We start from the raw sequence: 72,089 nt of genomic DNA, 5'->3' as shown, positions 1-72,089 counted from the left end.
AAAAATGAACAATTCCTCTAAATATAGTGCCTGGGGGATCCCCCTAGTCTGCCTGTAAAGTGGGGCATGTATACCATGTATAGAACCTGCTGCTGCAAAAATGAAATTTCTAAAGAAAAAAAAGAGTCAAATCACATTTAAATTGACTCACGGTTGCAATTGCTGGCACCCGGCAATTGGAAAAAAAAGAAAAAGCAAAAAAAAAAAAACTAGTGCCCCCCCCCCCCTCAGTCCATACCAGCACCCACGGGCTCTAACCCCAAAGCATCACGTCCCCATCTTACCCTGGCTGGTGGTTGTTGTGGCATGCAGGTAGGGGGGTTATAAGAATCTGGAAGCCCCCAAAGGGTCTGGAATCGACTAGGGGAGGGGGACCCCACGCCGTGTTTTTCTTTTTACTGGCAGCGGTAAAGCCCATTGACAGCTGAAGACTCATCAGTTGTTAGGGACGCCGGCTTCCCAGCCCCGCTCTCTCATCGGGTGGCTGTGTCAGTTTCATTCCGGGACACTGCATTGTCCTGGAATGAAGGTGCCCGGGACCCGGGACAGAACTGCAAAATGCAGGACTGTCCCGGGCAATCCGGGACACGTGGTCACCCTAATACAGGATCTTTGACTTTTTAGGACTGGAAGTTCTGACTTCACTGGCTGCAAGATTTCTGAGCTGCTGTCTAAAGAGTGAAGAGTGAGGCTGCCAGGGCACAAGCATTTTCAGAAGAGGGACGGATATATGTCCATAGCTCCCAACTGTCCCTGATTTCGAGGGACTGTCCCCAATTTGGAACAGAGTCCCTCTGTCCCTCTTTCCTCCTCATTTATCCTTCATTTTGGTCTGATCTATAAAGTCGTATATAAATTGCACTATTTATCTTTCAAAAAGTGTTTTCTAGTGTTAAACCTTTCATCCAAATTCTAATTTGCTGCATTTGTAAATTTTAGAAACCAGTATAAAGTAAAAGTAGTGGTACAAAAATAATAATTATAACTTTTGCTTATAGGTGTCCCTCGTTCCCATCTCAAAAAGTTGGGAGGTATGTATGTCAGCTTACATATTTCAATAGCACACCAGGTGTAATTAACTGAAATATATCAAAAAATGCAAGAAGATGCCAGTGATTCAATAGGCCAGTGCTACTGTGCAATATCCATAGATACAGAATAAGAACAGATACTAAGAATCGTACCCTACATACAGAAGGATAGAAGCAATACTGTACAATGTCTATAGATATAGAATAATCACAGATGCTGAGAATTTCACCCAACATACAGAAGGATAGAGGTGAGTACTGTGCAATGACCATAGAAATAGAAGGTGCTTTCTAAATGTGTGGGAGGCAAATACACTGGAGGAAAAGAGATCTGCGTTTCAGCTTAGCTGAAACACAGATCTCTCTTTTGCTCCCTGACAGATCAGTGGTTTGCCTTGTTTACATAGACCGCAGACCACTGCTCCTTCTCTCCACTGAACGATCGGTGGGTCGTGGCAGCCATTGCGGACGCCGGACCCGCTGATTGGCTCCCGATGTGTCTAATCACAGCGGGAGCGGCGCTCTGGCGGCACGCGCGTCCCCTACACCGCATGCACGAAATCACGTACAGGTACATGATTTTACACAGCCGGGCTGCCCTGCCTCAGTATATATGTGGCGGGTGGTCCGGAAGCGGTTAATCAGTCGGTCTAAACAGTGTTGAAACCTACAGGCTTCTCCAAACGAATGCATTTCAACCATATCTCCATTAATCCACCAGAGTGAAACGCGTTAGTGGGCAGTCTGTAGGTGGGGACACTATGCGCATTTGTTCTGGACGATTAAACTTCATAGCGTGTGGAATCTTCAGTGTGTGACTCAGTATGTGATTGGTGACGCTGGGCCGGGGTGAAGATGGGCTCTTTAAGAATCAGCACCTGGTTTGCTCGAGTCAGAAGAAGATCGAAGGGGTATGGAGCCGTTCCTCTTTTTTGGACTCTAAACTTTGAGCGCTAAAATCATTGTTTAGCCACACAGCTCTGGGTCCCCTGCACTTCCAACTCGCATAGTCTGCTACTGCTATAGCTACACCCTTGCCTAGACCTACAGTGTCATCTGAACCATTATTGATTTTCTGCAAACAAGCAATCATTTCTCTACAGTGTTGTTAAAGCTGAACTCCTTTAATGCACCGTATTTATCGGCGTATACCGCGCACTTTTTTGCCCTGAAAATCAGGGCAAAATCGTGGGTGCGCGATATACGCCGATACCCGCGCCGAGTTTGAACCACTGTGCCGGCATAAACAGTGCGCAGTACACTCGGGTATAGTCGGGCAGGCTCGGCTCCTCTCGCGGTCACGTCCTGGACGTACAGGACACACAGGACGTGACCGCGAGAGGAGCCGAGCCTGCCTGACTATACCCGAGTGTACTGTGCTCGGTATATGCCGGCGCAATGGTTCAAACTCAGCACGGGGATCGAGCGTGGAGGACACCGCAGAAGGACGCCGGACCCGACGAGGAGGACACCACCGAAGCCGCAGACGGACGCCGGACCCGACGAGGCCGCCGATGGACGCCGCGCAAGACACCAAAACTGTAAGTAATAAAATGTTTTTTTTACAGGAATGCGGGTCCACTTTAGAGGTGTGCGCTATACGCCGGAGCGCGCAATACCCCGATAAATACGGTAATTAAATGCATTATGTATACAGCCGACTTAGTGGAAGAAAAGCCTATCTATAATTATTCTTAAATATTCAGGATAGGTAGGAGGAGTGGACATTTTTAGGAAAAGTTACAGTAATGCTGCGTACACAAGAAAAGTTTGATGTGAAATTCCGACCGTGTGTAGGCCCCATTGGACTTTTTCTGTCGGAACTTCCGCCAGCAAAAATTCGAGAGCTGGTTCTCAAATTTTCTGTATGTAATTTCGACGCGCAAAAAAACACGCATGCTCGGAATCAATTCGACGCATGCTCGGAATTATTGAACTTCATTTTTCTCGGCTCGTCGTAGTGTTGTACGTCACTATATTCTTGACGGTCGGAATTTTGTGTGACCGTGTGTATGCAACACAAGTCTGAGCCAAAATTCCATCGCAAAAAATCCACGGTTTTCTTGTCGGAACTTCCGATCGTGTGTACACGGCATTAGACTTTTCTTCCACTTTAAGTTAGCTGGATGGGAGGGTGGGAAGCACTAGGAGCTAATTTGGCTATGCTGCATGCACATGTGGAGACAGGAATCATCTGAATGGAGGAAAGATCCACTCCTTCACTGTCCAATCAAAGGCTGGGGGTGAGGAGGTGACATCACTGTATTCCTTCATTGTAGTAGAGAAGGGGTGTAACAATCCTGGCTGTACTGTCTGGCAGAGGTCTATGAAGTACAAATGAGCGAGGACAAAAATGACAAATCCTTTTGCAAACAAACAGCTTACATATCTGTATATCGCCTGTGTATTTAGCTGTGTGTCCGTAGCTCAGCTTTCCAAACACAATCTCTATATAAATAACTGATACAATTATGTCTGAGAAGAAATAAAGCACAAAGGATTCTTTGTAAAGGAAAACACAATTACAGGGCACTGATAAGAAGTGCACTCATCATAGCGCACGAGACAACTTTAAGGGTTGGTTTATACAAGATGCAGTCTGTTTTTTATTCTGCATCAATATTTAACAAGGATTCCAATGGCCCTAGTTAACACCAGTGCAATGTCATCAATCACAGACAGTGAGCCAATCAGGAGAGGGAGGGGGCGGGGCTGAGCCACCACTCTGTGTGTGAATGGCCACTCAGAGCCACAGCTCTGGAGTGAGCCTGCCTGGGTGTCCCCAGAGCAAGCTGCTTGCTCTGGGGGCATTTGGCAGGAGAGAGGGGGCAAGAGTGCCATCGGGGGATACGGGCTGCTCTGTGCAAAACCACTGAACAGAGCAGGTAAGTATGACGTCTATAAAAACAATAATATCACTTTAAAAAGGAAATTAAAGCAGCCACCACGTCTACTGGTAAGCTGCAATATACAGTGTATATATATATATATATATATATATATATATATATATATATATATTATACAGTATCTCACAAAAGTGAGCACACCCATCACATTTTTGTAAATATTTTATTATAACTTTTCATGTGACAACACTGAAGAAATGACACTTTGCTACAATGTAAAGTAGTGAGTGTACAGCTTGTATAACAGTGTAAATTTGCTGTTCCCTCAAAATACCTCAACACACAGCCATTAATGTCTAAACCGCTGGCAACAAAAGTGAATACACCCCTAATTGAAAATGTCCAAATTGGGCCCAATTAGCCATTTCCCTCCCTGGTGTCATGTGATTTGTTAGTGTTATAAGGTCTTATGCCGCGTACACACCATCGTTTTCTGCGATGGAAAAAAACGTCATTTTCAAAATGTCAATTTAATTGACCGTGTGTGGGCAAAAACGTCGTTTTATGTCTTCTAAAAAACGACAGAAAAAAATTGAAGCATGCTTCAATTTTATGTGTCGTTTTTGGCCGACGTCGTTTTCTGTGTTCTAAACATTGACCGTGTGTACGTAAAAACGTCGATTTAAGCCCGCGCATGCTCAGAAGCAAGTTAGGAGACGGCAGCGCTCATTCATGTAAAACGACTGTTCAGAATGGAATCAGCACATTCGTTAAGGTGTTTTTCAGCTTATAGACAAGAAAACGAAATTTAAAGCACAGTCACTGAAAATCACGAATCGTATCTCACCAAACTTTTACTAACACGCAGCAACACGATATCAGCAAAAGAGGCCGTCTTCCGCATGGAAACGACCCTTTATAGTGACGTCGTGCGTGATTGACGGAACTGCGCTGTGCTAGAGCGTTGTGAAAAAGCGATGGTGTGTATGCTACGTCGTTGTTCAAATTGAAGTTTGAAAAATGACGTTTTTTTAAAGCACATAAAGCGTCGCATTTTTCCATCGCAGAAAACGATGGTGTGTACGCGGCATTAGGTGTGAATGGGGAGCAGGTGTGTTAAATTTGGCATTATCGTTCTCACTCTCTCATACTGGTCACAGTTCAACATGGAACCTCATGGCAAAGAACTCTGAGGATCTGAAAAAATAAATGATTGCTCTACATAAAGATGGCCTAGGTTATAAGAAGATTGCCAAGATCCTGAAACTGAGCTACAGCATGGTGGCCAAGAAAAGGCCTCGCCATGGTAGACCAAAGAATTTGAGTGCATCATATTCAGAGGTTGTCTTTGGAAAATAGACGTATGAGCGCCGCCAGCATTGCTGCAGAGGTTGAAGGGGTGGGGGGTCAGCCTGTCAGAGCTCAGACCACATGCTGCACACTGCATCAAATTGGTCTGCATGGCTGTCGTCCTAGAAGGAAGCCTCTTCTAAAGATGATGCACAAGAAAGCCAGCAAACATTTTGCTAAAGACAAGCAGACTACTTGAACCATGTCCTGTGGTCTGATGAGACCAAGATAAAAGTATTTGGTTCAGATGGTGTCAAGCGTGTGTGGTGGCAATCAGGTGAGGAGTACAAAGACAAGTGTGTCTTGTAGGGATGAGCTTCGTATTCGAGTCAAACTCATGTTCGACTCGAACATTGTATGTTCGATCGTTCGTCGAATTACGAAAGTTTTGGGCCGTTCGCGCCAAATTTCAGTGGCGTGTCACGGCCCATAATTCACTGCGGCATCGCAGTGCATTGCTGGCTGATGATTGGCCAAGCATGCACTATGACCCGCATGCTTGGCCAATCACAGCTTGCAAAAAACGGAGAGCCATAATTCGCCAAAGCCAGGGTGGCTTTGGCCAATTATGGCTCAGGGGGTTTAGTACACTATAAAAGGCCACCTGCAGGTCGGCCTTGTGTAGTGTGTTGCGGTGGTTAAGAGAGAGAAGACAGAGAGAGAGAGAGAGTGTAATTTTTTGTAGGTAGATAGAGCAGGCAGGCAGGCTAGTCAGTTAAAGTTACAGGGCCGGATTCAGATACATTGCTGTATATGTCGGCGCAGCGTAACGTATGTCAGATACGGTACGCCGCCGTAACTTAGGGCGCAAGTTCCGTATGCAGGAAAAACTTGCGCCCTTAGTTACGTCGGCATAACGTATGTGTGGCAGCGTAAGCCCGCCTAATTCAAATGGGGATGATGTGGGCGTGTTTTATGTTAATTCACTGTGACCCCACGTATTTGACGTATTTCACGAACGGCGCATGCACCATCCGTGGAATATCCCAGTGTGCATTGCTCCAAACTACACCGCAAGGACGTATTGGTTTCGACGTGAACGTAAATGACGTCCAGCCCTATTCGCGAACGACTTACGCAAACGACGTAAAATTTTAAAAACTCGGCGCGGGAACGACATCCATACTTAACATTAGCTACGCCTCATATAGCAGGGGTAACTATACGCCGAAAAAAGCCTAACGTAAACAATGTAAAAAAATGCGCCGGCCGGACCTACGTTTCTGAATCGGCGTATATACCTAATTAGCATATTCCTCGCGTAAATATACGGAAGCGCCATGCAGCCTAAGATACGACGGTGTAAGACACTTACACCGGTCGGATCTTAGGGAAATCTGTGCGTAACTGATTCTCTGAATCAGTCGCATAGATACAACGGCCCGCACTCAGAGATACGACGGCGTATCCGGAGATACGCCGTCGTATCTCGTATCTGAATCCGGCCCACTGTGTGTAGAGGATATATATGCATCCCCAGGTGTTGTATATATATTTATACACTGTATAGTTTAGCTAGATCCGCTCTTCCTAACTTACTGGCAGGCAGGTGATTGTGCTAGCTGCAGTATTCTCACGTGGTGTACTGCCTGTCTCCTCTGCAGTGTGCACCAAAAGCTATGTGGTGTGTGTACTGCCTGTGTCCTCTGCAGTGTGCATCTAAAGCTACGTGGTGTGTGTACTGCCCGTGTCCTCTGCAGTGTGCACCTAAAGCCACTTAGTGTGTACTGCATTGTCCTCTGCAGTGTGCACCTAAAGCTACGTGGTGTGTACTGCCCATGTCCTCTGCAGTGTGCACCTAAAGCTACGTGGTGTGTACTGCCCGTGTCCTCTGCAGTGTGCACCTAAAGCTACGTGGTGTGTCTACTGTCTGTGTCTGTGCTATTTTTCTCAATGATTTGTATCCATATTGCAGGGACCAGACATTACATTAAAGCCGCAAGCAGTTTTAAATTACTTTTTTCTCATAGTAATCTCATTTTGTGCAGGGACAGTTCTAAACACGTGCCACTTCACAGGCATACTATAGACACCCAGCAGGTACGGTATTTAAAGGAATTTTTCAGGTTTTTTTTTTCACCTTAAGCATCATTAAAATCATCATTAAGCATCATTAAAATCACTGCTCCAGAAAATACATTGATACATGTTCCCTGGGGCAAGACCCGGGTTCTCAAAAAAAGTTTTACGACAATAACTTGCATATTAGGCTTTAAAATGAACACTTTTGAAATTGAACGTTCAAGTCCCATAGATGTCAATGGGGTTCTAAATGTTCGCACGAATGGTCGGTCCGTTCGAAGGTTCTGGTGCGAACTGAACAGGGGGGGGGGTGTTCGGTTCATCCCTAGTGTCTTGCCTACAGTCAAGCATGTTGGTGGGAGTGTCATGGTCTGAGGCTGCATGAGTGCTTCCAGAACTGGGGAGCTACAGTTCATTGGGGGAACCATGAATGCCAACGTGTACTGTGACATAATGAAGCAGAGCATGATCCCCTCCATTTGGAGACTGGGCTGCAGGGCAGGATTCCAACATGATAACAACCCCAAGCACACCTCCAAACCACCACTGCCTTGCAAAAGAAGCTGAGGGTAAAGGTGATTTTTATATACAGTGCCAACAGTTTGCACAGCACTTAACAAAATAAAGGCAGACATTACAGTTACATTACAATTTGGTACAAGAGGAATCAGAGGGCCCTGCTCAATAGAGCCAACAATCTAAAAAGGGAGGGTCAATTGATACAAAAGGTAAGAGCTGATGGAGGAAGTAAAACAGTGTTAGTTAGAAGCAGGATCAACTAAAGGTGGATAGATTAGGGGACAGTTGGACAGATTGGGGTAGGGAGTTCCGAAAGATGGGTGAAGCTCTGGAGAAATCCTGGAGTAGATCATGGGAGGAGGTGACAAGGGAGCTAGCGAGCAGGAGGTCTTGAGAGGACCGAAGAGAGTGGCTTGGTTGGTATTTTGGGACTAGGTTAGTGATGTAGCTGGGGGCTGTGGATGGCTTTGTAAATTATTGTTAGTACTTTGAATTTTATTTGTTGGGTGAGTGGAAGCCAGTGGAGGGATTGGCAGAGAGGAGTGGAGGACACTGAATGGTAGTGGATGAGTCTTGCAGTGGCATTCATGATAGACTGAAGGGGGGAAAGTCTATGTATAGGTAATCCAATGAGGAGGGAGTTGCAGTAGTCGAGGCGAGAGATGATCAGGAAGTGAATTAGAAGCTTGGTGGTGTCATTAGTTAAAAAGGGGCGTATTCTGCAAATGTTGCGGAGGCAAGGCAGCACGATTTGGACAGGGATTGGATGTGGGCCTGAAAGGACAGTTCAGAGTCTAAGGTTACCCCTAGCACCCTGGCATGTGGGGACGGACTGATAGACATGCCATTGATCTTGATAGAGAAGTCAGGGGAAGGGGCAAGTGGAGGAGGAAATATTAAGAGCTCAGTTTTAGATAGATTCAGTTTGAGGGAGTGGTTTGACATCCAGGCTGATATGTCTGCTAGTAAATCAGTGATGCGTGAGGAGATTGATGGGGTGAGCTGTGGGGCAGAGAGATAGATTTGGGTGTCGTCAGCATATAAATGGTAGTTTAAGCCATGGGAGGCTCTCAGCTGACCCAGGGAGGACGTGTAGATCGAGAATAACAGAGGTCCAAGGACAGAACCTTGGGGGACCCAATAGTAAGAGGAGGTGGAGTTGTGACACTGAAGGTGCGATGAGATAGGTAAAATTTGAACCAACGGAGAGTCCAGCCATGGAAACCAAGCAAATTGAGTTTTTGAGGAGGAGGGGGTAGTCAACTGTATCAAAGGCAGCGGAAAGGTCCAAGAGTAAGAGAACGGAATAATGACCGTTGGTTTTGGCTGTTAGTAAGTCGTTTGTGAGTTTTAGGAGGGCAGTTTCTGTGGAGGATTGTGGGAGAAATCCAGACTGAAGGGGATCAAGAAGGTTATTCTCAATAAGGTTGGCTCAGTTGGTTGTAGATTAAACGTTCAAGGAGTTTGAAGGCAAAAGGGAGTAAAGAGATGGGTCTTAGGTTGTTAAGATTGGTGGGGTCTAGGGATGCTTTTTTTGGTATGGGAGTGACTAGTGCATGTTTAAGAGGGTTGAGGAAGATGCCAGTAGAGATTGAGAGGTTGAAGATATGAGTTAACGAGTGTAGGATAGAGTCAGATGGTGATTGTAGTATTTGAGAAGGAACAGGGTCCAGGGGGCAGGAGGTTAGGTGACATCATCTATAGTAGCTGGGTTAAAAGAGGCAAGTATTGATGGACTGACCAAGTGATGGACTGACCAAGCATGTCTGCAGACATATTGAGCATCTGTGGGGCATCCTCAAACGGAAGTTGGAGGAGCGCAAGATCTCTAACATCCACCAGCCCTGTGATGTCATCATGAAGGAGTGGAAAAGGACTCCAGTGGCAACCTGTGAAGCTCTGGTGAACTCCATGTCCAAGAGGGTTAAGGCAGTGCTGGAAAATAATGGTGGCCACACAAAATATTGGCACTTTTACTTAGGAGTGTACTCACTTTTGTTGCCAGAGGTTTGGACATTAATGGTGTGTTGTGTTATTTTGAGGGGACAGCAAAGTTACACTGTTATACAAGTTGTACACTTATTACTTTACATTGTAGCAAAGTGTCATTTCTTCAGTGTTGTCACATAAAAATGTATAATAAAATATTTTCAAAAATGTAAGATTTTAGATTTTATATATATATATATATATATATATATATATATATATATATATATATATATATATATAAAATCATATGAAAATATGACTGATCCTAATTTTCCACTTTTTAATAAGTGACTAAACAGTACTGACTAGCATATTCAAGGCTTTGGATATCTTTTTATATCCCTTTCCATCTTTGTAAAGTTTCATTAGCGTGTTACGCAGGTCTTTTGACTGTTCTTTTCTACCACCTCATGGCTCGGTGTCCAGTCTGCTTAGTGCATCCATGTGAGAGCTAACAAACTCATTGGACTATTTATATACAGACAATAATTGTGATTTAAAAAGCCACAAATGTGGTAAATTAATCTTTAATTGCCAATTTTAAACTGGGTGTGCCACCTTTTGTGTCTGTACCAAGACCACACATTCCAGAGTATTTAAACTTTTGATCAGGGCAATTTCGGTGATTTCTGTTATCATTATGATTTAAAAAGGATCCAAAAAATGATGTGATAATAAATGGCTTCATGTGATTGCTATTCTTAAATAAAAGACAGTTTGTTTGGCATTATCAGTCATATTTTCAATATTACCCTCTTCCTGTCCGTGCTATAGCTGAATGATGGCTGCAGCGCGGACCTACATTGCCAGGAAGCCGTCAATAGACGTCCTCCCCTTTTCATGCTCCTGGCGCACTCTGTGATCACTGAGTCAATGAGATTATGGCCCCTTACCATGTGATCAGGTGTCAGCCAATGACAGCTGATCACGTGATGTAAACAGAAGCTCAGTAATCGTGACAGCGTAAAGAGAAAAAAAAAGCAGATCACTGGCTTCTGTTGAAGGGACATCGGTCCCGAAGAGGAAGAGGCACAGCTGCCTCATCTGTGCCAACCAGTACTGCTTGCCAGTGTCACAGTGCCATTGATCAGTGCCCACCAGTGGATATCAGTGTCACCAATCAGTGCCACCTCTCAATGGCCAAGAGTGCCACCTATCAATGCCCACCAGTGATGCCAATCATTGTCTCATCCATGCCATCTAGCGTGCTGCCTATCGGTGTCACTTACCAGTGCCCATTGTTGCCACCCATCAGTGCCAGCTATCAGTGCCCTTCAGTGACACCTATCAATGCCCTTCAGTGCCACCCATCAGTACCACGCATCCATGCCACCCAACTGTGCCACCTCTCAATGCCCACCAGTGCCACCTCTCAAAAACCCACCAGTGCCGCCTTATCAGTGCCCATCAGTGCCGCCTTATTAGTATTAGTAAGGCAGCACCCATAAGGGGCATATTAGTGCCCTGCCCATCAGTGCAGTTTCATCAGCGTACATCAATAAAGGAGAAAAATTACCTGTTTATAACAAAATATAAAACCGTTTTTTTTTTTTTTTTTTTTAAACTTTTCTAACAAAAAATTAAAATCGCAGAGGTGATCAAATACCACCAAAAGAAAGCTCCATTTGTGGGGATTTTAAAAAAAAATGTCATTTGGGTACAGCGTTATATGACCGCGTAATTGTCGTTCAAAGAGTGAGAGCGCTGAAAGCTGAAAATTTGTCTGGGCAGGAGGGGGGTTTATGTGCCCAGTAAGAAAGTGGTTAACATTAGAGTTGAGCGGACACCTGGATGTTCGGGTTCGGACCCCAAACCCGGACTTTGAAAAAAAAGTTCGGGTTCGGGACCGAACCCGGACTTTGACCCGAACCCGAACCCCATTGAAGTCAATGGGGACCCAGACTTTTGACTACAAAAATGTCTCTAAAAAACCAAGGGAAAGGGCTGGAGGGCTGCAAATGGCAGCAAAATGTCGGGAAGAGCATGGCAAGTACTCTGGAGTACTCTCCCTGACTATGTACTTGACAGAAACACAGTATATCAGAGGAGCACAGGTGGTGTGGCAGGTGTAGTGCTGTTGAAATACTCAGTCACCTATAGATTGCTGACTGCTCCTATAGGAAAAATATTTCAGGAAACTCTCCCTGACTATGTACTTGACAGAAACACAGTATATCACAGGTGCACAGGTGGTGTGGCAGGTGTACTGCTGTTGAAATATTCAGAGTCACCTATAGATTGCAAACTGCCCCTATAGCTGAACAAAATTCCTAAACTATATGAAGCACAGCAGATGACACAGGAATAGAGTGCTTTTTGATATTTCTGGAGCAACATAGACCTAAAACTGTCCCTAATGATTCAGCAACCTTTCCCTCACATAAGTGGAGCAGTGACAATGAGCCAGATGCCATAAGATGATGCAGATATCAAAGAAATAAAGTGTGCTTCTTGATATTTCTGGAGCAGCATACCAGCATAGACCTAACAATGTCCCTTAGCAGATTCAGCAGCCTTTCCCTCACATAAGTGAAGCACAGTGACAACAAGCCAGATACACCTAAGACTTTCCCTAAGCAGCAGATTCCAGCAGCCTTTCCCTATTTAGAGTGAAGCAGTGTGACGATCTGTGCTGTGTGCCTCTATCTAATATAGAGACTGGTCACATGATGGGTCACATGCGCCAAAACATACCCAAACTCCGAACCCGAACCCGGACTTTTTCCAATTATTCGGGTCCGGGTTCGGGAAAAACCCAAAGTCCGTACTGAACCCGAACTTTACAGTTCGGGTTCGCACAACCCTAGTTAAGATTAAAATGTCACCATTTCTGCCAGGGTATGCAAACTTTTGAGCACAATTGTATGTATGTATACACCGTGAAACCTTGGTTTGGCATAATTCGTTCCAGAAACATGCTTGTAATCCAAAGCACTTGTATATCAAAGCATTTTTTTACAGGGTATAAAAGAGAAGAGAGGCGCCTCTAAGTGTAGCAATAAGTTGCTAAATTTTGTACCTTCATTAAATGTAACCATATTGCTACACAGGGATGGACTGGCCATTGGGACTACAGGGAGTTTCCCGGTGGGCCGATGGCTCAGTGAGCCGGCTTCAGTGACAGCACAACGCCGCTCCCCTCTGTTCCTCTGTCTCTCCCTTCCCGCAGCGCTCACCTCCTCTCCCTCCCCGCAGCGCTCACCTGGGGGAACAAAGAAGCAGGGGGAGGACAGAGGAGCAGGGGGGATGACAGAGGAGCATGGGGGAGGGGACAGACAGCTGACTCAACAGCTATGGCCTGGGAGTTTCTCACTTCTGCCTAATCTTGTCCCATAAGGGGGGGACCAAACCTCTTTTTTTTCCCCAGGTGAAAAAATGTCTAGCTTCCCCACTGGTACTGCCTTTAAAAGTACCATTACCGTCCGTTCTACTCTAATAAAGCAGAATGGCTAGTGAAGGGGGAGAGGGGGCTTGGGTGGCGGGGGGGGGGGGGTGTGGGAGTTGTCCGGCCGCCATGGGAGAGACCTGTCAAAGTGGGCCAGTCTGGATGAAGTCTAGGGCCAAATTTCTGTCCCAGTCCAGCCCTGTTGCTACACTTAGAGGCGCCTCTCTTCTCTTTTATACTCAGTTGTGACATGGCGCTACTCTTATATCAAGACATTGCTTGTATATCAAGGCAAAATGTATTAAAACATTTTGCTTGCCTTGCGAAACGCTCTCAAACCAAGTTACTCTCAAACCAAGGTTTTACTATATATATATATATATATATATATATATATATATATATATATATATATATATATATATATATATATATTAATATACACACGCTTTTTTTATATATAAATTTGGGGATTGATTGATTATTTTCTCTTTAAATCTGAACTGAAAATATTAAATAATATAAAACGCAAACACTAGACCTATAACAATAGATCTGAGGATTCCATTATCCACAGAAAGCATCCTGAGTTATTCTTACACCTTCAGATCATCAGATTCCATACAAGTCAAAAGAGGAAAGGAAAAAAAAAAGTTCAGCGAAAGAACTTCCCTAAATTCTGACTCACAGGAATGCACCTGTAGCGCCACGAGCGGCCTGCAGGGGGCGGCGCCGAGATCTCCAAATTACCGGGCCATTCTCCCACTGATGCTGAGCGGCATGCAGAGCGGAGGGAGGCGTGGCCCGTGGCTCGGGGGAGGCGTGGCTGCGACATGCCCGTATAAGTAGTAGAGCAGCTGCTCGTTCTTGTCAATGGACAGCTGAGAGTCTCAGGTGGCGGAGAAGGCAGCGGTGGAGCTGATTTGTTCTCTAGTGTGACTGTGGATCTCCGGTCCTGTGCGCCCCACCACCGCTCCACTGCTTGCCCCATCATCCTCCTCCTAATCAGAGCTACTAACTGACTGTGGACCTCTGTTCACTGACATGTACCCAGGACTCCTTCTCCTCTTCACCCTCCTGGCTGCTGGCTGCCATGGGAAGCTGGTAAGTGAACTGCCCAGGAGATTCTTAGGAAAGTGACTTTATCAGGGGGCTCCATTCTGCAGATCAGGATTGCAGCTCTTGTTGGACATTCAGATTTAACCCAAGAACTTACAATCTATTTCCTAGCAGTGGCTGGTTTGATGCCCAGTGTCTCCTTGCCAAGCTACCCATCAGAAATAGTGGTGGGGGTTGATGAGGCTGTGCTTGTCTGCGGAGCTTGCAATCAGTAACTGGCTTAGGCAGACCAGGGACCTACCAGTCCCTGCATCCTGCACTCTCTGGTTGAATAGTGTATGGTAGAAAAAAAAGTTTGGCAGATAAATTCTGGCTAAAGCCAAAGTGTAATTTAGTTTGATACTTGGCATCCCTCTGGGCATTGCCATTGAGAAGGAAAGGAAACCCTTAATGGTTTTTCAATGGAGCGCCATCACATAATTTCAGCCTTCCTTGCAGTCTAGGTCTTGGAGGTTTATTGGTGAAAGCTGACCATACACTATACAATCAGATCTTCTGTAATGTAAGGACCTGCCTGATTGGATACGATTTTACAATTTTTTTTTCTTGTTTACATAATTTCGTTAAATCGAAAGATTTCGATAAATTTTACAATCTCTGTGTGTCTTTAGATTTAACAAAATGGTATAGTAGGAAGACCAACCTTAAGGCTCTATTCACACCAAACGTAGCACAGCGACAACTGCTGCACTGCGATTTTTCTCTTTTTAGCTTTTTTTTTTGTGGCACATTTTTGGAGTGGTACCATTCATTTGAATGGGCCTCCCTCTGTTCCAAAAAAAAAACGTTCATGTACCAAATCTTGGCACAGAGCCAGGAGCGTTTTAGCGTGTTTTTTTTTGTTTGACAATCGCGGCAAAGACGCACCGCCATTAGGAAATGATGGCATTGCAAATGCATTTTTTACCACGATCCTGGCTTACCTTAGATTGTAAGCTTCTTGAGGGCAGGGACTGATGTATACGTAAAGCGCTGTGTAAATGGCGCTATAAAAGTACCTGAAATAAATAACATAAATCATCCAATCAGGCAGGCCCTTGCATTACAGGAGATACAATTAGATTGTATAATCTAAGATTCTATTGCACAGTTTTCTGAAAGATATGAGGTTCCCATGTGCAAAAAAGTGTGCGTTTAGCCTTTCACTTTGTTCTGCTTGCCCAGATTGCCCATTAAGTTTGGGGTTTGATGTGGGTTGTGGCACATTTTGTCTTTTGCTTCAAAATTGAATAATAGAATCAGTTCCCCTTTTCTGTAGCTTGAAGTTCCAAAAACGCTCAACATAAAAATTCTAGATGCCCGCCATGCAAAAAAGTACAGGAGCTTCTTCTCGGGTAGACGTGGGCATTTTTAGCCCTACTGCCTTCAATAGGCGCACCTGAAAATACACGTTAGAAGGCGCTCCAATAAATCTGTGGGGCTGAAAACTCGCCATCCTGACCCAAAGAAGCTCCTTATGGCACATCACGTAAATGGTGTAAAAATCTCAAATTGTTAAAAACGACAAAACCCATAGCAACCAGTTCATCGGTTGCTATGGAAAATTGTGCATTGCATGCTGCCATTGACCTTCGTTCTGCCTTGCTTTACAAGTCTTAAGACCATGTTCTACTGCACCCTTTGCAGCCAATCAAAAGCCAACCTTTGTTGGGTTAGGCTGGTTCAAGCAAGGGCAGATGACCTACTATTGGTCAGATTAGATTTTTTTTTTTTGCTGTGCTGAAAGCTACCCCTTGAAATAAGTTGCGTGGTGATGAGTAGTTGATTCCCCCCTCCTTACACACTCCATTGCCACCCACGTGTCTGGCAGCAGATAAAACGTTTCCTTCTATAGCGCCATTAGAAAGTTTGCCACTGTTCCATTTTAAATCACTCAATGGCTGTGCTGAGATCAAAGTCTGGTTGTTGGTGGCTGGGATTGGCCCGGAGACGGCTGGGGACTTGTGTAGAAGGGGGGTGTCCTAAGTTGGTGTTGGGTGAACTGGCATCCTGTTATGTCTGGCTGCTTTACCCTTGTGACTTATAGGGGAAGAGACCCATGGGGGCTTGCAGGCAATTGTCGTCCTGTGGTGGCCCCACAACCGGGTCTTGGAAGACCTGTGCTGACAGAATAATATCTCATGCTTCTCGGAGATGTGAAAATCTAGGGTCCCTCTGGTATTTTGTCATGTGACTGGCGGGGAGGATCGCAATTCAGGAAGGGCTGCCGATTAGCCGCCGGAATGTCAGTCTGACTCTACGTCTGTGGACCATGTGGGTTTATTTACTAAAGCTAGGGGATGTCTAGCAACCTATAGCAGCCAATCGGAATTCATCTCTAGGGAACAAAGTCCTGAATAGCTCATAGTTTTTGGTTATGCTGCTGTGCACGCAGTCCTTCTTCTCTTTATAAACGTTCCTGCTTTCTGTGCCGCATTTAAAATTTGATGTACAATTTGGCATAAGACAATTAGAGGCTGGCAGAGAACTAGAGAAGTCTAGTCCCGCTACGGCAAAGCTGTCGGTTAATTGAGCCTGTAGCTGGCAATGCTCTTCAAGGACACTCTTAAAGGGAACTCAACGGAGGAAAAAAACAGGGGCAGCCATTGCTGAGGTACTGATAATTGCAGTTGTCCGACCTTTATACTAATTCAAGTAAATCGGGCAAATCAGAAGTCCTTCTCTTCTTTGTTCTGGTCAGTAACCCAAGTTTTCAAACCAGAGCATCGGCATGCTAGTCGGCAAGTAGCGTGTTGGAAAAAAGTAATTCTTTAATGGCAGGCTCCACTTTTCGCATGAGAACATTCCTTTAAGCAGGGTTATGTCCATATTCATTGGACTGTGTTGGAAGATTTGAGGTGTAGTTACTTTTTTTTAAAGGTCTGTAGGTTTTTTGCGTGTTCATTTATTCTACATCAGAGTTTCTCAACCAGGGTGCCCTTTTGGATTTCCTTGGGGTGCCGCGAGCATGAAACCAAGTGTGCCCTGAATCGGGAAAGATAGGGCTCTCTGATTCGGGAGGGATTCCGATGGGACTTGTGTCATGGTAGGTCTCGGTTTGTGTGGGCTTTCATATCATGTATATGGAGGACTTGATTGCAATCGGGGGACCTCTGATGTGAAGTTAAGTGCCATGATTTTAAGTTCTTCCACCATTCTTGTATATCTCCATAGCTCTCATCTTGCTGCCCAAAGTGTGGTCATCCAGATGCAGATTTGCTCCATGCTTTCTGGTTAGGGTTGCCAACTCATCCCTTTAAAACAGAACGCATATTAATTACACAGGTTCTGTGGCTGTGGAGGTAATTAAAGCGGTTGTAAACCTAAAATTGCAACTTTCTATTTCTACAGGCATTCTAATAGCCCCAATTCGTCTCTGTCTTTTTTTTTTTTCCCTACCTGCTTCCTTCTCCGATATCCCGAATGGTGACGTCACTCCGCGCATGCGCCGTTCGTTCGTTAATCCGGCCAGCCGAGACCCTGCCGGTCACTAGCTCTGTTTATGTCGGGCTGCGTCATTTCCTGCTGTTGACGTCAGCCCCGACATCGCGCGATGTTTTTCATTGTTAGTTCCTCCCTCCCCAAGAGGCTCATGGTTGTTTACCTTCATACCTTGTGACTCCTACGTCACAGGGTTTGAAGGAGGAAGAAGGCGCGCAAGACACAGCTTCTCTTCGTTTCCATAGTAACCGGAAACGAAGAAGAGGCTTGAATGCCGTAGTGCGCACGCGCGGGATTACAGCAAGCGTCATCAAGTGTGGGCGGAAGTTTTTACAGCAGCAGATGCGGAAGACCTAAAGAAGAATGGCGCTGGCATAGGACCAGGAAGCCCAGGGACAAAGGTACCGATTACACCGCAAATATAATAATTGAATTGATTGTATAACGATCGTTAGATGCAGCGGGAAACTGTCTTTAGGAAAATGCTAATAATGAAATAAGTAGATGGGGGTTTACAACCGCTTTAAACTCACTTGGTGCCTTATTTGCATTAAATTAGCCTCAGAACCTGTGTAATTCATATGTGTTCTGTTTTAAAGGGATGAGGTTGCAACTCTATTTCTGGTCGTGCCTCAGGGTTAAACCTTTTTGCCACTCAGTGGTGCATTATACACTTGGTAAACGACCTACCTCTGACTCCTGAATGGGCACTCTTTGGCTTAGACAGCCCAGGTACTAGTATCTCAAGACAACAAGTCCTCACTATTCTATCCCTTGCAGCACAGAAAACTATCTTCCATAAGTGGATCTATCTGGAACCCCCCACTATTATTAAAGGGGTTGTAAAGGTTCGTTTTTTGTTTTGTAAATAGGTTCTTTTAAGCTAGTGCATTGTTGGTTCACTTACCTTTTTCTTTCGATTTACCTTTCTCTGAATTTCTCACTTCCTGTTTCTCCTCAGTAAGCTTGTCTCCATCATCCGGGCCGTTCTGGCTGGAGCTTAGTCAGTGTGCTCGCCCCCTCCCTTGGGACAAAATGCCTACGGGGAGACTCTGTATTCACAGTGTCTCCCCGCAGGAAAGTAGTCCCAAGAGAGAGGGGAGTACGCTGACTAACCCCCAGCCAGAACGGCTCGAATGATGGGGGCAAGCTTACTGAGGTGGAACTGGAAGTGAGAAAGTCTGCCAAAGGGGGGGAAAAACATTTAGAAGGGAAATCGAAGGAAAAGGTTAGTGAACCAACAATGCACTAGCTTAAAGGAACTTATTTAGAAAATAAAAAACAAACCTTGACAACCCCTTTAAGATAAACTATCTTATGTTTTTTGCATGGGCTAGGTAGAGGCCTCCTTAAAGCGGAGTTCCACCCAAAAGTGGAACTTCCGCTTAATCCACTCCTCGCCCCCTTACATGCCACATTTGGCATGTCATTTTTTTGGGGGGGAGTGGGGGCTTCAGGAGGAGTAGGAATTCCTGTCCCACTTCCTCCTTCCGCCGAGGGGCTGCTAAGACGAATAGTCCATGTAGGCGATCGCCTGGGACACGTGGCAGGTCCCAGGCGATCGCCTGTCCAATCGGATGGCGCATGCACAGTAGGTGCCCGGCCGTGAAGCCGAAAGCTGTCACGGCCGGGTGCCCACACTTAGAATGAAGACGCCGGCCGGGAGGGGGGGGGGGTGGAGGAGTGGAGCCCCGGCCGGCGCGTCGCTGGAACGTGGAGCAAGTGAGTGTATGTTTATTAAAAGCCAGCAGCTACACTTTTCGTAGCTGCCGACTTGTAATAAACATTAAAAATGACTGGAACACCCCTTTAAGCAAAATAATCACGTGTCAAAACTTTGATGTTTGAGATTCCTTTGTCCAAACGGCCTATAACAGTGATGACAAACCTTGGCACCTCAGAGGTTTTGGAACTACATTTCCCATGATGCTCTTGCACTCTACAGTGTAGTTGAGCATCATGGGAAATGTAGTTCCATAACATCTGGTTTTCCATCACTGGTCTATAATGAAGTGTTTCCAATATACCCAGTGGTGTTAAACGTGGTTGCCTATTGATTCTGTATCCTCCATTTGATTAGAAATACCGGTTAAAACCTTGTAGTTAAGGCCTCCCTCCTCCATCTTTACCTATTAATATTTAATCAACAGCTGTCCATCCTGGTGGTCGTGACTCCTTTCTAGGACCTGTTCTACTAGTTTACTTTCAAACTTTTTTTTTTTTTTTAATGCCTCGTTTTTCCCGACGAGAAAACTGCCAATTTTTAGATTGGTCGGGAAAACCGGTCGTGTGTATGCTTAATAGCAGTTTTCCTGGCAAGAAAACTGCCCGCAATTTTTTTTCCGAAACTGCTCTATTTCTTCCAGTCGGTATTCCCGTCGGTCTAATTCTCGTTGCGAAAACCACTCGTGTGTATGCTTTTCCGAAGGGGGGGGGGGGGGGGGAGTGCATGCTCAGAATCAGGTATGAGACGGAATCGCTTTTTCTGGTAAAACTAGCCTTCGTAATGGAGATAGCACATTCGTCACGCTGTAACGGACTGAAAAGCACAAACTGAAAAGCGCAAATCATCTCTCGCCAAACTTTTACTAACACAAGGATCAGCAAAAGGAGCTCAAAGGGTGGCGCCATTCGAATGGAACATCCCCTTTATAGTGCCGTCGGACGTCACCGCGCTTATGTTTAGTAAAAAAAAAAAAGCTCAACCAGTCCGGGGGGGGGGGGGGGGTTCATCGGGTTTTGGCATGTCAGGAAAACCGGTCGTGTGTACAGGGCATCAGAACTGTACATCGTCCTCTTCAATTCTTTCTTCGGTCAAATGTTTCAGCCCGACATTGTTAAATGCGTTCTCACCTAAAATAGACATTTAAAAGAAAGTTGCCATGACTAAAAAGTTGAGAAATGCTATTACACATTATACAAGCAACCAAACCCTTGTGTGGTGTCTATATGAAACCGACTGTTATGACTGTTATTTGTTTGCCTGACTATTGGAAAGGTTTAATCAGCTCCCACTCTGAACATTTTCAACCATGAAGACCTGTTCCAGCAGCGAAAAAAACTGAAAGAGCGGTCAGGGGTAGAAGTCACAAGATTCTCTGCAGCTCAAACATGCAACAAATGTGTTTTTTATCTACTGTTTTGTAGACACTAATTTATGTTGCACCTCAGCAATTTGTATGCTGCCTTTTTGTTTTAGTGTAGTGTTAGATAAGGTAGAGTGGGAGATGTTTTTAATGCAGTCTCATTAAAATCTCCATTACCACCAGCAGAAGAATTGGGCCACATAGCAGAAGGCGCGACAGATACGCAACCTCTTGTTCCAGCTAAATGCTAAACGTTTTGGCTGGAGATATGTGGGGTGTCTTTGTTCCCCGTCTTTAGTTTAGCATGAAGGCTAAATAGAGCCAGGCCATCCAATGAAAGCTATCAGTGCAGATAATTTTGGGGCGCTCCAATTTTGGGGCCACGTACCTTGTGGCAGACATTCGGGATGTTGCTTTAAGTGTTGGCAGTTGTAAACACAGTGTGCCGCTCTCGCACTTCTAGGCTCTGGCTGTTTATGTTCGGCGTCCTCTTGCATGCTGGGATCGCATTTCAAGGCTCTGGATTTGCTTCCTTCTAGATTTTTAGGTCTCTCGGTTCAGAGGGAGCCACATCCGATATGCAGACTCTGCATTCTAAAAAACGAGAGGCTGGTGGTTCTGCCTAGCTAGAGCTCTAAAACGTTTTTGCTTGGTGCTTATCTTTCACTGTTGTGTGCTTATGTTGATGCAAACTGGCACATGTCCCTTTTCAGCGCCATCGCTGGGTGTCTATTTTTGCTGTGATAATGTGATATGGCAGAACTTCTAATTGCTAGTGTCGCCAACCAAGATGCCATCTGAAGCATATGTGTAGGAAAGGTTATATTCGCAAAGACTTTTCAATTTCTTATAAGCCCACGCTCCTGTTGTGCTCATGACTGCATGGGCATAATGAGGGTGACACCATCTTTCAAAACCTGATGTTGTGGTGACTGCTTTACCTCCTGCTTAAAGGGGTTGTAAAGGAAAAAAAATTTTTCATAATAAGTATCCTTTACCTGCAGACATTCCTCTTTTCACTTCCTCATTGTTTGTTTTTGCTCAGAAGTTGCTCTATTTCTTCTCTGTTCTGTTCACTTCCTGCTTGTCCGATTGTTACTCACCACCGTGATGGGAGGCTTTACTGCGGTGGTCAGTAACGTGCCCGCCCCCTCCTGGGAACTACATCTGTGCGGCAGGACGCTCTCTACGTGTTAGAGACCTCAAGGAGGTGTGAATTACTGGGCGTGCCGCAATGCATACTGGGAAATGTAGTTCTTACATGAACGAGCGCCGCAAACCAGGAAGTGAATGAGGGAACAGAAACTAGAACGCCGGAGGTGATATAGATGAAGGAATTTAATAGGTATTTACTTGTTTTTTAACAGAATCATTACACTATTCTGTCTACCTTGCAGACAGTGGGGTAGATTCACAAAGGAGATACGACGGCGTATCTCCAGATACGCCGTCATATCTCTGAGTCTGGGCGGTCGTATCTATGCGCCTGATTCATAGAATAAGTTACGCATAGATTTCTATTAGATCCGACCGGTGTAAGTCTCTTACGCCGTCGGATCTTAACTGCATATTTACGCTGGCCGCTAGGGGCGTGTACGCTGATTTACGCCTAGAATATGTAAATCAGCTAGATACGCGAATTCACGAACGTACGCCCGGCCGACGCAGTACAGTTACACCGTTTACGTTAGACTTTTCCCGGCGTAAAGTTACCCCTGCTATATGAGGCGTATATGCGGCGTACCAATGTTGAGTATGGCCGTCGTTCCCGCGACAAAATTTACGTTTGCGTAAGTCGTCCGTGAATGGGGCTGGACGTCATTTACGTTCACGTCGAAACCAATACATCCTTGCGGCGTACTTTGGAGCAATGCACACTGGGAAATTCCACGGACGGCGCATGCGCCGTTCGTGAAAAACATCAATCACGTCGGGTCACGGTTAATTTACATAACACACGCCCACCTCTTCACAATTTAAATGAGGCGGGCTTACGCCGGCCTATTTACGCTACACCGCCGCAACTTTCTTTTGAGAATACGGCACTTGCCTGTAAAAGTTGCGGAGACGTAACGTAAATAGGATACGTTACGCCCGCACAAAGATACGCCATTCTACGTGAATCTACCCCATTAATTTTAGGCAAATTTTTTTTTTGCCTTAGTGACCCTTTAAAGTGGATGTAAACCCGAATTATTATTATTATTATTAATAATATTTTTTATTTTTTTTTATTTTTTTATGTCACATGTACAGTATAAGATTTCCTATCATCTGTGCCAAGTCTTGCCACACAGAGTTAATCCAGCTCTGAGAAATCCTTTTATTGTTCAGTGAAATAAAATGGACTTACAGAGAAACCTTAGTCTGTTCCGCCCCCTTGCTGTGAGTGACAGGTTATTTACATATCTTATGCACTAGCCTGGAGACAGGCATTTTTTTTTTAATTCCCACCCCCCTTTTTCTGAGTCATGTGGTTACTTTTCTGGATTTTGACTGGATGTTAGTGATCATAGCAGAATTTAGTGTAAGGATTACACAGGAAAAAATGCATGTTGACAAGGGGAGTGTAGAGGTAGGCGGGGGGAGTCTACGAACATAACGACTCCACCCACAGAGCTCCAGACAACAGATCCACCCACAGAATCTGCAGTTTTTCAGTTCTTATAACAGACAGAGGGGAGACCTTTGACAGGTAAGGATACATGCAGGAGGCATGTATATCCTTATAGATCAGCACTATGGCAGTAGTTTAGAAAGGATGAGAGCGGGTTTACATCCACTTTAATGGTTGGGTTTATTGGCAAACATCACTGCATTTAGGACCTCCAACCCGAGTGCCTTGGCTGCTGTAAGCCCACTTAAAACCTTCCTTCCCACCAAGGCACTGGCACTGCAAACCCCCATCTCGGCTTAAGATGAAAGATCTTTTTAGGTAAGTATGCTTGTGAGACTGGAAAGTTGGCATAACTGACAAAGGAATATTTTGGTAGATTAAAATGAGTTAACACATTTGCATGGAGCTTTTCTTTAATTCTAATACTTCAAAACTTTTTCAGGGGTGCTCTGGGAGCGACACGGTGACCTTATGTACTCCATTCCGGCATTGCTTGGCTCCAGTCCAGGAGTCTTCTAGTCAGAGTATTGGGTGTCTCTTGGTGTTCCCTGTGGGAGTTAGGAGCTGCAACTGCTTCTGACGATAACGTTTTTTTATCAGATGTACTAATCCTCACAAACTTCTTATTTTGCAAAAAATAAAACCTGCCTTCTTCCAGGCATGTCTTTCCACTCAAACAGGAGACCTAAGTGACTTCACATTTCTGTATACCACTTGCAATCTCAGTGCTTTAGCTCATAATTTGCCTTGTCCCATACTATAGAATGGGAGATATTTCGTTTTTAAAAGCTTTGATTAGCAAGTGTTGGCTTCTGATCTATCACGATCCAGATTATGGAGAGATTGTTTTGAAATGTACATAAAGGGACACTAAACTTTGGTTTATAGAAAAACAATTTAACCACTTCAACCCCAGAATTTACCCCCTTCCACTTTTTGCGATTCGGCACTGCGTCGCTTTAACTGACAATTGCGTGGTCGTGTGACGTGGCTCCCAAACAAAATTGACAAAAGTTAGAGCGTCCACAAAATAGGGGATAGATTTATTTATTTTATTTTTTTGACCGTGACATTGCGACGGACTTATCGGCCACTTTTGACACATTTTTGGGACCATTCACATTTGTACAGCAATTAGTGCTATAAAACTGCATTGATTACTGTGTAAATGTGACTGGCAGGGAAGGGGTGAGTGATTCTAACTGTAGGGGGAGGGGACTCACAATGGGAGGAGACTGAGGTGTGTGTTCCTCTGTACTGGGAACACACATTGGTCTCCTCACCTCTGACACACACAGATCCACGGTCCTGCCGTGATTGCAGGCAATCGCTGGTGCCCGGCGGACATCGCGGCCACCGGGCACGTGCATTGGGTCCCGAGCAATGCCGCGTGCTTGCCCCCTAGGTGGCCGGGAAGCCCAGGACGTCCACCCAGGATGGGAGATCCCATCTGTGGAAGTCGTATGACTATGGGCGGGTAGGAAATGGTTAAGTATGTGTTTTGAACTCAAAGTACATTCTATTGCTCATTGGAGGATGTTACAGAGGCAGAAAATCACAAGAAACCATTTCATGAAAAATGGATTACAGGGCCATTGAGTAGTGGATGTGTATGGATTATTTCTTCGAGAATAAGGATATCTTGTCCCTTTAGACCATAGGCCCACAAACTTTCTAAACAAAGGGACAGTTTATGCTTCTTCAGACTTTATAGGGGTTGTAAATGTACATTATTCCCCCCCCTAAATGGCTTCCTTTACCTTGGTGCAGTCCTCCTTCACTTACCTCATCCTTCCATTTTTGATTTTAAATGTCCTTATTTCTTCTGAGAAATCCTCACTTCCTGTTCTTCTGTCTGTAACTCCACACAGTAATGCGAGGCTTTCTCCCTGGTGCGGAGTGTCGTGCTTGCCCCCTCCCTTGAACTACAGGAGAGTCAGGATGCCCACTAACACACAGCTCCTTTCTCTATCTGCAATGTAGAGCGTTCTGACTCTCCTGTAGTCCAAGGGAGGGTGTGAGCACGACACTCTGCACCAGGGAGAAAGCCTTGCATTACTGTGTGGAGTTACAGACAGAAGAACAGGAAGTGAGGATTTCTCAGAAGAAATAAGGACATTTAAAAGCAAAATGGAAGGATGCGGTAAGTGAAGGAGGACTGCATTTGTACCTTTACAACCCCTTTAAGGTGACCGGACTGTGGCCATCGGGAGGAACAAATGTCCCTGCATCAGTGGGAGTAAACAATGCCCCATCTTTGGGGTCATTGGGAGGAATTGTGCCCCATAATTGGTTTCACTGGGAGGAATGATGCCCCATTATTGATGTCATTGGGGGGAGGGGGCTGTGCCTCATCATTGGTAGAAATTTTGCCCCATCGTTTGTATCATTGTGAGGAATTGTACCCCTTTTATCCGTTCCAGTGAATGAAATGGTGCCCCAGGGGGCTGGATAAAGGCAAGAAAGGGGCAGAAGTTTGGAGACCACTGCATTAAACACTATGAGTCATTTATATTCTGCAACAGTGTACCCTACTTGGGTATTCCCTGTAGTAGCAGGTATGGTTATTGGAATGGCTGTGGAAATGCAGACCAGTGCGTTCCTGGTTTTGGCATTGCCCACTGTACCCCTCTGAGTGGGGGAGATCCACTGCTGAGAAATTGGTGTCAAGAAGCTGCATTCCACTCTATCATAGAGGAATCCTAATCTCTGACTCAAGGATTACAGTAAAATCTTGGTTTGGCATAATGTGTTCCAGAAACATGCTTGTAATCCAAAGCAATTGTATATCAAAGCATTTTTTATTTTTTTTTGTACAGGGTATAAAAGAAGAGGCACATCTAATGCCTCGTACACACGACCCGTTTTCCCTTTGGGAAAACTACCATGACAGCTTATGGCCGGGAAAACTGGGTGTGTATGCTCCATGGCAGTTTTCCCGACAGGAAAACCGCTGGGAATCCTGGCAGGAAAAATTAGAACTTCTTCTTTTTTTTTTTTTTTTTTTTGCAATTGCCAGCAGTCTTTTCCCGGGAGGTTCCCTATGGGAAACGTTGCGGTGGAGCATACACACGGTCGGGTTTCCTGGCCAAAGCTCTAATGGCAGTTTTCCTGCCAGGAAAACCGGCCGTGTGTAGGGGGGGAAAAGCTGCCGAGCTGGTTCTCGGCTTTCCCGGCGGGAAAAAGTCTGCCGGGAAACCCGTTTGTGTGTACGAGGCATAAGTGTAGCAATAAGTTGCTAAATGTTGTACCTTCATTAAATGTAACCATATTGCTACACTTAGAGGCTCCTCTCCTTTTTTATACTCAGTTGTGACATGACGCTACTCTTATATCAAGACATCGCTTGTATATCAAGGTAAAATTTAATAAAACATTTTGCTTGTCTTGCAAAACGCTCTCAAACCAAGTTACTCTCAAACCAAGGTTTTACTGTATACACTTGAGATTTTAAAAATTGATACTGCACAATTACAGTGGTTTCTGGGAGACTTTAAAATTATTTTCATAAATTTTATGTATTCGCATTTTCTAAACCTATTTTTGCATTTATGATGGATATAAAGGATGTGATAAAACATTTGCATCCCTATGGTATGTTAGAATTGTTGGCGCCTTACAAGTCTTTAGCTGTTTTTCAGAGTCCCAACCAATATGGATGGTTATTCTGCACCCAATGCCAGTAAACTCAAGTTGGCTAACTGACCAGTTGGCTGTCTTTTCATCAACTGAGGAAACTTTTTACTAGTGTTTGAGTCCATGCCAACCTTGCCTTGGCAAGTCCAATTTGGCGTGAACACCTTCCAACTTCAGTAATTCTACGGTATATGGGAAATCACACAAATATGTTTTTGAACGCTGAATCAGAAGTGCTCAAGAATGAACACCCCCTGAATTCAATAATGATTCTGTATAGGCAATTACAAATGATTGACTTGTGACTTTGAATATTGTTTAATTTCATATAAGGAACATGTGGAGGCCACCACTGCCCAAGTCCTTGAAGTGGCTTGAAATTGAAGGCAATGTATGTTTTTTGCAACTTTGCACATGTGTACACCCTGGACCTTTTTGGGAGTTATAAATGAACAATCATGTCATTAACGTGCTTTGTGACAGGTTCCCGTTAAAAGCAGAGTGGATATAAATAAATTATTTTGATTTTATTTTTTTATTAGTTTTTTTTTCAAATGTATTTTAATAAAATGCTTTTGGAGTAAAAATCTATCCAAAGATAGTTTTCTATTCAAGATACATTAATAATTTAGTTTATTCAGCATGAAATGGAGCTTGGTTATGTAGCATGAGGCTGTATATTCTGCTATATTTACATTTTATCATTGCATTAATCCAAGCTCTGCAAGCTGAGAACATACACTGCATTGATGCATTCACATAATTTCACAGTAATCATGAGATAAAACAACGTTCAGGAATATTCCTTTTATACCAGGGGTGCCCTACCAGTGGCCTGGGGGCCACATGTGGCCCGCGGAGCCCTTTGATGTGGCCCGTGACTTCTGCTCTGGAATAGAATACTGTTATTAAAGGTCAGTTTATTACTAAAAGCAGTGCATATATGGGCATATCTGTTCTACAGTGGTTATTGGGCTGCTTTCAAATGAATTCGCAGATGCAGAGCAGTGCACCTTTGGGTTACCTGCACTGAGCCATACACTTCTGTTATTACCTGTGAGTTTGGTGAGCTTTCTGAAAGTGCACCAAACCTGCAGAATATAATAGAAGTCTATTGCAAAGTGCAGAAAAGCCAAAAGTACACTGCGTTGCACCCTCGGTGTGGGTAAACTGCAGCGCATCAGTGTGAAAGCAGCCATGGGCCCCTTTCACATGGTCAGTTCGACCCAATTGGACCCTCCATTCACCTCTAAGGAGTGGCAGATGTAAACCAACTTGTGTCCTACCTCCAATCTGATCCGGCTGTGTCCGCTGTGCATATGCAGAGCGGACATGGACCTGCCATCCGCCCGCTCCGCTGATTGCGGCACCGTGACCAGTTACCAAGTCGCTTAAGTGGCCCTCGTGCTTCAAAAGGTTGGGCACCCCTGTTTTATACCATTTTTTTGCAAATCTATGTACATTAAAAACTGTATGATTGAATTAGTTCTGCTATTGCTGTTTTACTATTCTAAATAGGAAACCTTAATTTTGTTTGCAAATATTTAAAGATCCTAACTACCAACAAGAATAAGTCCTCACATTTAAAGAGCAACTGTCTTTTTAGCCCCCGTTCACACCTAGGCGTATATACGCCTGTAGTGCGACGCCGCAGCCGCCCCTGAGACGCTGGAGGGATGATTTCACATTGCCCTCTATGGAGATGATTCACATCTCCACGCCGAACGCCTGCCGGACCTTTTTTTCAGGCGGCTTTCGGAGTTCGGCATAGGAGATGTGAACCATCTTCATAGAGGGGGTAAGGCTGCATTCACAATCGCTGCGTTTTGTCGCCGCAAAATCGCAGTACAAAACGCTGCAATTTTTGGCCACAATTCGTGGGACAAAACGCCGCGATTTTGTACGCCAAGGTGTGAATGCAGCCTTAGATCCATCATGGCAGTGCCTGTTGGCTGGCATCTATTTGCCTGCTGCTGCCACGTCTCTCACGTTGTGTCACTGCCGCATCACCAGCCATCCCATTAAAGTGAATGGGACTATTGGCAAGTCAGAGGAGCCCCTACAGGACAGATGACAGTTGCTATTTAAAAATTATGAATTAAATCAAGCCTTTTTAGTAGTGATTTAAATTTACTTGATTTAAATCAAATCCACCCTGCTTAAAAGGTTTGCAAAGATTAGGGCCTGTAGGAGGAATTGAACCCCCAGACAAAATGCTGCTTTGACATTTCAACTAGCCGTTGCATGCATTACAGCTCCATGATGTGATTGGTGGCCTCTTCCAGCCACACTTTTTTCTTTGTTTTGGGATCTTGCTTGGGGGTCATGTGAAGTGATTTGTAACGTTCACCGCAGGAGCTACCACAATCCACAGTTGGATAAGACACCATGTGCACACAACCTGACTTTATAATAATTTACTGGAGGTTTTAATCCTGGCAGTCCTGAGCATTCCACTGAAAAGATTCCATACCTGCATGTTTATATATAACTCTGGCATTTTCTGGAAACCACACAGTGTTCTATTTTTAAATGAATAGAACCATGCGGTTTAAGAAAATATATTTTCCTCTCCGTTCTTGCGTCGTAACTTTTTTTTTTTTTTTTTCCCCAGACGTGAACTGGTTATCACAACATGCAAAGTGAAACGGGGCTCTGTTCCTTTGAGTTCAGTCTGTGCCCTGTCCAATTTGTGCAGGCGCTGCCAGCTTGGAGGTGGGAGATGGCATGAGTCATCAGGTCACATGGTCATTGTTTATGCCAGTTCTTGGCGGCACGTCCAGGAATTATCTGTAATTCGGAGATTAATGTGTAAGGCTTTTATAGTTTACAAATGTCACTTTAGACGGACTTGAGACCTCTGTAATTTGTTGGAAGACGTGTTTTCTTTTCAGTAAGTGTTGCCTCCTTGGCTGCTTAAAGAACACCAACCCAATAATAAGATCCATTTAGTTTACTTATTCCTTTGGACATCACAAGGTTATTTTTAAATTTGGCCGGTGTAATTACCTGAAATCTCTTATATGGAATTGACAGGCCAGCAGAAATTTAGCTTGACATGTGAGTCTGGTAATGGGCGATCTTCAAGATGGAAGGTACACCGCCTGTAATGTTCTGAGGAGCATGGTCTCTTATGTAGCCACATAGAGTACCAGGGCTGGAGAGAGGCATGTGTATAACATTGCAGATCTTCGGTCCGGTATAACAACTCAATTGTGTGTTTGTTGGTGCTACTTTACTAAAACTTCAGGGAACAGTAGTATAAAGGCTTTATAGTCCATGGGGCCAATTTAAACTCATTTACCCTGTCATAGTGGTGGATCTTTTTAATAAGATTTCAATCTAGTGCAAACTCAATTTTTATATTAAGTTATACGCATGTTGCGTGAACCTTGCATAGTAGCTTTTTATAAAATGTGAACTCAAAGACTTGCGGGACCATTTTTTTTCTCTCTAGATCATTTATTTTTTTTAACCAATAAACCTTACCACAGGAACAAATTGCCATGTGTGTGTGTGTGTGTGTGTGTGTGTGTGTGTGTGTGTGTGTGTGTGTGTGTGTTTTTTTTTTGTAGCATTTAAATTAGAGGTAGCAAGAAGTCTTAAATTTGGACACTGCATCAGGCATAGCTTTTATTTTAATTGCCTGCATGCAAGACTCAGATATTCAACTCTCAGACTGCTTTTTAATGATAGACTTTAATTGAAAATGATATTCAAAGGTCTACTTTAAAGCCTTAAAGCGACATTCTACCCACAAGTGGAACTTCCTCTTATCTGTTTCCTCCCCCATTCTGCTGCCACATTTGCCACCTTTTGGGGGGGACAGGGACCTGTTTGACAGGTCCCCTTCCCTACTTCCGGAGATGTTGCCGTGGCCACACCTTTTCCTGTTTGTGTCCCTACACTTTGTTCTTGAATAAATCTGTCAGTTTATGGTCCCCTATACCTAGAACTTGATTTTTAAGTAAGGCTTGATCCCAGTTTCATTCACATAAACATGTACACTCTGATTCCGCAAGTGTCTGTTAGGCAGCTGGTTTGGATCAGCAGGTTTTGTGTGTCCTTTGGGGGATCGTGGCAAAATTTGCATCACCATTAACAGGGTCTTTGCGAATGTTGGGCTGCCAACTCTTTGAATATGCCCTGTTACACCATAGTAACTTGGCAATTGATTCTCCCCTTTAAAATCATCCAGCTTTAGTGGGAAAAATAGGGCAATACACAAGAACACTAGGGTTGAATGTATGACTATTGCAAACTATGCCACTTTGAATAAGCTAGTTCAGTTGCTTGTCTCTGTATCAGCGGAGCAGACGCAGGTAACGGTGGAAGTGTGCACTTGTATTTGGCAAAAAGACTGATGCTTTACAAAATTAGGAATTTCACATTGAACCGCTTTGTGTTTGCTGATGGTATAATTGGTTCTTTTTCTTCCAGGTGGAATCCTGCCCAACAAATTGTGTATGTCCCAAAGAAGCACCATCCTGCGCCCCTGGCATCAGCCTTGTGACAGACTCCTGTGGGTGCTGTAAGGTTTGTGCCCGCCAGTACAACCAGGACTGCAATCTGAGACACCCATGTGACCACATCAAGGGGCTGCACTGCGATTTTGGGGCTGACCCCTCATCTCCTGCAGGCATCTGTCGAGGTAAACATTAGAGTATCCATCCACTCTTTCAATATAATTGTGTGTGTGCGCATTAGTGTTCTCTTCTATGTAAAATTCCCATGTGCTACACACCAGCTGGAGATTTTAAAATGTGTCCTCAGGGAAAACCTGAACCAGCTTTCAATAGGACAGGTACTGGTCATCCCCTGCACAGCAGCACCAAGGCTGGGAATGGGATTGGTCACACTAGGAGGATAGAGGAAAGTGGCAAAGATGGCTTGGTAGGTAGCTGCTCCTTTAGTGTCCAATCAGCAGCTTGGAGATGAGGAGTTGACACCACCATTCCTTTATTCTAACAGAGTGGTATTTCCCTCCTGGCTGTAGTGGCTAGACAAAATTGCAAATCCTTCAGGAGATGAGGCAGTTCATTTATGTATTTGCCCATTTTGTTTTTCTTACTGCTAATGAACGAGATTCTAAAATACCACTCAATGTCTGACCAAATAATAGACAAATCCTATCTTGTAGATGTTTGTTCTTGGTAAAATTGTCAATGGTACTCCATGTACAGACCTAACAGAGAAGAATAATTAAGCTTAATTCTCTGTATGGCCAATTACCCAGATCTGGGTGTAATTACATTTAGACTTGCACCTCTCTCCTACCTATCACAAGTCATTAGTGAAAGATGAGCTGGATATATCCGTTGGGCAAAGGCCTGCACTTGGCACCACTTCTAACATTGGCAGGGTCAACACCACACCTGGCGGAATGTTATAGCAGCCATCTACATGTCTAGAGATTATTTATCCTGGAACATGGAACAGTAAACATGCTGAACGTAATTGCCTAAGACTTTTATGACTCTGAATTGTTGGCACTATCAAGTCATTTAATCTCTCCTCTATCAAGTAGGGAGTGGAGTCATTGATCTGGCAGAAGCATTTTGGTGTAGTATGTTTAAAGCCTAGTTATCAGGGTGTAGTTCACAAGCCAACCTAACTGTTTAGGGTAAAAAAAAAGACAATAAAAAAACTGACTGGTTTTATCCCCTTACTGCTGTATCCAAATCTCTATGGCTAGCTTCCCAAAACACAGGATATATTTAGAGCTCCACTTGCTTCCCAGAAAGGTTTCTTCCATAGTCGGCACAATGGCAGTTTGCATTCATGCAATTAATGCAGAGCATGTTTTTACTTGGCATTTCTGTATTTTAATAAACTCTCACAAATGCATCCTCCACTTTCGTTCCAGCAAAGTCTGAAGGCCGACCCTGTGAATTTTTTGGCCAGATCTACCAAAATGGAGAGAACTTTCAGCCCAACTGCAAGCACCAGTGCACCTGCATGGATGGAGTGGTCGGTTGCATGCCCCTGTGTCCCCAGGAAATGGCCCTGCCTAGCGTAGACTGCATCAATCCCAGGCTGGTGAAGGTCCCCGGCCAGTGCTGTGAGGTATGGATGTGTGACAGCAACCACATCTCCGAAGACTCAGGGGACCAAACTAACGGAGACGTAGAAGACTCCTTGAAGTCCTCTGAAGAGATGGTAGAGCAAGAAGACGTTGAGCCAGTGTCCAGCAATGAGCTCATAACTTTGGTCCGCAATGGGTTTAAGGTCGACCCAGGTAAACATTTAGACAGATAAATGGATGTCACACATTTTGGGGGAGAGCAGCAACTTTACTGCCACTTTGTTTCTTCTTAAGGTTTGTAGGTTTCATTGTTTACCCCCTCTTGTTACAGGTCTTGGTCCCCATCCACAACCTGATCGTTCTAGCTGTGCCATTCAGACCACAGAATGGTCCCAATGCTCAAAATCCTGTGGCATGGGCATGTCTACCAGGATAACCAACGACAACCCACAATGCAAACTCATGAAGGAAACTCGTCTGTGCCAAATTCGACCCTGTAAAGACCCCTTACCAACAAAACCCAAGGTATGGCTTTTCTACTAATTGCTGTTCTACAAATTATATATATATATATATATATATATATATATATATATATATATATATATATATTTATATTTAAATGTAAAAGTATCGCCAGAGTCCACTGACAAATAATTTGACTATACGATTTCTAGTCAGTATATAAATTAAACTGAACTTTTTGTGCTATGATATATTTATATACCTTAAAGGTTCCCTTTGTTTAAAAAATAAAAATAAAAATCATGTTATACTTCCACTGTGCAGCTCGTTTTGCACACAGTGGTCCCGATCCTGGTCTTCTGGGGTCCCTCGGCGGCGGTCTCAGCTCCTCCCTGCAAGAACAAACCCCCTTCATGTGAGCTCTCTCCCATGGGGGTTAGGTCTTGTGGGTGCACTCCCATGATACAGCCTGCGGCTATAGCAGCCGACTGTATCACTTGGCCGAGCCAAATCCCCCCCCCCCCCCACACCACGTCATTGATTTCGAGGACTTTCGAGGGGTCAGGTAAGTAAATGGGGGCTTGGGGGGGGGGGGGGGCGCTAATCCTCAGATGTTTTTTCACCTTAATGCATTAAGGTGAAAAAACATGGTACCTTTACAACCCCTTTAATACAAAACAAATATGGATACACATGGGATCCTAAACTTGCTCTTTACATGGCATCGGTTTATGCCTGTGCATTGATCCTGTGTTTAATGTCCTACAGGAAAAGTTGATGGCGGTGGGGGAGTGGTTTTCAGCTCTGTGTTTTATATGGGCCAATTTTCTTTATAATGATGACCTATTTATGTAGCCGTTTATAGATTTCAAATAGAGCACCTGGAGGAAATATGCGAATTGAAGCACAATGTACAACTGTATGATCCACCAGAAATTTTAACCCAAAGTGAGGATGGAAATTGTGCTGCTTATCCAGATGCTCGAGTTTCCTCCCATCAAAATGGATTCTCACTGGGGATGATATCTATGTGGCTTCCTTTCAACTTGATTGTGTTTCCATTAGTCTTTAAAAATTGGAAGACTACTGGGGCAGAACCTGATGTGAATTTATTTATTTTTTCTTTGAAATGTGCTGATAAAAATTTAGCCAGTAGTTTGGGGTAACTGGTTATGAAATTTTAGACTATGATCACTTTAAGGTGATTGTAAATTTTAAATAAACAAACCTGTTGTACTTGCCTGCTCTGTTTCACACAAAGCGGCCCCAATCCTCCTCGCTTTGGCGCTTCATGCTTCATTGACAGTGCGGCTTAGCCCTGCCCCTGCTCACTAGCAGTGATTGACAGCAGTAGCAGCCAATGAATTCCACTGCTGCACCTCTCCAGTCAGAGAGCTACTGCTCTCAGGCACAGCAGCAGATCAAGATAGGCTCAGATAAGTATAGGGGAGGGGTAGGTGTATACAGCAGAGAATGCACTAAAGGTAAAGAAGAAAACTCTCCACCTTTTAGAACTACTTTAAACCTTTGCTTTTTTCTCTATAAAATGGCAATATATATTCTTAATTTATGACCTGGGCATCTTTTTCTTCAACCAGAATGGCAAGAAATGTACCAGAATAAAGAAAGCCAAGCAAGCTGTGCACTTCACCTATGCCGGCTGCACCAGCGTACGACGGTACAAACCACAATACTGCGGCTCTTGTTCAGATGGACGGTGCTGCACCCCCTCAAAGACCCGAACAATGCGTGTTCGCTTTCGCTGTGATGATGGAGACACCTTCCAGAAAAGTATGATGTGGGTGGAAAAGTGTCGCTGTCACCAAAACTGCCCCTATCACAGTGAGCTGTCTTACCCCCATTACCGGTTACACAATGACATCCATAAGTTCACAGACTGAGTGGGGACATGATATACCCTTTGGACATATGGGGTGGTGGCTATAATCTATGGCTCCCCAACTTTCAAACCGTTTCCAACTTACAGGGCCCGATCACCAAGAACTTGGTGGTGAAGCAGGAATGGTGCGTCTACACCCAAGTGTGGTCTAGAGACCTGTGACTTTCCATTCACCAGTGTGGAAGCGTGGGATGCATGACCCTCGGCTTAGTCATGGTAGCAAGGCAGCATTGCTGACTTTTTCATGGGTGAAGAAAACAGCTGTTTTTAGTTGTTAAAATGCTGTATAAATTGATATTTTAAATCTGGAGTTAATTCACACGATTCACAATTACGGGAAAATTCAGTAAACCTTTGTTGTAAGAACGGTATTACAGAAGAATAAGCTGGAGATGTCCCACCAAGTTGGTGCTGGGTTGACCAGTTCTTGTTTCCTGGCGTTATGGAGAATATAGCACTAATTGTCATGAATTGCCTTTCAAACCAGCGTAGATCATTATATGTTTGGATCTACTCAAAAGTCCCTATGACTAAGGTTCTAAAAGAGTACCTAAGTTAGTTTCTAGTATTGACTAGCAAAATAGAGTAGTTAATACAGTCACTTCATGATCTTGAGACCAGGAGTAGTGGTGAAGACACACGCCTCCACCGTAAAACTGTGTGACTCTAAAGCAGTGATGGCGAACCTTGGCACCCCAGATGTTTTGGAACTACATTTCCCATGATGCTCATGCACTCTGCAGTGTAGTTGAGCATCATGGGAAATGTAGTTCCAAAACATCTGGGGTGCCAAGGTTCGCCACCACTGCTCTAAAGCATAGACCAGAGGCTCTTAGCCTTCCAAAGTAAAAACCCTATCTGACCCAAATCAGATATATGATAATCTTGTATGAACCTCAACTGTAGAAAAAGCATCTTGAAGAAACTATGAAACGGAAAGTGGACTATAACTGACGTTATGTCTAGTTTGCTGGATGGAAGTGCTTATGTAGTGATGTAGTTAATAAGATGTCTAATTAGACAATGGTAAAGCTTTATGTGCTATCAGATACAAGTTGTTACCAATAATTTGGTTCTTGGTCTATACAATGGGCTAAGAAGTTCATTCCTGATAATTTGGCACCTAGCTGGCATTCGGATTGGGCTGTGGTTGGTGGAGGCAGCCTCACCCAATTGCCCTTTTTTTTTTTTTTTTTTTTTTTTAAACAAGGGAATTTTAAAATTCACTTTGTTTTCTTGCAAAAGCACTTTAAAAACCTGCATGAGAAAACCCTTTAATTTGTCACTTACCCCACTGACCTCAGCAGTAGTTTTCAACCTTGCTGAAATGAACTTCCCTCCAAAGAAGTGACCATAGGATCTTTAGCAATAACGATCTGTATGATAAAAAAATCCTTAGAATTAAAGAGAAATTTAAGTAGAGAATTTTAATAAACACTTTGGTCTGGCAAATATTGCATAGTACGACTACTGCACAATTGTGGCAGAAAATGACTAGTAATCAGCATTATTAAACAATCTTCTCTTAAACCAAATTGAATTAACTTTTATGAATTATGACCAGTACAGGATGACTTCTTATTGGGTTACTGTACTTTGGGGTTCAATTATTGTGGAGAATATATCAAAATGAAAAAATTCATAAAACAATTACACAATCCATATTTTAATTTGTTAAAAATTGCCTGTCCTTTTCAAACTGCAACACTATAATGTTTCTTTAAAACTCAATGCAATATGGCAACCTGGGAACTTTCTGTATACAGTTCATGTAGAAACCTCTCCGAAAAATTTAATTTCCTGTTTGGTTAAAAACTTGTTTTTGGTGAGACGTCTCCTAAGGGTTAATCCCTTCAAAAGAAATGCAAATGCGGTAACTTTTCTCATCAAAGTACAGAAAGTGCATCAGATGAAATTGTTAACTCCCATTCAGAATAGGTGTCCACAAGACGTGGTGGAATAAACCACTTTTTATTCAGAGTAGAAAAAGGTAGAAATTTGAAACAAACTTTGTTTAAAAGCCCAGCACTGTACATTGATCACCTAGAGCAGGGGTCTCCAAACTTTTCAAACAAAGGGCCACTTTATTGTCCTTCAGACTTTAGGAGGGCCGAATTGTGGCCAGCAGGGGCAGGAAATGTCACGGGCATCCAGCATCAGTGAGAATAAATATGGCCTCAGGTATGGTGGTCAATAGGAGAAGTATTCCCCTTATTAGTAAGAGGGATAGTATCCCATCATTGGTATCAGTGGAATATATAGTGCCCCAGTGGGAGGAATAGTGCCTCCTATCAGTGGGAGGAATTTTGCCCCAAGGATCGGATAAATGCTAGCCCTTGGGCCGCAGTTTGGAGACCCCCTGACCTAGAGGTAATGTGTTTGTTTGTTTTTTGAGGGGGGGGGGGGGTCGGGTCATTCAGCAAAAGTGGAGTTGCACTTTTTTTTAAAAAATATCTGGTTTGGTGTTCTGAAGAAAGGTCTTTCTCACCTCACTGAACCATACCAAGTAGATCCCAGGGAAGCCATTTTGTAAGGATATACAACCCTCATTCTGGAAACCTGTGAATGCCTGGAGATTTTCTGTCGCATAGAAGGCAGTCTATAAATTTAAGCAATCTGAAAGCTACTCTCAAAAGTGAAATTGTTGCCTAGTGACCACCTTATCGGAATCAAATCTGCAACCTGATTTGTCATTTAACTTTTGTTCCTACTATCTTTTTCTCCAGTTTTATTATAAATGGCAGTGTAACAGGCAAAGGGTGCCAATGGCTTCTAGGGGGTGGTATGCCTCTTTTTCAAAATGGCTTCCAACTGTTTGCAAGAGGTTACAATGATTATACTGCCACAGCACATTCATGGGGTGTCTTCTGTATTTTGGGGTGGATATCTTCGGAATGCTGAAATATGTGAACCTGATAAAGTGCCTTATAAGTATGTACTGTTTAATGGATCCCCACACAGACCCTTCAAGGTGACTCTCCCCAAAGAGCACAAACATGTATGCTCCCTAACTTCTCTCTAATGGATGAGCTCTGTCGAACATAGGTTATGACAAAGTTGATATCATACATTTGTTATCACGCATAGGCAAAGTCAGTCAATACTTTGCCCACTAAAAGCATTGGCCTCCCTTGGTTAATGATCTGTCAACCCTCAGGGGCTCTTCCCATATGGCAATTTTCCATTGACATGAAAGCGCATTCAAACATTTTGGTCTACTAAATTGAGGGAAGTTCAGCATTAGCTTATCACAGAGGAGCAATAGTACTTGGAAATGTACAATAACCTGCTGCTTATTCTTTCCAAGAGGTGTACATAACCTAAAATGAGATCAGAATAAATGGCCAGTTCCAGGTAACTAGGCTCTAAGTGAATATAATCAAAATGTTGGAAGCAGATTTTGGTCATTATGGACCTGGTCAACTTGAAAGGTCTGCAGGAAAAATCCATAATATAAAATAGGAGCAGGATAGTGTCTGTGAGGTCTATTTCTCATGTATGTCCTATAAAAATCTATATATTTGTGTTTGTCACGATCTGTTATGTCACTAAGCAATATTTGCATCTATTCTTTTGTACTTTAATATTAGAATTTTTTTTTTTCCTGTTTCATGTGTAAAAATGTTTGTAATGGATTTTTTTTTTTGCATTTAAATTGTGTTTTGTAGGGTGTTTTAAAAAGTCTGTTATCAAATTGAAGGAAAAATGTGCTTTTTGTCTGCAGCATCCAATCATTTTCCCAGTGCACTATGGGAGAAAAGGGAAAGTTGCTTGCTTTAGGCCAGAAAGTTCTTGGTATCATGTGCTAGGATAAATAGGCTGATGTGTTGTATATGTGAAGAGATTTTATGTTTCGTACTCAAGTGCTAGTTGAGCACATTGCTATCCTTTTTTATTTTTTTTTTATATAACTTGTTGCCCGAAAGTCATCAGTGTGCCTCCTATGTGTGAAAGCTCCATCCCTAGTCATGTGTGGGTTTTTTTTTTTTTTTTTTGTAAAGCTGTATAGGGCAACATGACGTATGCTTTATAGGCATACCTTCCCGGCTATACAGGCCTTCTCAATTAATTTTTTTTTCTTAACGTTTTAAAGTGTCTTCAGACATTCCCCATCGTTCTTGTGTCTAAAATACAGAAGTGGACAGAACCGGGAAATTGCTTAAAGGGGTTGTAAAGGAAACATTCTTTTTTTCATAATAAGCATCCTTTACCTGCAGACATTCCTCTTTTCACTTCCTCATTGTTCGTTTTGCTCAGAAGTTGCTCTATTTCTTCTCTGTTCTGTTCACTTCCTGCTTGTCTGTGTTACTCACCACCGTGAAGGGAGGCTTTACTGCGGTGGTCAGTGACGTGCTCACCCCCTCCTGGGAACTACATCTGTGTGGCAGGACGCTCTCTACATGTTAGACTTCAAGGAGGTGTGAATTACTGTGCGTGCCGCAATGCATACTGGGAAATGTAGTTCTTACATGAACGAGCGCCGCAAGCCAGGAAGTGAATGAGAACAGAAACTAGAACGCCGGAGGTGATATAGATCAGGGGTCTCCAAACTGTGGCCCGAGGGCCAGATGTGGCCCTTTGCTTGCCGTTATCCGGCCCTTGGGGCACAATTCCTCCCACTGATATGAGGCACTATTCCTCCCACTGACACCAACAATGGGGCACTATATCGTCCACCGATACCAATGATGGGATACTATTCCTCCTACTAATAGGGGGAATATTCCTCCTCCTATTGCCCACCAACCCTGAGGCCATATTTGTTCTCACTGATGCTGGGCCCGTGACAATTTTCTCCCCCTGCTGGCCACAATCCGGCCCTCCTAAAATCTGAAGGGCAATAAAGTGGCCCTTTGTTTGAAAAGTTTGGAGACCCCTGATGTAGATGAAGGAATTTAATAGGTATTTACTAGTTTTTTTTAACAGAATTATTACACTATTCTGTCTGTCTACCTTGCAGACATTAATTTTAAACAAAAACATTTTTTCCTTTACAACTCTAAGAAAAATATTACTCTTGTATATTTTGAGGCTTGATGCTATCTCGCATGGTACCTTAGGCCCCCCGTACACACGAGAGGATCGATCCGCTGAATTGATGGTGTGTACGATCCAGCGGATATTTATCCGCGGATATATTTCGGGCCGACCGATTTCCAGCGGCTAAAAATTTCTTAGCATGCTAAGAAATCTATCCGCTGGAATCGGCTCCAGCGGATTGATCCGGTGGTCTGTACAGACTCACCGGATCGATCCGTCCGAACCCATCCCTCGCATGCGTCGTAATGATTCGACGCATGCGTCGTAATGATTCGACGCATGCGTGGATATCCTTATATGACAGCGTCGCGCACGTCGCTGCGTCATCATCGCGGCGACGGCGCGACACGTCACCGTGGACGGAATTCCGCGGGGATTTTGATCTCCTGGTTAGTACAACCAGGAGATCAAAATCCGCCAGAGGATTTATCCGCGGATAAATCCTCTCGTGTGTACCCGGCATTAGGCTCTGGCCCTCAATTGTAAATACCACCCTTCCGATACCATTAAGCGTGGATTATAATTTTCTGCTATCGGCTTCGTAATCGGACAATGGATTGCAGCCCCACAAACACAAGACTTCTGCCCCCTTCCCTACATCGATTTGACCAAACCTGTGTAAAACGGTACCCATTGCAAGTCCTCTACTCCTTTCCTAAAATCAGGACTGTTGGTAAAAATTGGAACATACTATTTAAAAGCAGACCCACCATACAAGAGGTGTGTGTGTGTGTGTGTGTGTGTGTGTGTGTGTGTGTGTGTGTGTGTGAACAGAATACTATAGCAGTAACTTGTCAGAGTAAGTTATGGGACTGTAGTGCAAAGATCACTTCCTTAAAATAGTCCAGTTTCCAAAGAGCTGTTCCAGTTGTTACTAGAGGCTGTTGATGCTATCCATGTGGTTGTGTCCTGGTAAATAAAAGTAAATTTAGGCTGAGCTTGGATTAAAGACCCTTATGCCCGAGTGTCCTAGATGGAGTCCCCTTTTTTGTTTCATAACTTAATATGATATTTAAAGATCTGGTACCTTGTTGGGTATAAAGTTTTTGTTTTTTTGAGCGCTTTCCTATATGAGGCACACATTGAATGAGAGATTTGCTGGACTAGCACCAGCTGTATGAAAGGATACAATCCCTTTTTAAGGCCTTTATTACTGTGATTTTAATACAATAAACCTGTATGTTCAGCAGTATTACAAGCTTTTATATGTAAATGACATAATAAAAAAAAAAACGAGTTTTTGTTTTTGTGAATCATTATACAGTCATGCAGCCTGTATAGGGTCCTCTAAAGAGCAAGGTGCATAGTGTCCCGTCCATTCTGTTGGAAATTTGGTCTCATGGGAAGGAGGGGTGGGGATCCCTGCAAAAGTCACTGAGCAATGACTGGACTCCAAGAAAATGGGAAAGTAAGTACAAATGGAATGATTTTGCAGATTCAGCCATTTTTGTGAGTTACAGAAGTGGTCCATGTAGGCAACTTGGTATAGAGGCATTTACTTTAAGGTCATCCAAGGACAAGGGGGCACTCTTTACATCTTGAGAAAGATTTAACCCTCAAATACAAAAAGGCTTTCTCATAGAAAGTGCTGTGAAAATGTGGAACAGACTCCCTCGTGGAGCGTGGAGATGGTTCTGGCCAGCTTAGATTGTGCATTTAGGAAAGAATCCAAGGCCCAGATTCATGTACATTTGCGGCGGCGTAACGTATAGCATTTACATTACACCGCCACAAGTTTTACGGGCAAGTGCTTGATTCACAAAGCACTTGCCTGTAAAGTTGTGGCGGCGTAGCGTAAATCCCTCCAGCGCAAGCCCGCCTAATTCAAATGGGGCGCGGATCATTTAAATTAGGCGCGTTCCCGCGCCGAACCGACTGCGCATGCTCCGTTTTGAAATTTCCCGCCGTGCTTTGTGCGAAATGACGTCGCACCGACGTGATTTTTTGAACGTCGACGTGAGTTACGTCCTTTCCTATTCACGGACGACTTGCGCAAAAAAAAAAAAATTTAAATTTGACGCGTGAACGACGGCCATACTTTAACATGGCAAGTCTAAAGATAGGCCACAAAATGGCAGCACTAACTTTACGCCGGGAAAAGCCGACTAGCGATGACGTAAGAGAATGCGACGCGTACCTTCGTTAATCGTCGTAAACAGCTAATTAGCATACCCGACGCGGAAAATGATGCAAACTCCACCCAGCGGGCGCCGAAGTATTGCACCTACGATCCGAAGGCGTACGCAGCCGTATGCCTGTCGGATCGAAGCCAGAAGCCGTCGTATCTTGGTTTGAGGATTCAAACTAAAGATACGACGCGGCAAATTTGAAAATACGCCGGAGTATCAGTAGATACTCCAGTGTATTTCTTCTGTGAATCTGGCCCCAGGCCTTTAACTTTGGTATAACTGGATACTAATTTATAGGTAAAGAATTATTTTTTTTTTCCCAAACTGGATCATGCCCTATTGCGTTTTTTCTTTCCTCAGGATCAATTGCAGATATAGAATAGTGTGTGGCGTTTTTTAATTTTAAATTTTTTATTTTTTTTTTCAGATAGATGGACTTGTGTTTTTTTTTTACCCAGATTAACTATGTTTAAAGTGCAGACCAAACGTAGCTTGCAGGCTCCAATTTACAAACACACCCAATCTATGCTATACACAAAGTTTTTGTGAAGATCATTTAAGTTTTTACTGTTAAAGCTGAAACTTTTTTAGTTTTGGATAGTATGGTAGCTTTTCTTCAACTAGGGTTTCTCCAGAGGTTGCAATGCTGCTATAAGTAATGAATAATTTCTGCCTCTCGGATATGTAAGCACTGACACCAATGATGTCCCATCCAGCCCAGCGCCATCTTGTCGGCTTGCGGTTCCTGCTGGTCACAGCTGTGATCGGCTGCTTCCCATTTTCTGCTTTCTGGTTTCCAGCCTTCTCTGGGTCCCTGAAAGATCACACCAGTGCCCCAGGATGCAAAGGGAAAACAGAACAACAAATAGGACATTGGAGACTCCAGGACTGGAGATTTTCCCCACATACTGAACCTGTCTAAATTTACCTGTGAGTTACTACTTGGTTTTTATTAAATATGTGATTTATACTGCACTCAGTTTGGTGCCCCTCTGTTGCCATTTCATCCAACATCAGTGCCTGACCTTCACATATGCGCTTCTGAAAGAATGGTCAAACATTCCCATAGACACACTCCTAAACCTTGTGGACGGCCTTCCCAGAAGAGTTGAAGCTGTTTTAGCTGCAAACAGTGGGCCAACTCGATATTGAACCCTACGGACTAAGACGCCATTAAAGCTTGTGTGTGTAAAGGCAGGTGTCCCAATACTTTTGGTAATATAGTATTTTTATCAGCCATAGTATAGATATCACTTTTTTGATGTTTTGTGTTTAATTTTGCTGAGTCTTCCTTTCTATGGTGCCAAAATTTGAGTATGAGAGATTGATATGTTTTGCTCTCCTCCAATTTGTTTGGAGGTATAAGGGGCCCTGTCATGAGAGTATTAATTAACACATCACACAGCAACCCTACCATTTATTCAAATCATAATGAACATTTTGGTAGTTTGTCCTCTGCTTGGCTTTGGTGCGTGGACATGCGTACCCCCGTTTTTAAATATAGGTATGTCATATTAAGGGAGATTTGAACTTGGATACAGTAGGCATTGGTGTAAGGGTTCCCTGAAAGGTATTTCAAGGGTTCCTAAAAAGGGTGCAAGAAGCTGGGTTAGAAGAACCTCCTGTCAGGCTGATCCTGGGGTGGTGGTAATGTTCAGTCAAGTATCTCCTCATATTTGACCAGAAATATGTTTGCACATAAATGTGGCTGGATTTTGATGTGCTGGGTCATAGTAAAAAAAAAAAATGCACAGTGGCGGTCCAAAAGAGTATGGGGCAGATCCACAAAAGAATTACGCCGGCGTATCTATTGATACGCCACGTAATTTCAAAGTTCCCGTGTCGTATCTTTGTTTTGTATCCACAAAACAAGATACGATTGCATCTGGGATCCATCCGATAGGCGTACGTCTTAGTACGCCGTCGGATCTTAGGTGCATTTTTTCGGCGACCGCTAGGTGGAGTTTTCATCGAATTCCACGTTGAGTATGCAAATTAGCTAGTTACGTCGATCCACGAACGTACGTCTGGCGCATTTTTTTTTTTACGTCGTTTGTGTTCGTCTTTTTCCGGCGTATAATTACCCCTGCTATATGGTGGCGTACTCCATGTTACGTATGGCTGTCGTTCCCGCCTCGCATTTTGAATTTTTTTACGTTGTTTGCGTAAGTCGTTCGCGAATAGGGATTTGCGTAGAATTACATCACCGTCGTAAGCATTGGCTTGTTCCGGTTTAATTTCGAGCATGCGCACTGGGATACCCCCACAGAAAGTCAATTTTCCACTACAATGCGAGGTTGTGGCATGTTGTGCCCTACATAGTCTATAAACGAGCCTTCCGCTCCCCTGTCATTCTCAGAACATTATTAAATTCCACAACACGATGCAGAAAGGAGACCCATCCCAGAGGATGCATGCTTGTGCTGTATTGTAGTCTTCACTGGTTGTACAAGTCTCTTGTGACTATGTGGAAGGCCATATTTGTGACCACAGGTTTTTTTTTTTTTGCTTTGACTGTGAGCCTTCTGCAGCGCACAGGCTTTTGCCCGACCAAATTCACATCGGAATTCCATCATAGGAAAAGAGAACATGTTCTCTATGTAAATTGACGTCCTTCTTTTTTTTTTTTCTTCCACAAATAGAGCTTTCTTTTGGTGGTATTTGATCATCTCTACGGTTTTTATTTTTTGCGCTATAAACAAAAAGTGTAAATTTTGAAAAAAAACACTAACTTTTTGCAATAATATCCCAATTTATTTTTTTCTCGGTTTAGGCCGATATATTCTTCTAGATATTTTTGGTAAAAAAAACGTAATAAGCATATAGTGATTGGTTTGCACAAAAGTTATAGCGCCTACAAAATAGGGGATAGATTTATTATTTTTTTTAACTAGTAATTTTTGTCAGAACTGTGATATTGTGGCAGATAGTTCGGACACTTTTGACACCATTTTGGGACCATTCACATTTATACATGAACAGTGCTATAAATATGCACTGATTTACTGTATAAATGTGACTGGCAGGGAAGGGGTTAACACTAGGGGGGCAATCAAGGGGTTAAATGTGTTCCCTTGGGAGTGATTCTCACTGTGGGGGGAGGGGACTGACTGGGAGAGGTGACCGATCGATGTCCATAGGGACACACCATCGGTCTCCTCTCCCTGACAGGACGTGGATCTCTGTAAAATGAAGGAAGGATTTCTGGACAGCCACACTCTAAAACTTGTTGCTTTTATTGTAAAATGGAAAACACAGGATACATGCCACAGCCACTAAACTTTAGTGCTTAATTATAGCTAACAAGCTATGTTAGCTATGATTAAGCACTAAAGTTTAGTATGAAACGTGTCAGCTTGTACCCCGTTTCCTGTGGCATGTATCCTGTGTTTTTCATTTTACAATAAAAGCAACAAGTTTTGGAATTATGGATGTCCAGAAATCCTTCCTTCATTTTGCATTATCCTATGCATTGCCAGCACCGTGGCTTCAGATTTGGTGAGGAGATTCCTAATTGGTATTCTTAAGCAGTGAGGCCTCGTGCACACGACCGGATCTGTCCGATGAAAACGGTCCACGTCCGCTGCCGGATTTTGGTCTGATGGCTGTACACACCATCAGACCAAATTTCCCGCGGACAGCGAACGCGGTGATGTGGCCGTGCCGTCGCCTCGACGACGTGCGCGACCCTGGAAGGTCAATGCTTCCACACATGCGTCGAATCACTTCGACGCATGCGAGGGCTTTCGGCCGAGCGGACATGTCCGGTGAGTCGTACATGTCTGACAGGCTTCCAGCGGACATGTTTCATAGCATGCTATGAAACATTTGTCCACTGGAAACCTGTCCGCTCGGCCGGGAATCCGGTCCGGTCGGCCGTACAGACGACCGAACATGTCCGCTGAAACTGGTCTGCGGACCAGTTTCAGCAGACATGTTCGGTCGTGTGTACGAGGCCTGATCCTTTCTTTCTACATGGATCTCTGTTTACACACAGAGATCCACGTCTCTGGCTCTGTAACTGTCGTGGGTACCTAGCAGACATCGCGGGCATGCGCATCGGCACGTCATATGGGTATAGTGTAGCATGACTGCGCAATTGTCATTCAAAGTGTGACAGAGCTGGAAATTGGCCTGGGCAGGAAGGGGGTAAAAGTACCCTCTAGGCAAATGGTTAAACTGGGGCGCTAAATGATTTGTCCAATTCACAATAGCTTTGAAGTACCAAAAATACACAAAAGCTTTACTTTAAAGGCAATAGAATAGTTTTTGGTAGTAAATATATTCAATTTTTCTGATCTTTGCTTTGTACATTGGAGATTATGGAAGAAGAGGAGCACTTGGTAGCTCCCATATGCCATTGTGTATCTTTAGTGGTTGCTGTTGTCTGGCATAATTTTTTTTTTTTCCCTCCAGACCTCTCTAAAGGTTCACCTTGAACGGTGCTGCAGACATCCGCTATGGATGTGAAAACATTTTCCCAGAGTCAAATGTCCAGGCCCTAGACTGGTCTGAGTTTGTTATGAAAGCAGGCATGTTGAAGTCTGGGGCTGGCCTACCTCTGTCTTCCAAGCCAGCATGAGAAATGGGCAGTCAGGACCGTGGCTTGGTATGCCCAGAATTTCAGAGCGAGGTGAGATGTTTGCCGTGGGCTCGCACTCCACTGGGAGGTACCTGCAGCTGGTCGAGCAACTGACTCAGCAATCTCTGGGACACACTTTTTTAATGTGTGGGAAAGGTTTTGATGATCTGAGTTTACGAGGAAAGGAATCTGGACCGGAAATGAAGTCTAATTCGTTTAATGATCTATCCATCATAATTTTACTATCACAATGACCCTTTGCTAGCTTGAGCAATAAAATGCGTTCGCTGAGCTGTACAAGATATGACTTTTCCTGTGAAACCACAAGTCTTTTTGAAATAAGTGTAGGCGAAATGCTGAAGTACAAATGAGTTCTGTGGTAATTAAAGTAGCGGATGTAATATCTCACGGCACAACCCTCAGCTGGATCTTGTACTGATGGAAGGTGCATGGGTGCTCAACCTGTGGCCCTCCAGCTGTTGCAGAACTACAAGTCCCATCACGCCTCTGCCTTTGGGAGTCATGCTTGCCACTGTCAGTAAAAATAAGGGGAAAAAACTGCGCTAAACCCAAATGTGAAAACAAAAATCAAGCAGCTGACACAAAAAACAAAGTCTAATGGGAATAATTAAAAAAATAGTGTAGCTCTAATGGTGTGAATGTGTAAAGGATTTACACACACAGTAAATGATATATAATGAAGTCGCAAGTGTGAATATAGGCTTCCAGTATTGTGGTATAAAATGTAAAGCAGAGTCCACAAAAACGGGAGAAAGCAAATGAAACTTCTTCCTATTGAAGTGATACCAAATAGTGGAGGTGAAGTGAAGAGTTGCCTGTAGTCGCTCTTATAGCTCTTCTGAGGTAAATTAATGAGGTACTCTTACCGGCTGTGTTGGACACACATGTCTTCCAACAGTGGGTCCCTGAAGGGACGTTTGCTGTACCTGCGGCATTCAACAACTGTGATCTGGGGATTTTACACCGTGACCCACCCGGACCGTCTTTTCTGCTCAACATGGGATCCAGACCATCCAGGACCCTAAGCTTGCATGACCCACTGTCGGAAGACATGTGTGTCCAAGACAGCCGGTAAGAGTACCTCATTCATTTACCTCAGAAAAGCTATAAGAGTGACTACAGGCAACTCTTTACTTCACCTCCACTATTTGGTATCACTTCATTTGCTTTCTCCCGTTTTTGTGGACTCTGCTTTTCATTTTATATCACAATACTGGAAGCCTATATTCACATTTGGGACTTCATTATCAGGGCCGGCCCTACCATGGTACCCGATGGTACCATTGTACCAGGCAGCACTTTCAGGGGGGCAGCACATTTCCTGCCTGCACGCCATCCCATTCCGCCAGCTCCACTCCACTGTGGGGCTAATTGCCGCCCGACCGCTCCTCCCGTTACGCTCTCCGCTCCACTATGGGGTTAATTGCATGAATAGAGCCATAACAGGTCCTTTTTATACTCCTATATACATGTATAGAGCCATGATAGGTCCACTTTAGTTATCATGATATAAAATAATGGATGTGAGGGCATTTTGGTGGGCGTAATTTTTATTTGGGGGCAGCATTTCATTCTTGGTACCAGGCAGCACAATGTCTTGGGCCGGCACTGTTCATTATATATCACTTACAGTGTGTTTTGTACATATTTTTTTGATATTCACCTTGAAGTTTATTCACTAAGGTTTGTTATTGTGTTTTTTGAATTTTCTCACTACCTAGGAGTAAATCCTTTACACATTCACACCATTAGCGCTACACTATTCTTTTTATTATTGCCACTGTCAGTGGCTTGTAATGCCTCATGGGTCATGTAGTTCTGCAATAGCTGGAGGGCCACAGGTTGAGCATTGTGGTGTGTAGTACCCCATAAACTGCCCACAAGTTGCTGGGCAGAGGCAACCAGTGCCCATGCTAGCGTGCCCCCCGCCAGACATGTCCCTGGAACTTGTTGCAGCACTTGGCTCCACTCCGGGACTCATCCTTGATTCACCGGCACTTACATCAAATCTCGGAACGGTCCCGGCAAATCCGGGACAGTTGGGAGATATACCACATCTAATGCTGAGCCTCCATGTTGAATTGCTCCATAGCAAATGGCTTAGATAAAGAAATGGGTGAACGAGTTTGGGGTGGAGGAACTTGACTGGCCTGGCCTCAATCCGATAGAACACCTTTGGAATGAATTAGAGCGGAGACTGCGAGCCAGGTCTTCTTGTCCACATCAGTGCCTGACCTCACAAATGCGCTTCTGGAAGAATGGTCAAATATTGCCATGGACACTCTCCTAAACCTTGTGGACAGCCTTCCCAGAAGAGTTGAAGCTGTTAGAGATGCAAAGTGTGGGTCAAGTCAATATTAAAACCTATGGATCAAGGCTCTATTCACACCAATGCGTTTTTGCATGCTTTTTGCAGAAATGCAGAACATTTTTAACATGGGTTCCTATGGAACACGTATACATCAATACATTTGTGTGCCTCTGCATTTTTGGAAAGGGTCAGGGATTTGTTTTAAACGCACAACACTGCTTTTTTTTTTGCGTTTTTGGCTCAATAGACTTGAATTGAGAAGCTGCAGAAAAGCATGTAGTGTGTTTCTACTGCATTTGCATTTTTTTTAATCTGCTCAACAACATATTTTCAAAACTGCAAAAAAGCAACATGCATAGATGTGAATCAAGCCTAAGACTGCTATGCCATTCAAGTTCATGTGCGTGTAAAGGCAGGTGTCCCAATACTTTTGACAATATAGTGTATATACAGTTGTGCTCATAAGTTTACATACCCCGGCAGAATTTATGGTTTCTTGGCCATTTTTCAGAGAATATGAATGATAACACAAAAACATTTTTCACTCATGGTTAGTGTTTGGCTGAAGCCATTTATTATCAATCAACTGTGTTTACTCTTTTTTAAATCATAATCACAACAGAAACTATCAAAATGACCCTGATCAAAAGTTTACATACCCTGGTGATTTTGGCCTGATAACATGCACACAAGTTGACACAAATGGGTTTGAATGGCTATTAAAGGTAACCATCCTCACCTGTGATCTGTTTGCTTGTAATTACGGTGTGTGCATAAAAGGTCAATGAGTTTCTGGACTCCTGACAGACCCTTGCATCTTTCATCCGGTGCTGCACTGATGTTTCTGGAGTCTGAGTCATGGGGAAAGCAAAAGAATTGTCAAAGGATCTGCGGGAAAAGGTAGTTGAACTGTATAAAACAGGAGAGGGATATAAAAAGATATCCAAGGAACTGAGAATGCCAATCAGCAGTGTTCAAACTCTAATCAAGAAGTGGAAAATGAGGGGTTCTGTTGAAACCAAACCACGGTCAGGTAGACCAACTAAAATTCCAGCCACAACTGCCAGGAAAATTGTTCGGGATGCAAAGAAAACCCCACAAATAACTTCAGGTGAAATACAGGACTCTCTAAAAACATGTGGTATGGCTGTTTCAAGAGGAGGCACTTGAATAAATATGGTGTCCATGGACGAGTCAACAGAAGAAAGCCATTACTACGCAAATGACACAAAGTATCCCACTTACAATACGCCAAACAGAACAGAGACAAGCCTCAAACCTTCTGGCACAAAGTCATATGGAGTGATGAGACCAAAATGTATCTTTTTGTCCACAACCATAAACACTACATTTGGAGAGGAGTCAACAAGGCCTATGATGAAAGGTCCACCATTCCTACTGTGAAATACGGAGGTGGATCACTGATGTTTTAGGGATGTGTGAGCTACAAAGGCACATGACATTTGGTCAAAATTGATGGCAAGATGAATGCAGTATGTTATCAAAAATACTGGAGGAACATTTGCATTCATCAGCCAGGAAGTACTTGGACATTTCAACATGACAATGATCCAAAACACAAGGCCAAGTCGACCTGTCATTGGCTACAGCAGAATAAAGTGAAGGTTCTGGAGTGGCCATCTCAGTCTCCTGACCTCAATATCATTGAGCCACTCTGGGGAGATCTCAAACGTGAAGTTCGTGCAAGACAGCCCAAGAATTTACAGGAACAGGAGGCTTTTTGCCAAGAGGAATGGGCAGCTTTACCATCTGAGAAGATAAAGAGCCTCATCCACAAATACCACAAAAGACTTCAAGCTGTCATTGATGTTAAAGGAGGCAATACATGGAATTAAGAACTGGGGTATGTAAACTTTTGATCAGGGTCATTTGGGTAGTTTCTGTTGCCATTATGATTTTAAAAGGGTTGATAATAAATGGCATCAGGCAAACACTAAGCATGAGTGAAAAATGTTTTTGTGTAATTCATATTCTCTGATAAACGGCCAAGGAATCATAAATTCTGCCACTTTATTAGGTACACCTTGCTAGTACCGGGTTGGACCCACTTTTGCTTTCAGAAATGCTTTAATTCTTGGTGGCATAGATTCAACAAGGTTTTGGAAACATTCCTCAGAGATTTTGGTCCACATTGACATGATAGCATCACACAGTTGCTGCAGATTTGTCGGCTGCACATCCATGATGCAAATCTCCCATTGCACAACATCACAAAAGTGCTCTATTGGATTTGGTTATGATGACTGTGGAGTCCATTGGAGTACAGAGACCTCATTGTCATGTTCAAGAAAGCAGTGGTGAGATGATTTGAGCTTTGTGACATGGTGCATTATCCTGCTGGTAGGAGCCATCAGAAGAAGGGTACACTATAGTCATAAAGGGATGGACATGGTCACCAACAATACTCAGGTAGGCTGTTGGTGCTAAGGGGCCCAAAGTGTGGCAAGAAAATATCCCCCACACCATTAAACCACCACCAGCCTGAACCGTTGATACAAGGCAGGATGGATCCATGCTTTCATGTAGTTTATGCCAAATTCTGATCCTACAATCTGAATGTCGTAGCTAGAATCGAGACTCATCAGACCAGGCAATGCATTTCCAGCCTTCTATTGTTCAATTTTGGTGAGCGTGTGCGAATTGTAGCCTCAGTTTTCTGTTCTTAGCTGACAGAAGTGACACCTGATTTGGTCTTTTGCTGTTGTAGTCCCATCTACTTCAAGGTTCGATGTGTGTACATTCAGAGATGGTATTCGGCCTACCTTGGTTGTAAAGAGTGGTTATTTGAGTTACTATTGCCTTTTTATCATCTCGAACCACTCCGTCCATTCTCCTCTGACATCAACAAGGTATTTACCTCCGCACAACTAGCGCTTACTGGAAATTTTCTCTTTTTGGGACCATTCTCTGTAAACCCTAATGATGGTTGTGTGCGTGAAAATCCCAGTAGATCAGCCCATCTGCCACCAACAACCATGCCACATTCAAAGTTACTTTAACAGGGCTGGTGAAAATATTTTTGACACCCTAGACGAAACCTAATTTTACCGCTCCACCCCTGACTCCACCCCCTTTGCCCAGCCCATGTATACCCCACCTTTTAATGAAGCGCCCATCAAATGCAGCCTCACCAGCGCCCATCAAATGCAGCCTCACAAGCGCCCATCAAATGCAGACTCACCACTGCTCAGCAAAGACAGCCTACCAGTGCCCATCAATGCAGCCCTCCAGCACCCATCAATGCAGCCTACCAGTGCCCATCAATGAATGTTTGCTTGCTTCCATTCATTTGGGAGTCGGGACACAGTCCCCCACCACCACTGTGCCTTTGACACCATGTGCGAACGGAGCAGCGGCTGTCTGATGAGACTTAGTTGCTTGCTGCAGAGCGAAGAGAACAGGACACCAGTGGCCAGGCACCCTAGGCAGCAGTGCGCCCTAGGCGGCGGCCTAGTTTGCCTAGTGGTAGCACCGGCCCTGTACTTAACTCCCCTTTCTTCCCCATTCTGATGCTCGGTTTGAACTTTAGCAAGTTGACTTAACCACGTCTAGATGCCTAAATGCATTTAGTTGCTGCCATGTGATTAGCAATTTGTGTTACCAAGCAATTGTGGCCAATGAGTATATTTATAATTTTATATATATAATTTTATATATATATATATACACACGCACACACTTAGAGAGAGAGGTGTGAAGCTACATCTCATTTGCCCTTGTTTATTTTAGTAATCACCTATGAATGTCCTGGAGTCTGAATGCCTCATCCAAACAATATATAGATATTTCCAAGGTGCGTGTGTCATGTATTTAAAGGGTGACCATATGTCAGTGTGGGAGGAAAGTCTTGCTGACACAATGACATTTTCCGATGCCTTCCTTTACAACACTGGTGATTATGGTGAGGAGGGAGGATAAAAATGCCATCTAAAAAAAGGTGACATAAATATTGTCCCTACATATTATATGGCGTGATAATAGAACTTCAGATCAGGTCAATTCAATGAAGTCCATACACATATATAGCAATTAAAAAATGCTAGTATTAAAGTGTATGTAAAACCAAAACTTTTTTGTTACTTTTGGATAGGGTAGGGAATATTAAACCCCCCCATCAGGCTACAGTGCCAGGAAATGTCTTGGTAGGTTTGCAGTTGTGTCATACTCTTTCCATTTTTGGATGATGGATTGAACAGTGCTCCATGAGATGTTCAGAGCTTGGGATATTATTTTTTTTATAACCTAACCCTGCTTTAAACTTCTCCACAACTTTATCCCTGACCTGTCTGGTGTGTTCCTTGGACTTCGTCATTCTGTTTGTCCACTAAGGTTCTCTAACAAACCTCTGAGGGATTCACAGAACAGCTGTATTTATACTGAGATTAAATTACACACAGGTGGACTCTATTTAATAATTAGGTGACTTCTGAAGGAAATTGGTTCCACTAGATTTTAGTTAGGGGTAAAATTTCAAGGGGTATGAATACTTTTTCAAAGCACTGTATATATTTCTGTCTGTGCCCTTCTGCAAACATTTTCACGTCACTTCCGGGCTTGGAAATGCAACTGGAAGTGGAGGTGGGCATAGACACAGCTTGGTTCACACTCTATTCAAGTGTGGGCAAACAAAATTAAGGAAAAAGACCATGTGCATTAGCACCAGTCTTTGCTTGAAGTGGTTGTAAACCTCAGACACAAAATATGAACAAAGCATATCCCTCTATAGTGTGTACTTGTCTCAGTCCACAGCACTAAGTTTTCATTACTATCTGCGTCTTTGTTCTTCAGTCACTTCTGACAGTTTTCCTGACACCAAGAGAAAAAAGGTGACAGGAGAGGGATCTCCAGCTGCTCGACAGACTCAGCTCTGTTCCTGTATGTCTGTGAAGGAGGTTGTGTCCCTTCCCTCCAATCAGCTCTCAGAAAGCATCTCACTGAGGTCTGAAGAGTGTAAAGTGGAGTTCCACCCTAAAAAATTACTTTCTATTAACAGCTTGCCTTTAAGGTAAAAAAAAAAAAAAAAACTCACTTCTATCTGGCTGTTACTAGGCACATTTCGTAATCTGCCTAGTTCCTGGTACTAGGTGGTTCAACTTCCTGTCCTAAGACCCCATTGCCTCCTGGGAAATGATGACACTCATTTCCCAGGAGTCTCTGGGCATTACTGTGTATGGAAAAAAATCGCCCCCGCATGCACCTCTCCCTGAAAACCAGGAAGAAAAAGGAACTGGGCTTCACATGCCCACACATATGATGGATACGGCCACAACATGAGCTGGAGGATATAAGGCAAGGGTTTGCAATGATTTCTGGAACGATTGGGGAGCTATTAATATGTTTTAGGGAATATATTTTATAAATTTTAGCTTGCAAAAAATAAATAAAAAATTATGCCCAGAACCCCACTTTAAGCTCCCCACCCCCTATTTTCTGACAGTTCTGAGAAGTTTTATAACTTCTGTACTTTTACAGATGTAGTGAAGTCAAGACTGCAGATAAACAGATACAACGTAGGCCCCGTACACACGACAGAGGAACTCGACGTGCCAAACACGTCGAGTTCCTCGTCGAGTTCAGGGATGAAGCCGCCGAGGAGCTCGGCGGGCCGCCTTCTCCCATAGAACAACGAGAAAATAGAGAACATGTTCTCTATTTTCTCGACGAGTTCCTCGGCGGCTCCATCGGGCCAAAAGTGTACAGACGACAGAGTTTCTCGGCAGAATCCGGCTCTTAACCTAGTTTCTCGACGAATTCTACTGAGAAACTCTGTCGTGTGTACGAGGCCTTAGATTGGAGGATTTGTTTAATCTCTTTGCATCACTTCACTGGGTAAATGTAGGGGTTTACAACCACTCTACAGAGTTAGGGATTGTATAGAGCATGGTTGCGCAACCTGTGGCCCTCCAGCTGTTGCGAAACTACAAGTCCCATCATGCCTCTGCCTTTGGGAGTCATGCTTGTACCTGTCAGCCTTGCAATGCCTCATGGGACTTGTAGTTCTGCAACAGCTGGAGGGCCACAGATTGACCACCCCATGGTATAGAGTAAAGACGGGCTTTGTTTTTTGAGGATAGCACATCTTAAAGAGACCATATAAAAGACTTTTACAACAGCAAAAAATAGTGGGCTTTAATACCGGGCACATACATTATGGGGCAGATCCACTAAAGTATTACGCCGGCGTATCTCTTGATACACCGCGTAATTTCAAATTTTGCGCGTCGTATCTTTGTTTTGTATCTTCAAAACAAGATACGACGGCATCTCGGCTAGATCCGACAGGCGTACGTCTTAGTACGCCGTCGGATCTAAGCTGCAATTTTTCGGGGGCCGCTAGGTGACGTTTCCGTCGAATTCCGCGTCGAGTATGCAAATTAGCTAGTTACGGCGATCCACGAACGTACGTCCGGCCGGCGCATTTTTTTACGTCGTTTGCGTTCGGCTTTTTCCGGCGTATAGTTAAAGCTACTGTTATGAGGCTTACTCAATGTTAAGTATGACCTTCGTTCCCGCGTCAAAATTTTTAATTTTTACATTGTTTGCGTAAGTCGTTCGCGAATAGGGATATGCGTAGATTGACGTCACCGTCGTAAGCATTGGCTTGTTCAGGGTTAATTTCGAGCAGACGCACTGGGATACCCCCACGGACGGCGCATGCGCAGTTAAGAAAAAACGTTGTTTACGTCGGGTCACAACATATATACTTAAAACACGCCCCCATCACAGAGATTTGAATGGCGCGCCATTACGCCGCCAAAGATACACTACGCCGCCGTAACTTACGGAGCAAATTCTTTCAGGATTAAAAAAATAATAATAAGTTACGACAGCGTAGTGTATCTTAGATACGCTGCGCCCGTCGTATTATTGCGCACAGGTACGTGGATTTGCCCCTATATGTTCAAAAGTATTGGGACAGCAATAGCATCCCACTCTTAGTCCGTAGGGTTTAATATTGAGTTGGCCCACCCTTTGCAGCTATAACGGCTTCAACTCTTCTTGTATTCAGGTTGCACCCGTCCAAAGCGGTGTCAAAGTTGCGCAAGGTTGGTGCAACTTTGGAGTCATACAAGTGTGAATGGAGCCTTAGTAGTGGTATTTCTATCAGGTCTGGAAGGAGAGAGCTTTTCTTTCACTGCTTTTTGTATATATGGAACAGTTTATTAAATATATTTCAACAATGGGGCACAGAAAAAAAAAAACCTTGCATGACTTCTAAACATTTCATACCCAATCTATAAAGAAAACCAGAATGTTTGGCTTTGGATAGACTTTAAAAGGATATACAAAATAATCTGGAGGCACACTAGGGAGGCAGGGACAAGGTGCAGGTTAAAGCAGTCACCTTAGGGCACAGACTAGCTTCATAATAAAAGATATTCCCCATTCCCATCTCAGAAAGTTGTGAAGTATAGTCTAGGCTAGACGTAGAGAAATGTTTACCCTCATTTTCATGTATACATGACAGAGAGGCAGAGGAGGAATGCAGGGGGTGTTGTGTTCAACATTCACTTAAGCATCTCAGCCTCTGACCTTCACCCTTCTTGTGTATAACAGTGGTCAGTCAGTGTGGCCGGCACCAAAGAGAGTGCAGCTATTGGCCACCATATGGTATGCCATACCAACGCTGACTGGAGAAAGTCAAGAGAAGGTCATTTTCTTGTGACATTGTCTGCTGACTAGGCTATCAGTCTGCAGACCCTACTAAGTGTCAACACGACTTGGGATGTCTACAGAAAAGGTAGATAAAAAGAAATCCAAAATGATAAACAGCCAGATCCCTGACCTCACTGCTCCAATCAAAACGACTCTCATATGAAGAGGATTTATATGGTCATATTGGGATGAGATGTGGATTTGAGCCTGTTGCAGTTCACATGACTAGTGTATTCTGATATTGCAACCCTACTATAACCATACCCCATTGTAACCTTCCCCTTTACCAGCCCCCCTTTTACACCTCTCTTGACCCTCATACCCAGTAACGACACTGACACAGAAATTGGAGTAAAATTGGCCACAACAGCCATTTTATTTTGTAACCAATTTTAACTATTTAACCAAATGTAAAATAGGAATTTCCAACAATTCCAACTTTATTATTAACAAATACTTTTTACCAAACTCTTTTATTATTTACACTAGTCCCAATTGGTCTTTGACGGTAACCCCAAATAACCTTCACCACCAACACTGCTTTCCATTACCATACCAGGCCTCCAGCCGACCCAGCTCTGAGACACCCCTTTAACCTGCAGTGTACCATAACCGTATTACAGCAGACACCGTTCCACTGTAATAACCCCGTAAGGGGGGCCATCCCACCGATGAGCCCCCCAACCATTTCCATTCCATCAGTTAACTGCCACCATCAAAGACCAAGGACACCGCCAACGCTGTTGCGACAATCCTGCCATTGCCCTGAAAGAAAAGAAAACAGACGCACAACACCAAACCAACACAACACAAAAAAGGGAGGGTGGGTGGGAAAACTTGTCCTCCTCTGCTGATTTCTTCCCGGGCTGAGCACGTGGGCCGCCCCGCCCCCCTTTTATACTGCTCCACCCCTTCCCACAAATGAACTGCAGCCTCCTCCCCTGAGACCACCTCTTACTCTTAACCCCATAGTTGCCTACCTAAACGACCAGTCATGCCCAGCCCTGCATTATTTTCTTTTGTGCTTGTCATTCCGGGCCTCTCTGACCTGTCTGAACCTTTGGCTGCTGTGATGAAAACAGACAGACATTCGGTAATCCCAGAGAAAAGCCATTGACCAGGATCCTTGGCACTGTTTGGGAATGGGTAAGGGGTATCATTGTTCCCTGTACCTATTCCCCTGGTAGAGGGTAACGCAATGGGGGCTTCTAGATTTCACTTTAAGGCTCAGTTCACCCTGCATGCCGATGCGGCTCACAGCAGGGGTCCTGTGCGTCCTGATTCACTGTTTCAGGTCCAATATCAGCCCGAATTTTGGGCTGAATACGGACCTTAAAACAGGCCAAAAGACGCATAGGGCTCTTGTGCAAATTCGCACCAGAGCCGCATTGGAGATATGTGAACCGGCTCCATAGAGATCTGGTCACAATCTCCTGCTATTGCGAATTGAATGCGGGGTCATGAAAGGAGAATGGTGGCAGCACTCCAGGAAAAAAAAACTGCTTCTTTATTGAATTATTCCATTAAAATGCAAAGTAGCAAAAAGACATACACACATTTTACACGTCAGTGCTTATTCATTACTGAATGATCCAAGTATGCAATCTCACTTAATACAGCAATTTATAAGGTAAGACCAGTCCATGGGGAACGAATGCTCCACAATAATTGGTTGTAACCTTTGCAACAAGTTAACTATAAAATTCATGACAAGCCAGTAAACATTGAAAGTATGAACAATGTAAAAAATATATATATATATTCACACCCATTTTCAGGAGCATTGGAGGTGGGAAAGGAACCCTAAGGCCCTGTACACACAAACAGTCCAAACTGATGAAAACGGACTGAAGTTCAGTTTCATCAGTCCAAACCTACCGTGTGTATGGCCCATCAGACTTTTGTCCTTCAGACCAAAGTTTTAAAACTTGCTTTAAAATCGGACTGATGGACTGATGACCGATCGGTCAAAACCGATGGTTAGTACGCAAAAGCATCGGTTCAAAACCCACGCATGCTCAGAATCAAGACGACGCATTCTTGGAAGCATTGAACTTCTTTTTTTTTAGCACGTCGTTGTGTTTTACGTCACCGCGTTGGACACGATCGGATTTTGAACTGATGGTGTGTAAGCACATCAGACCATCAGTCCATCAGTCTATCAGACTTCAGCCTTCAGTCCATTTTCATCAGTTTGGACTGATCGTGTTTGTACAAGGCCTGAGGGTTTGTACACACGATCAGTCCACACTGATGAAAACGGACTGAGGTTCAGTTTCATCGGTCCAAACCTACCGTTTGTATGGCCCATCAGATTTTTGTCCTTCAGTTCAAAGTTTTAGAACTTGCTTTAAAATCAGACTGATGGACTGATGACCGATCGGTCAAAACCAATGGTTAGTACGCAAAAGCATCGGTTCAAAACCCACGCATGCTCAGAATCAAGTCGACGCATGCTTGGAAGCATTGAACTTCGTTTTTTTCAGCACGTCGTTGTGTTTTACGTCACCGCGTTGGACTCGATCGGATTTTGAACTGATGGTGTGTAGGCACATCAGACCATCAGACCATCAGACCATGAGTCCGTTTTCATCAGTTTGGACTGATCGTGTGTACAAGGCCTTAGGCCTTGTACACACGGTCAGTCAAAACCGATGGAAATGGACTGAAGGTCCGTTTCATCAGTCCAAACCGATGGTTTGTAGGCCCCATCGGTCAGTTATCCTTCGGTCGAAAAATTTAGAACTTGCTTTAAAATTCAACCGATGGACGCCTAACCGGTCAAAACCGAAGGTTAGTATGCAAAAGCATCAGTTATAAGCCTGCGCATGCTCAAAATCAAGTCGACGCATGCTTGGAAGCATTGAACTTCATTTTTCTCAGCACGTCGTTGTGTTTTACGTCACCGCGTTGGCCTCAATCGTTTTTTTTACTGATGGTGTGTAGGCACATCAGACCATCAGTCAGCTTCATCGGTTAACCGATGAAACAGTCCCTCAGTCCGTTCTCATCGGATGGACTGATTGTGTGTACAGGGCTTTATACCCCCAAAATTGGGACATGGGTGCCTTACAATGGGGTGGTGGGAGGCTTTGCTACCCTTCTTTACACAGAACCTTCCTTCTCAATGTTGAAACCTGTTTTGTGATCTGATTTAGTAAAGGAAGAAACCCTGTTCAAAGTTGCCCTTTAAGCCACATGAAAAGACCCTGAATGGTATTTTTTAGAACATTTTATGCCATGGTACATGCCCTTATGACAGAGCCCAGTTACCCATGCTTTTTTTCCAACAATACTTTGCCTATTAGCTTTAAAAATTGTAGCCACGTTCTGGGATACAGCAATATGGAGGAGACCTTGCTTTTTATTCTTCTCACCGACTACTGAGATAATGCTGCACCATTCTCCATTCTCCACTGTGATACGCCCAGTTGACAAATGAGGAGGAATAGTGATGCAATCAAAGGAACAATATTTAGGAGAAATGACAAGATGATACCATTTATGTCAAACTTTTGGGCAACCCTACCATCCAATACAAAAAGCAGCTAGAAAAGATTGTCCATCTAGGAACCAAAAAATATATATTAAATAAAAGAGAGGCAAAATATCTTATTCCTGAGTCATGTGGAATTCCAGTCATCTATACTTTCCCTAAAATCCACAAAGATAGAGAAAACCCACTGGGAAGACCCAGCGTAAATGGGATAGATTATTTAACAACGAGAATTGGACAATATTTAGATAACTTTATTAAACCAGCTGTACAACACACACAAGCGGACCTAAAAAGATATGAAACATGTACTTCATTTACTGGAAACAATACCAGTAATGAAGAACTGTACTAGCAACGAATGATGAATCGTTTCTCTACACTATTGTACAACATCATCAAGCCTGTGAGGCAACCAAGTGGCTTTTGATAAAATACAGTCCACTCATATGTAAGCAAAGAAAATACCTCATCAAGTTCATTGAATTCTGTCTGAAGTATAACTATTTTTGGCATGATCAGCGGTACTACAAGCAAGTCACTGCCATTGCCATGGGCGCCAAATTCACTCCGAGCATGGCCAACGCCTTTATGGCACAATGGGAAGAGAATTCAATTCATAACAACTCTACAGAAAACTTAACCTTTTATAAAAAGGTACATTGATGATCTGATTATTGTTTGGACTGGAAGTAGAGAAACATTGGAGAATTTTTAATTAAAGTTGAACTAACAAACTGCTCACAAAAACACACTTCAAGGACATAGATGACAACAGTTATTTATCTATAGATAGCTGTAATTTTAAACCTTGGTTATTTAACATCCCAAAAAGGTCAGCTTATAAGAATTAAGAGGAATTGCGCGACTGGAAGTAAGTTCAAGGACAAAGGCTACACTCAATAATTTGTGCAGAATCAAATCGATTATGTTAGCAAGATGGACAGGGCTGTAATGTTACAAATGAATAATAATAAAAAAATTATAATTGTTGTATAACCTGGAAGCACCTTGCTTAACATTGGAATAAAATATTCAACATAAAGAAGTGGAAAAGTTGGTGAAACGCCATTGGCACATACTAAGAAACTATAGACATCTTAATAGTATTCTTCCGGAGAAACCAAAATTGTCTATAAAAGAGCTCCAACACTTAGAGACGTCATTGTAAATATGTTGTGGAACCACCACCCAAAAGGGGGTTCACATTTTCTACTAGAAATGGATTCCAATCCTGCAAATATTGTTATGCCTGCCAACATGCCAAAAAACCTCAGCAGAAAATAATGGATTTTATGACCACCAGAACAGGGCAGACCTACTCTATTAGGGATTTCATTAGTTGCAATACTGAAGGGGCAGTTTATGTTCTTCGATGTAGCTGTAATTTACAGTATGTAGGAAGAACTAAAAGAGCTCTAAAAATTTGAATTAAAGAACACGTCCAAAATATTATAAATGGTTTCCCCAAACACAACATATCAAGACACTTTGCAATTGTTCATAATCAAGACCCCTCACATTTAGAGTTTTGGGATTTAGAAAATATAATAGATCATGGAGAGGGAGCCATAAAGGTGAGGACAATAAGTCAGAAGGAATCTAAAGGATATGTACCTTAGGGCCCAGATTCACATAGAACTGCGGCGGTGTAACGCGTTACACCGCCGCAAGTTTTCATTGCAAGTGCCTGATTCACCAAGCACTTGCATGAAAACTTACGCCGGCGGACTCCGGCGTAAGCCCGCGTAATTCAAAGGGGCGTGTGCCATTTAAATTAGGCACGCTCCCGCGCCGGACCTACAGCGCATGCTCCGTTTTGAAATTCCCGCCGTGCTTTGCGCGAAGTGACGTCATTTTTTCGAACGGCGACGTGCGTAGCGTACTTTCGTATTCCCAGACGTCTTACGCAAGAACAAAACATTTTTAAACGTGTGCTGTGTAAAGTTAGGGCAGCTAAAACGACGACTAACTTTGCGACGGGAAACTAGACTAGCAGCGACGTAACGAACGTGAAAAACCGTCGTGGATCGCCGTAACTACTAATTTGCATACCCGACGCTGGTTTACGACGCGAACTTCCCCCAGCGGCGGCCGAGGTATTGCATCCTAAGATCCGACAGTGTAATTCAATTACACCTGTCGGATCTTAGGGCTAACTATGCGTAACTGATTCTATGAATCAGTCGCATAGTTAGGAAGACCCTAAAACAGAGATACGACGGCGTATCAGGAGATACGCCGTCATATCTCTTTTGTGAATCTGGCCCTAAGAACCCTCACGCCTGAAGGTTTTAATGTAGAGTTCAATCTGAACAGTTTTTTTAAGTAATTTTTATTTTGTGATATTGTATTTTACTTTCTTTTAACAATGTTATGAGAAGCTTGGCACTTTACTTCTGGTGTGTGGCATTTTACATTGCTTTCATTGTTGTTTTATGAGCCCCTTTTTTGTAATTCACTTACGGTATATGCAATAGCATAAATTATTAGCAAAATGGCAGATGGATTTAGCATGAACCACAAGAAAATGGCCATGTGTTTTGATTTGATTTGGCCTCTACTCCAATTACTACACTTTGCATGCTAAATTGTCATCATTAATCATATTGGGTGACAGTATATTAGGTTTGCCTTTGCTACCTGGTTTGGTGCCTGTTTTCTTTGATATAGCACTACTATTGGGTACCAAGTATTACTTTAATTGACTTCCTATGATATTGTATGTTTGTACACTCAACCTGGTGTGTCAAGGCAAAGAACAGAGGACCAATTCTATCCAGCGGCTCCTACAGGGCTAGCACTACAAAATTATCAGAAAAAATAATATTTGCCTCATATAGACTTCAGTAGGGTTCAGTGCCAGGTTTGGTGTTCATGGACTTCACATAATCTCCTCTGAGAACACCCATCTTCTCTTGCACTCCAGATTAAACTAAATATCAGTAGAAGAAGAAGTGCCTGAACTAGATACTGCAATGAAAGAGAAGGTAAAAGAGCAGGAGTGACAGGCCTCAATTGCTGCTGCATCTCGTCCACGTTTTTGTACTTCTGTAAAAAGTTACATTTGTCTGGAATTTGAGTATTTTTTTTAAACCTGGAAGTTGGAATCAAAATAATATTTTTACTTGTATCGTATACTAAGGTGACCAGATTTTTAAAATGAAATCCGGGGACATATTTTTTTTACTAGTAATGGCAACAATCAGCGACTCTCTGCCCGTCACCGCCCACCTCACGGCATGTCAAGTCTTACTCTCCAGGCCCCGGCTACTACTGGGTGGGGGGCGGAGGAAGATCACTCCACCAGGGAAGGCAAGGAGATAAACAGGCAGACGGCTGGCCGGGACTTGAGCCAAGGCAGAAGAACATGCGAGCGGAGCTAATTGGGCATGAACCCGAAACTGAAGAAATATTCCCTCCGCTCCGACCAGCACATGATCATCAGAAAGGGGACAGATAATGAAAAAAATACACCTCCTTAAGCTAGTAGGAGTGGCAGAGCAGGAGTGTGTAATTCAGATGTTTTTTTTTTTATTCTGCACTGACTGTCTTTGAAATTGCCCCAGCCCCTTTACAAATCCAATCCGGGACAAAACCAGGGACAGACTTGGTCCGGGGACAGTGGGGTAGATTCAGGAAGCAATTACACCTGCGTATCCATAGATACGCAGCGTAATTGCTAAGTAGTGCCGGCGTATCAACTTTCTGTATTCAGAAAGCTCGATACGCCGACTGTAGCCTAAGATACCACTGGCATAAGGCTCTTATGCCGTCGTATCTTAGGCTGCATTCTGACGCTGGCCGCTAGGTGGCGTTCCCGTAGTTGTCAGCGTAGAGTATGCAAATTGCATACTCACGCCGATTCACAAACGTACGCGCGCCCGGCGGTCGTGTTTTATGTCGTTTGCGTTCGTCGCTTTCGTCGTAAGGCTGCTCCTGCTATTAGGAGGCGCAGCCAATGGTAAGTATAGACGTCGTTCCCACGTCGCGATTTTCGAAATTTACGTCGTTTGCGTAAGTGGATCGTGAATGCCGCTGGACGCCATTTACGGTCACGTCGAAGCAAATGACGTCCTTGCGACGTCATTTACCGCAATGCACGTCGGGAAATTTTCCCGACGGAGCATGCGCAGTACGTTCGGCGCGGGAACACGCCTAATTTAAATGATCCACGCACCCTACGGGATCATTTAAATTACTCGCGCTTACGCCGGCCCCTTTTACAAAACGCCGCCGCAAATTACGGAGCAAATGCTTCGTGAATGAAGCGTAGCTCCAGTAATTTACAGAGGCGTAGCGTAAAAACGGTACGTTGCGCCGCCGTAGCAGTGCGCGCCCCTACCTGAATCTACCCCAGTGTCCTCAATCCGGGCACTGTCCTCTGAAAACAGGGATGTCTGGTCACCCTACCGTATACTACAACCACTTCAAAATATAAGATGCACCTGCATATCTATTGTCTTTCTTTTGGATTCAGCCTTAAACATTAGTTTGAAACTCATCAGAAATTGTTCAAAGAAGGTTCTGTTTTTACCTTAGTATCCAAAAGACCAGATGGAAATCTGTGTGACACAGTGCTTAGGAAAATGTACAGGGGGCCACCATAAACACCAGGAAGCAATGACAAACTTGGAAATTGTGTTCACATTAGGGGCAAAGTAGTAGAATATTATAATACGAAGAATACTTGTAGAACAAAGAATGGGCACACAATAGTTACAGTGGGCAGTGTCATTTCTAACTGCCTCAAAGACATTTTGCATTTTTTTGGCTTGAATTCCCCCTAAGGATGGATTCACACCTATGCATAGAACATGTTCTATAGGAAACCATGTTAAATGGACTGTAGTGCAAATCTGCAAAATGCACTAAAAATGCATAGGTGTGAATCCAGCCTAAGTGTTGATTAGATAGCTGATGACATCTTTAAGTGATATGACTAGTGGGATTCCCAGGGAGTGACTCGGGATAAAATGTGTTCCCAGTGAAGTGTAATACAGGGTGTGTAAACGATTTTGGAGGATAAAAATAGTGCATGGGTAATGTACTTCAGGAGTGACTCCCAAATATTCAGACTCGTCTTACTCACCCACAGTGCAGACCCACTAAAGCCATTTCTGTGACTGTAATTAATAACACTGCTTAAAGAGGAAGTAAAGGCACAAAAAACTAAAAAAAAAAAAAAAAACACTGCAAGACAAAGGCATAATGAACTAGTATGCATAGCATACTAGCTCATTATGTACTACTCACCTCCGATCGAAGTCCCCGCGTCCATCCTCGTCCACCGCTCGGGTGGACGACATCTTTCCCGGGGGTTACTTCCGGGTATCGCGGCTCTGGCGCTGTTATTGGCATGCGACAGTCACGGCACGGCCTCCCTTTGGAATGACACGATCGCTATTGCTAAAGTGCGCCTGCGCCGATGTCTACGAAGACATCGGCCCCCGTGATTTTAGTACATATCTCCTAAACCGTGGAGGTTTAGGAGATATTTCAAGCACCTACAGGTAAGCCTTAATCTAGGCTTACCTGTAGGTTAAAGTGGTTGTAAAGGGTTTACAACCACTTTAAAGAGTCCCACTAAGACTATTCACAAAACCACAATGTCATTTCAGAAGAACCTCTACCTTTTCAGTGCACAAAAACAATTACAAAATTAGGAGCTGCATGTTATTCTCAGCTCAAACCAGCAAGTCACAGACAAAGCCACACTTAAAGCGGACCTTCCGTAATGTTTTTAACTTTTCATCTATTACATTTTCTGTCCTTGTTGATTTAACTTTGGATAGTAAAACATTTTTTTTCTGCCAGTAAATAACTTATACAGCCAACTTCCTGTTTCTTGTCTGGCCCTTAGCCTAGGCTTATGACATCATGCACAGCTCTCTCGCTCTCATTTTCCAGGGAGGGGAGATAAATCATAAAAGGGCCAATGAGAGCTGCAGAGCTGGAGGTGTGCCTCTGTGTGAAACCGGGAAGTGAACAGTCAGCAGCTTCAGCTGCCCACAGTTAAAATGTTTGCAGCCAGACTCAGTAGAGGGAGATTTCTGCAGCATATTTGGCATGTACAAAATCACAGTATATATAAAAAATAATATGCAAAGTGGTTAAAGGGATGCTTCAGAATGGTAAAGATGTTTTTATTACAAATTTTGTAAGCAGACTGCAGTTTCTCTTTAACCACTTCCCGACCTCCTCATGTACATTTACGTCGGCAGAATGGCACGGACAGGCACAATCACGTACCTGTACGTCCTCTGCTAGACGTGGGTGGGGGGTCCGATCGGGACCCCCCCCGGTACATGCGGAGGTCGGGTCCGCTCGGGGAGCGATCCGGGACGACGGCGCGTCTATTTGTTTATAGCCGATCCGTCGCGATCGCTCCCCGGAGCTGAAGAACGGGGAGAGCCGTGTGTAAACACGGCTTCCCCGTGCTTCACTGTGTCGGTGCATCGATCGCGTCATCCCCTTTATAGGGGAGACACGATCAATGACGTCATTCCTACAGCCACACCCCCCTACACTAGTAAACACATACACAGTGATCCCTAACTCCTACAGCGCCCCCTGTGTTTAACTCCCAAACTGCAACTGTCATTTTCACAATAAACAATGCAATTTAAATGCATTTTTTGCTGTGAAAATGACAATTGTCCCAAAAATGTGTCAAAATTGTCCGAAGTGTCCGCCATAATGTCGCAGTCACGAAAAAAATCGCTGATCGCCGCCATTAGTAGTAAAAAAAAAATGCAAAAAAACTATCCCCTATTTTGTAAACGCTATAAATTTTGTGCAAACCAACCGATAAACGATTATTGCGATTTTTTTTACCAAAAATAGTTAGAAGAATACGTATCGGCCTAAACTGAGGAAAAAAAAAAATGTTTATATATGTTTTTGGGGGATATTTATTACAGCAAAAAGTTAAAAATATTGCATTTTTTTAAAAATTGTCGCTCTATTTTTGTTTATAGCGCAAAAAATAAAAACCGCAGAGGTGATCAAATACCACCAAAAGAAAGCTCTATTTGTGGGGAAAAAAAGACGCCAATTTTGTTTGGGAGCCACATCGCACGACCGCGCAATTGTCTGTTAAAGCGACGCAGTCCCGAACTGTAAAAACCCCTTGGGTCTTTAGGCAGCATTTTGGTCCGGGGCTTAAGTGGTTAAATCATAAGATTATCTATCTATCTGCAGAACTATTGCCCCAGCAGTCCAGACTACTATGGGCCTGAACTGGAGGGAGAACAGTTGGGGCGCTGAAGTTAAAAACCACTAAGCAGTTACTCTAAGCCACTCAATCCCATCCAGAGCTCCATCGGTGCAGGACGCTCATAGGAAAGGACGCCACATTGCTAGAGGGTGGAGCTGCTATTTGGCTGGCAATCTCGGAGTATCCTAGTCCAGGGGATCAAAAGGCCGTGGCTGGGCTATAGCCAACTGCAATAAAGGCTTGCCATCTGGTAAGCTGATATATGTCTCTGGTGGTGGGATAACACAGATTGTATGCATGTCACCAGGTGCATTGAAAATCTGACCAGCTATTGTTCCTACATGCAAATTAGCATCTGATCCTTTCACTGATATTATTTGCTGGATGTTGGTTGGAATTCATTACCACTCTCATTGTCTATGGACTGTCCAACGTTACACAGTTAATTGTTTTAATATTGGGCGCGGCTTTTCTATATATTTTTATATTGTTATATTTTTCCTGTTATCACACGCTAGCCGCTGCCTGAGGACTGTGTTGTGGCAGCGCGGTTTTGTTGTTTTATATTAGTTTTAACAGAGAGAAGGATAACCATAGCATAACTCCGCAATATAAATTTATTAAAAAAGAAAGAATCGTACTTACAATGATTCTAGATAAAAATAGCATCTAAAAATTGCCGGCCGGCATATGGAGAACATTTCCTTCTCACTTCAATGTGGTGACGTCACTGTGCGTCCTGCCATACACGTTTCGTCATCAGCAGACGTTGTCAATGGGAACGTCTGCTGATGACGAGACAAAAAGGCAGCGGCTGGGCTATAGCCGATTGCTATATTGAGCTTGCCCTCTGGTAAGCGGCCATTATATTCGATGGTGGGCTTCTCACTCATTGATGGATTGCCTATGGAGTCACTGTGGTGTTGTCTAATCAATATTAGAAGACCTGCATATGGAATGAACTGTTGCTGTTTTTTGCTCTGATAGGAGTATATCCAGTGCATTTATCTTCTTAATGCTTGCATATTAATAGTTTTTTTGTTTAAAATTTGGTGCAGCTTCTTTTTTATTTATTGTTGCTTTGTGTTTATCCCACTTAAGCTGCTGCCTTTAGTATCCTTCACTCATTCATTTATTTTTAGTCAGCACGTTTTTTATTCTTTTGTTAATTCATTTCATATTCATGCTGTACACTCCCTATTCCAACCTACCTCATTTTGTATACCATGCTATACACTCCCTGGGGGTTATCCTCAAAAGAGATACTCCGACTTAACTGCTGTTCAGTCTGTGTGTAACTTTGGAAACGATCCTCAAAAGGCTTTTTCCAAAGTTACACAGAAGATCCGGCATGTGTAATTGAATTACACTGCCTAATTTTAGGATGCAGTACCGCATCCGCCGCTGGGGGCATTTCGAGTCGAAATGCCGTTGCTAGTATGCAAATTAGCACTTAAGGCGATCCACAAAGCTTTCTAGCTTCCTTTTTGCGCCGTAAGTGTTATTTTGCAAGTGTAAAATTAGGGCTCGTTACAAAGTGTAAAGTGTAAAGTTAGTCACACCTTGTAAAGGCCCATTCCAGCGACGGCATTTGGTATGCTTTCCCGAGGGAGAACTCCACGGCAATTTGTAAAAAACAAAACCGGCATGGGTTCCCCCCCAGGAGCATACCAGGCCCTTAGGTCTGGTATGGGTTGTAAGGAGACCCCCCCACGCCGAAAAATCGACGTAGGGGGTCCCCTACAATCCATACCAGACCCGTATCCAAAGCACGCTACCCGGCCAGCCAGGAAGGGAGTGGGGACGAGCGAGCGCCCCCCCCCCCCCTCCTGAGCCGTGCCAGGCCGCATGCCCTCAACATGGGGGGGTTGGGTGCTCTGGGGCAGGGGGGCGCACTGCGGGCCCCCCCACCCCAGAGCACCCTGTCCCCATGTTGATGAGGACAGGACCTCTTCCCGACAACCCTTGCCATTGGTTGTCGGGGTATGCGGGCGGGGGCTTATCGGAATCTGGGAGTCCCCTTTAATAAGGGGGCCCCCAGATACCGGCCCCCCACCCTAAGTGAATGGATATGGGGTACATCGTACCCCTATCCATTCACCTGGAGGCAAAAAGTAAAAGTTAATAAACACACAACACAAGGCTTTTTAAAATATTTTATTATTCTGCTCCGGACGCCCCCCTGTCTTCGTTATTAGCTCTTTTACCAGGGGGGGCTTCTTCTTCCACTCTCCGGGGGTCTTCCGCTCTCCGGGGGTCTTCCGCTCTCCGGGGGGGCTTCTCCGGACTCCGGGGGGCTTCTTCCATCTTCTCCCCTCTTCCGCTCTTGACTCGGCGAACCCCGGTTCTTCTGCAGCTCTCCGGTGCCTTCTTCTTCAGCGCTGGCTGCCTGCTATGTTTGTGTGTTAGCTCGATTTCAAACAGGCAGCCGGCGCGGTCTTCTGTGACGCCAGGGTCTTCTGGTCTTCTGTTCTTCCGATGTTGCCTCGTCGCCTGTTGTCGCTGTAATGATGGAAGCGCGCCTTGCATCCCATTTATATAGGCATCACCGTCCCATCATGCTCCGGTAGGTACCCACGTGGTGGGTGCCTACCCACGTGCACCCACCACGTGGGTACCTACCGGAGCATGATGGGACGGTGATGCCTATATAAATGTGATGCAAGGCGCGCTTCCATCATTACAGCGACAACAGGCGACGAGGCAACATCGGAAGAACAGAAGACCAGAAGACCCTGGCGTCACAGAAGACCGCGCCGGCTGCCTGTTTGAAATCGAGCTAACACACAAACATAGCAGGCAGCCAGCGCTGAAGAAGAAGGCACCGGAGAGCTGCAGAAGAACTGGGGTTCGCCGAGTCAAGAGCGGAAGAGGGGAGAAGATGGAAGAAGCCCCCCCGGAGTCCGGAGAAGCCCCCCCGGAGTCCGGAGAAGCCCCCCCGGAGAGCGGAAGACCCCCGGAGAGCGGAAGACCCCCGGAGAGTGGAAGAAGAAGCCCCCCCTGGTAATTGAGCTAATAACGAAGACAGGGGGGGCGTCCGGAGCAGAATAATAAAATATTTTAAAAAGCCTTGTGTTGTGTGTTTATTAACTTTTACTTTTTGCCTCCAGGTGAATGGATAGGGGTACGATGTACCCCATATCCATTCACTTAGGGTTGGGGGCCGGTATCTGGGGGCCCCCTTATTAAAGGGGACTCCCAGATTCCGATAAGCCTCCGCCCGCAGACCCCGACAACCAATGGCAAGGGTTGTCGGGAAGAGGTCCTGTCCTCATCAACATGGGGACAGGGTGCTCTGGGGTGGGGGGGCCCGCAGTGCGCCCCCCTGCCCCAGAGCACCCAACCCCCCCATGTTGAGGGCACGCGGCCTGGCACGGCTCAGGAGGGGGGGGGCGCTCGCTCGTCCCCACTCCTTTCCTGGCCGGCCGGGTAGCGTGCTTTGGATACGGGTCTGGTATGGATTGTAGGGGGACCCCCTACGTCAATTTTTCGGCGTGGGGGGGTCTCCTTACAACCCATGCCAGACCTAAGGGCCTGGTATGCTCCTGGGGGGGGAACCCATGCCGTTTTTTTCTTTGAAAATTGGCATGGAGTTCTCCCTCAGGAATGCATGCCGCTGTCATTTTTTTTTCCCCGACGCAACTTTAAGCCGTCGCGATCCTCAAAAACTCGGCGTAACGTAACTTCGCGCATGCGCAGTACGGCCGGCGCGGGAGCGCGCCTCATTTAAATGGGACTCGCCCCATTTGAATAGGAACGCCTTGCGCCGGCGGAATTTTAGTTACACAGCCTGAAATTTCTAGATAAGTGCTTTGTGGATCAGGCACTTAGGTAGAAACTTTAAGGCAGTGTAACTTAAATTGGATTTTTTAAGTTACGTCAGGTTTTTGTGGATCTGGCCCCCTATTCCCACACCACCTCATTTTAAATATCATGCAGTACGGTCCCTATTCCACACCACTTTGTTTCATATCCAATGCTGTACATTCCCTATCCCACACCACCTCATTTCATATACCATGCTATATTTTCCCTATTCCACACCACTTCATTTTGTATTCCACAATATATTTTCCCAATTCCACACCACCTAAATTTTGTATATCATGCTGTATGTTCCCTATTATTCATTCACCTATTTCCAAGAGGTAAATAAATTTGGGGCAAGCACCAACATTTGTCATGCAGTGCCATGATG

General features: G+C 44.0%; 1 protein-coding gene across 1 annotated transcript; it reads left to right on the top strand.

Moving 5' to 3' along the window:
* The first annotated feature begins 14,002 nt into the window (after positions 1–14,002).
* Positions 14,003–37,535, top strand: LOC120914091 (CCN family member 1-like). The gene is made up of 5 exons (XM_040324566.1): positions 14,003–14,252; positions 31,467–31,677; positions 32,893–33,264; positions 33,383–33,576; positions 35,115–37,535. The coding sequence occupies exons 1-5, from the start codon at positions 14,193–14,195 to the stop codon at positions 35,415–35,417; spliced, it is 1,140 nt and encodes a 379-aa protein (XP_040180500.1). The 5' UTR covers positions 14,003–14,192; the 3' UTR covers positions 35,418–37,535.
* The last annotated feature ends 34,554 nt before the right edge of the window (positions 37,536–72,089 follow it).

This window comes from Rana temporaria, chromosome 9 (genome assembly GCF_905171775.1).
Source record: "Rana temporaria chromosome 9, aRanTem1.1, whole genome shotgun sequence".
Lineage (NCBI taxonomy): Eukaryota > Metazoa > Chordata > Amphibia > Anura > Ranidae > Rana > Rana temporaria.
Note: the sequence above shows the minus strand (reverse complement) of the source record. Positions and strands in the feature narration are given on the sequence as shown.

Bases quoted from the DNA above. Each gene is read 5' to 3' on its own strand.
- LOC120914091 (XM_040324566.1), top strand. From the start codon at position 14,193: ATGTACCCAGGACTCCTTCTCCTCTTCACCCTCCTGGCTGCTGGCTGC. The intron at 14,253-31,466 runs GTAAGTGAACTG...TTTTTCTTCCAG, and splicing joins CTGGCTGCCATGGGAAGCTG to GTGGAATCCTGCCCAACAAA. The intron at 33,265-33,382 runs GTAAACATTTAG...CTCTTGTTACAG, and splicing joins TGGGTTTAAGGTCGACCCAG to GTCTTGGTCCCCATCCACAA.